Source organism: Oncorhynchus gorbuscha, unplaced genomic scaffold (genome assembly GCF_021184085.1).
Source record: "Oncorhynchus gorbuscha isolate QuinsamMale2020 ecotype Even-year unplaced genomic scaffold, OgorEven_v1.0 Un_scaffold_1670, whole genome shotgun sequence".
Taxonomy (NCBI): Eukaryota; Metazoa; Chordata; class Actinopteri; order Salmoniformes; family Salmonidae; genus Oncorhynchus; species Oncorhynchus gorbuscha.
The window spans coordinates 16687-88775 of NW_025746384.1; the positions used below are offsets into that span (position 1 = coordinate 16687).

At 42.0% G+C, this 72089-nt stretch overlaps 2 protein-coding genes, 1 long non-coding RNA gene and 1 pseudogene across 7 annotated transcripts; 3 read left to right on the top strand and 1 right to left on the bottom strand.

Moving 5' to 3' along the window:
• The first annotated feature begins 11588 nt into the window (after positions 1 to 11588).
• Positions 11589 to 23270, top strand: LOC124023657 (gastrula zinc finger protein XlCGF26.1-like). The gene is made up of 4 exons (XM_046338013.1): positions 11589 to 11642; positions 11794 to 11831; positions 12586 to 12824; positions 21444 to 23270. The coding sequence occupies exons 3-4, from the start codon at positions 12722 to 12724 to the stop codon at positions 22562 to 22564; spliced, it is 1224 nt and encodes a 407-aa protein (XP_046193969.1). The 5' UTR covers positions 11589 to 11642; positions 11794 to 11831; positions 12586 to 12721; the 3' UTR covers positions 22565 to 23270.
• Positions 23271 to 25229: 1959 nt separating this feature from the next.
• On the bottom strand, positions 25230 to 34153 carry LOC124023658. Of its 2 annotated transcripts, XR_006836716.1 has the most exons (6): positions 33828 to 34153; positions 29643 to 31580; positions 29365 to 29488; positions 28969 to 29272; positions 28775 to 28865; positions 25230 to 28659 (listed from the first exon to the last, which is right to left on the bottom strand). It is a non-coding gene; the product is annotated as an uncharacterized LOC124023658 (long non-coding RNA). The 2 variants fall into 2 exon arrangements; XR_006836715.1 differs by lacking the exon at positions 33828 to 34153 and having other exon boundaries at positions 25236 to 28659; positions 29643 to 32090.
• Positions 27145 to 41688, top strand: LOC124023656 (gastrula zinc finger protein XlCGF26.1-like). Of its 4 annotated transcripts, none has more exons than XM_046338012.1 (3): positions 27145 to 31719; positions 35075 to 35323; positions 37758 to 41688. In XM_046338012.1, the coding sequence occupies exons 2-3, from the start codon at positions 35221 to 35223 to the stop codon at positions 38876 to 38878; spliced, it is 1224 nt and encodes a 407-aa protein (XP_046193968.1). In that variant the 5' UTR covers positions 27145 to 31719; positions 35075 to 35220; the 3' UTR covers positions 38879 to 41688. The 4 variants fall into 4 exon arrangements, 3 of the variants coding, with proteins under 3 accessions (XP_046193968.1, XP_046193966.1, XP_046193967.1); XR_006836714.1 differs by lacking the exons at positions 27145 to 31719; positions 37758 to 41688 and adding exons at positions 34053 to 34204; positions 36894 to 37049; XM_046338010.1 differs by lacking the exon at positions 27145 to 31719 and adding an exon at positions 34053 to 34204.
• Positions 41689 to 45718: 4030 nt separating this feature from the next.
• On the top strand, positions 45719 to 45921 carry LOC124023660 (annotated as a pseudogene).
• The last annotated feature ends 26168 nt before the right edge of the window (positions 45922 to 72089 follow it).

Consider the following 72089-nt stretch of genomic DNA (forward strand, 5'->3'; position numbering starts at 1 on the left):
GAGATGCTTCTTACGGAGCCACTCCTTAGTTGCCCTGGCTGTGTGTTTCGGGTCATTGTCATGCTGGAAGGCCCAGCCATGACCCATCTTCGACGCTCTTACTGAGGGAAGGAGGTTGTTGGCCAAGATCTCGCGATACATGACCCCATCCATCCTCCCCTCAATACGGTGCAGTCGTCCTGTCCCCTTTGCAGAAAAGCATCCCCGAAGAATGATGTTTCCACCTCCATGCTTCACGGTTAGGATGGTGTTCTTGGGGTTGTACTCATCCTTCTTCCTCCAAACACGGCAAGTGGAGTTTAGACCAAAAAGCTATATTTTTGTCTCATCAGACCACATGACCTTCTCCCATTCCTCCTCTGGATCATCCAGATGGTCATTGGCAAACTTTAGACAGGCCTGGACATGCGCTGGCTTGAGCAGGGGACCTTGCGTATGCTGCAGGATTTTAATCCATGACGGCGTAGTGTGTTACTAATGGTTTTCTTTGAGATTGTGGTCCCAGCTCTCTTCAGGTCATTGACCAGGTCCTGCCGTGTAGTTCTGGGCTGATCCCTCACCTTCCTCATGATCATTGGTGCCCCATGAGGTGAGATCTTGCATGGAGCCCCAGACCGAGAGAGATTGACCGTCATCTTGAACTTCTTCCATTTTCTAATAATGGCGCCAACAGTTGTTGCCTTCTCACCAAGCTGCTTGCCTATTGTCCTGTAGCCCATCCCAGCCTTGTGTAGGTCAACAATTTTATCCCTGACGTCCTTACACAGCTCTCTGGTCTTGGCCATTGTGGAGAGGTTGGAGTCTGTTTGATTGAGTGTGTGGACAGGTGTCTTTTATACATGTAACGAGTTCAAACAGGTGCAGTTAATACAGGTAATGAGTGGAGAACAGGAGAGCTTCTTAAAGAAACTAACAGGTCTGTGAGAGCTGGAATTCTTACTCGTTGGTAGGTGATCAAATACTTATGTCATGCAATAAAATGCAAATTAATTACTTAAAAATCATACAATGTGATTTTCTGGATTTTTGTTTTAGATTCCGTCTCTCACAGTTGAAGTGTACCTATGATAAAAAAAATACAGATCTCTACATGCTTAAGTAGGAAACACTGCTGATTTTGCAGGTTATCAAATACTTGTTCTCCCCACTGTATGTCTGTTACGTTTTTGGTGGGTCAATTAAGGAAGACATCCTCTTCTGGAAACCAGAACAACAGGATATCTTTAAAAAAGTACTGGACAGTTTTGTGACATCAAATGGACTTAGGTGGTCAAGATGTGTTGGTATCTGTACTGATGGCGCGAAAGCCATGACAGGGAGACATGGTGGAGTGGTAACGTGCGTGCAACCTGTTGCTCCCGACACTACTACAGTGAAAATTGGGACCTTTGGTTAACATGAACAACACATGTGGGAAAAAGATGTACATATAGGGAGGAACATAATACTGTACCACAAGAGAAAGATACAGTTAGAGTGTATTTGCCATTCTGGTAAAATGCATTGTCTATTGTATAGGACAGGAGGTCAAAGCACAGGCCTATAGAATAGAGGAATGTATAGTATTTTTAGTACAGAGGAGACACATAGTCTGCTGATCCTAGATATGAACACACAAACAAAGGAACGCATTAAGCTAAGTGCAGGGACAAAGCAAGCCTATAGAATAGAGGAATGTATCTTATTTTTAGGACAAAGCAAGGGTCTTGCCACCATTATAATCTGACGAAAAGCAGATATGGGCGTTATTGGGCGTGAACAAGCAGGAAGCCTGAACTAGAAAGATAATGGTGGCAGAAGAATTAGGGGAAGTATGTTTATCTGCATATGGGTTGGACCCATATGCTATATGTGTATAAATACAGGAGCCGGGGCTCTGGGAAGCGGTGTGTGTTCTGCGGACCACTCCGGCTTGTTATACTTTGTATTAAAAGCCTATTTGATTTCACAAGTTATTGCAAGTGTCATATTTGAACCGATTTTCCACGACACACACAGGTCTTTTCATCATTGTATGATTTTTTTTGTGTGCAAATGAACTCAAGCTTACTGAAAATGTTGAATGTGATCTAGCGAAGCACCTGAATTAGTTTGGTGTGCAAATACGCAGGTACTTTCCTGAAACGGATGACACAAACTAGATTCGTTATCCCTTTCATGCCCTGCCTCCAGTCCACTTACCGATATCTGAACAAGAGAGCCTCATCAAAATTGCAACATGCGGTTCTGTGAAAATGTAATTTAATCAGAAGCTAATGCCAGATTTCTGGATTGGGCTGTGCTCAGAGGAGCCTGCCTTGGCAAATCACGCTGTTAAGACACTGATGCCCTTTGGAACCACGTACCTATGTGAGAGTGGATTCTCGGCCCTCGCTAGCATAAAAACTAAATACAGGCACAGACTGTGTGTGGAAAAGGATTTAAGACAGACTCTCTCCAATAAAACCCAACATTGCAGAGTTATGTGAATCCTTTCAAGCAAACCCTTCTCATTATCCTGTGGTGAGTTATTCACAATTTTCAATGAGCAAGTAAGGTTTTATATGTAAAATTGCTAAATAAAGAGCCAAATTGATTATTATTATTATTTGTGCCCTAGTCCTATAAGAGCTTTTTGTCACAACCAGGCTTGTGTAAAGTGACAAACTCACACTCATTCTTACGTTTAATAAATGTATTGTATAGTGTGTGTGTGTGTGGTGTGTGTGTGTGACAGGCTAACAATATTTGAGAGCACGCTGACCCTGTTGCTAGAGGGTATGCAGCTGGAGGTTGAATGTTTGAAGGGTTACGGGACTATAAACATTTTGGGAACCGCTGTTCTAGATAATCCCAGTTTCTGCTGTGTCATGCTGATGGGAAGACTAGGCTATGGAGAAGACCATGAGTACATGCATCCATGCCATGTGTCATCATTGTAGGCTGGCAGTGATGCTGTGTGGGGTGTTTTCAGGGCACACATTGGGAGCCTTGATAATTGTGGAGCAATGTATTAATACCACAGGATGTCTAAACATAATTTCCAATCAGGTCCATCCCTTTATGGCAGCAATGTATCCAGCTGCAAATTAATGTTTTCTGCAGGATTATGCCACATGCCACAAGGCTAGTCCAGGAATGGTTCCATGGGCCTGCCGAGTCACCAGATCTCAATCCAATTGTGCATCTGTGGGAGGAGATGGAACGAGCTATTCAGAGTAGATATCCACTCCCAGCCAACCCGACACAACTGTGGAAAGCATTGGAGTCATCATGGCCCAGCATCCCTGTGGGTTTCTTTCCACACCATGTGGAGTCCATGGCCTGACGAATTGAGGCTGTTCTGAGGACAAAGGGGATTGCAACTCAATATTAGGATGGTGTTCCTAATATTTTGTATACTCAGTGCTAAATAATTATTCAGACCCCTGGACTTTTACCACATTTTGTTACAAAATTCCTCAATCTACACACAAAGCCCATAATGACAAATTGAAAACAGTTTGATTTTTTGGGGGCAAATAATAAATAAGTATTCATACCATTTACTATGGAGACTCAATTGTTCTCAGGTGCATGCTGTTTCCATGAAGTATCCTTGTGATGTTTCAACAACTTGATTGGATTCCACTTGGTAAATTCAATTCAAACAGGCACACACCAGTCTATATAAGGTCCCACAGTTGACAGTGCATGTCAGAGCATAGTGAAGCATGGTGGTGACAGCATCATGCTGTGGGTATGCTTTTCAACGGCAGGGACTGGGAGACTAGTCAGGATCGAGGGAAAAGTTGAACGGAGCAAAGTACAGAGAGCTCCTTGATGAAAACCTGCTCCACAGTTCTTAGAACCTCACACTGGTCCACTTTCCAACAGGACAATGACTCTAAGCACACAGCTAAGACAATGTTTGCAAAAAAAACTGTTTTTACATTGTAATTTTGGGGTGTTTTATGTAGATTGATGTCATGGGAATTTTACAATTCCTATATGTGTTCATTAACCAATTCAATTAAAATCACTGTTGGTTTCTAAGAATTTGTAAGATCCTTATTTTCATAGACTGGTCCCTGTCTATTTTATCAAAAATTAGCCAATAGCATTTATTCTCGGAGCGTGCTGTCCATAGAACCATGTATAACAGCTTATATAAACCTATGACGTCATGGGGTTTAAAATGTCTTTCCTCCTCTCGACCAAGACAAAGCAGGTTCAAAAGTTCATTCCAACCTAGCGCACACTCAAGACACACACTATATCTAGATTAGCTTCTGAAGTCTCACCATTATCTATCACTACTTAACAGACAGTTCCAGATAACGGAAAACCTGGAGAGGCTCTCGCTGTCTTATTTGATCGCCACAGTTATAGTTGAGTCGGTTCAAACATAGGTTAATGACCGTCTTTGCTTACTTAAGACACACACACACATTCCTTCCTACACAATGGTTATAATTTCCAATTACCCCTTATCCATGCTACATAATCTCTTTCTTAGGAACTAACATTATTAATCAGATATTGTAAAACAGGGTAGAGTTTAATTAGTTCTAGTTCTTTTTAAATGTAGATATTGTTTAGTCATTCTTCATAAAATGCCTAACAATTGAGGGAAAAACAAACAATTTAATACATTTTATAATAATGCTGTAATGTAACAAAAGGTGGAAAAAGTCGAGGGGGTTGAATACTTTTTGAATGCACTGTTAAAGATAACGATGATAAGATGATCAGTTTTCAGCATTAGTTTCGGTGGATTATTTTGATATTACCAAACACGATTTGTTTAATGATAAACAGGCTATGAATTGACTAGTGTTTATTAAATTGTCTTTGAATGCTAGATGCATTGTTTTAGTCATTGATTAATTTATTTTAATAACTGTTGAGGTTAATTGATATGTTTGTACATTAATTTGTTCTGGGCAACATCTTCTCTTGTGTATAGTTTTAAATGAAACAAACTGTTTTAAATGATATGGTGTCTATATATAAACCAAATTTGATCCCATTCACATTATCACAAACAAATGGCCCACACTGTGTATATATACAGTGCCTTGCGAAAGTATTCGGCCCCCCTGGAACTTTGCGACCTTTTGCCACATTTCAGGCTTCAAACATAAAGATATAAAACTGACCAGGGCTCCGGGCAGCCGAGCGGAAATGGAGGAAAACTCGCCTCCCTGCGGACCTGGCATCCTTTCACTCCCTCCTCTCTACATTTTCCTCCTCTGTCTCTGCTGCTAAAGCCACTTTCTACCACTCTAAATTCCAAGCATCTGCCTCTAACCCTAGGAAGCTCTTTGCCACCTTCTCCTCCATCCTGAATCCCCCCCCCCCTCCTCCCTCTCTGCAGATGACTTCGTCAACCATTTTGAAAAGGTCGACGACATCCGATCCTCGTTTGCTGTCAAATGACACCGCTGGTTCTGCTCACACTGCCCTACCCTGTGCTCTGACCTCTTTCTCCCCTCTCTCTCCAGATGAAATCTCGCGTCTTGTGACGGCCGGCCGCCCAACAACCTGCCCGCTTGACCCTATCCCCTCCTCTCTTCTCCAGACCATTTCCGGAGACCTTCTCCCTTACCTCACCTCGCTCATCAACTCATCCCTGACCGCTGGCTACGTCCCTTCCGTCTTCAAGAGAGCGAGAGTTGCACCCCTTCTGAAAAAACCTACACTCGATCCCTCCGATGTCAACAACTACAGACCAGTATCCCTTTCTTTTCTCTCCAAAACTCTTGAACGTGCCGTCCTTGGCCAGCTCTCCCGCTATCTCTCTCTGAATGACCTTCTTGATCCAAATCAGTCAGGTTTCAAGACTAGTCATTCAACTGAGACTGCTCTTCTCTGTATCACGGAGGCGCTCCGCACTGCTAAAGCTAACTCTCTCTCCTCTGCTCTCATCCTTCTAGACCTATCGGCTGCCTTCGATACTGTGAACCATCAGATCCTCCTCTCCACCCTCTCCGAGTTGGGCATCTCCGGCGCGGCCCGCGCGACCTGACAGGTCGCTAATACCAGGTGGCGTGGCGAGAATCTGTCTCCTCACCACGCGCTCTCACCACTGGTGTCCCCCAGGGCTCTGTTCTAGGCCCTCTCCTATTCTCGCTATACACCAAGTCACTTGGCTCTGTCATAACCTCACATGGTCTCTCCTATCATTGCTATGCAGACGACACACAATTAATCTTCTCCTTTCCCCCTTCTGATGACCAGGTGGCGAATCGCATCTCTGCATGTCTGGCAGACATATCAGTGTGGATGACGGATCACCACCTCAAGCTGAACCTCGGCAAGACGGAGCTGCTCTTCCTCCCGGGAAGGACTGCCCATTCCATGATCTCGCCATCACGGTTGACAACTCCATTGTGTCCTCCCAGAGCGCTAAGAACCTTGGCGTGATCCTGGACAACACCCTGTCGTTCTCAACTAACATCAAGGCGGTGGCCCGTTCCTGTAGGTTCATGCTCTACAACATCCGCAGAGTACGACCCTGCCTCACACAGGAAGCGGCGCAGGTCCTAATCCAGGCACTTGTCATCTCCCGTCTGGATTACTGCAACTCGCTGTTGGCTGGGCTCCCTGCCTGTGCCATTAAACCCCTACAACTCATCCAGAACGCCGCAGCCCGTCTGGTGTTCAACCTTCCCAAGTTCTCTCACGTCACCCCGCTCCTCCGCTCTCTCCACTGGCTTCCAGTTGAAGCTCGCATCCGCTACAAGACCATGGTGCTTGCCTACGGAGCTGTGAGGGGAACGGCACCTCAGTACCTCCAGGCTCTGATCAGGCCCTACACCCAAACAAGGGCACTGCGTTCATCCACCTCTGGCCTGCTCGCCTCCCTACCACTGAGGAAGTACAGTTCCCGCTCAGCCCAGTCAAAACTGTTCGCTGCTCTGGCCCCCCAATGGTGGAACAAACTCCCTCACGACGCCAGGACAGCGGAGTCAATCACCACCTTCCGGAGACACCTGAAACCCCACCTCTTTAAGGAATACCTAGGATAGGATAAGTAATCCTTCTCACCCCCCTTTTTAAGATTTAGATGCACTATTGTAAAGTGACTGTTCCACTGGATCTCATAAGGTGAATGCACCAATTTGTAAGTCGCTCTGGATAAGAGCGTCTGCTAAATGACGTAAATGTAAATGTCAACAGTCTTGTCATTTGCCTACGATTTGTTTCTTGGTCAAACGGACACAAGGCAGCGCCTTTCTTCCGGTCACTGACCGGATATTTTGGTTGAGATTTACCCGGACATTATTTCCAGACGTACGGCTATAGAATATACATCGCCTCGTGATCAATTAGATCGCTTATTAACATTTACTAATACCTAAAGTTGCATTACAAAAGTATTTCGAAGTGTTTTGTGAAAGTTTATCGTCGACTTTTTTAATTTAAATAAATGACGTTACGTTATAAAACGCTATTTTTTTCCTTGATCACACAGTCTTCATAGATCGATATCTAGGCTATATATGGACCGATTTTAATCGGAAAAAAGACCCAATAGTGATGTTTATGGGACATCTAGGAGTGCCAACAAAGAAGATGGTCAAAGGTAATGAATGTTTTATATTTTATTTGTGAGTTTTGTGTAGCGCCGACTATGCTAATTATTTTGTTTACGTCCCCTGCGGGTCTTTTGGGGTGTTAAATGCTATCAGATAATAGCTTCTCATGCTTTCGCCGAAAAGCATTTTAAAAATCTGACTTGTTGCCTGGATTCACAACGAGTGTAGCTTTAATTCAGTACCCTGCATGTGTATTTTAATGAACGTTTGAGTTTTAACGAGTGCTATTAGCGTTTAGCGTAGCGCATTTGCATTTCCAGATGTTTAGATGGGATGCCTGTGTGTCGGGTAGGAGCAAGAGGTTAACCTCAACAGGGGGACAAGGCAGGGTTGTGCGCTTTCGCCTATGCTCTTCGCCCTAATTATCGAACCGCTCGCTCAGACGATTAGATCTCATGCAGCAATACACGGCTATAATACTAAAGATACTCTAAATAAGATCTCCCTATACGCAGATGACATCCTTCTCTATGTAACAGAACCCCAGGCTAGTATCCCAGCTATTCTTGATGTGATCAATTTGTTTGGTACCTTCTCGGGATACAGAATAAATTGGAACAAGAGTGAATTAATGCCCATACGGTCGCAAAATACCTCCTGGCTAGAACATCTCCCATTTAAGTTATCTTCAGAAATATTTACCTACCTAGGAATTGTAGTTACCAAACAATACTTCTTACTATTTAAAGAGAATTTCCCCTCTCTGATACAAAAACTCAAAGCAAACATACTATTTTGGAGAACTCTCCCAATTTCTCTGCTCGGAAGAATTAATGCCATTAAAATGGTCTTCCTCCCACAACTGCTCTACCTATATCAGAACATCCCAGTATTCATACCTAAATCCTTTCATAAACAACTGGACTCAATTATCAATCCTTTCATCTGGGATTATAAAACACACAGGATAGGTAAAAAACACCTCTGTAAATCCAAGCTGGAAGGAGGATTGTCTCTCCCAAATTTGATATTTTATTACTGGGCCGCGTTGTTACGTTTCTGTTGGATGACGTACTTCAGGCATCCAGCTGGCTTAGTATGGAGCGGGAGGAGTGTCACCCCTTCTCTATTGGCGCTGTGATTTTGTCGCCTGTCAATCTGGAGATGTCACTTTATTGTAACAATCCTATTTCACATAGCACAGTCCGAATCTGGAAGCAAATTAAAGTCCACTTTGAGCTTAGACCAATGTCATTCATGCTCCCTGTCGCCAGGAATCCCTCCTTTGCCCCTTCTAACCTTGATAACACCTTTTGAGCGATGGGGAGAGTTGGGGATAAGTACCATGGGGGATTTATACATAGAAGGGACCTTTGCTTCCTTTGAGTTGCTGAGGGAAATTTATAATCTTCCCAGAAGTAATTTTTTCAGATACCTACAAATTAGAGACTATGTTAGAAAACACCTCCCAACATTTGAGAATGCTAAACCTTCCATGTTTGACGGATGCATAAAAATATGCCTCACCTCAGATAAACTGATATCGCGTCTATATGATGCTTTTCAATCTGTTAGCACACCTTCTACAGATGCCATCAAGGCAAAATGGGAGGAAGAACTAGGGACTGACATCTCGGTGGCAGACTGGGAAGAGAGCTTGAAGTATATCCACACATGCTCCATTAATTCCAGACATCGTCTCATACAATTCAAGATTACACTATTCCAAAACTAAACTGCATAGGATATTTCCTTACACATCCCCTACTTGTGATAAATGTCAGGCTACGCAGGGTACACTACTCCACTGCTTTGCCCTATGCTCTAGCTTGCATGGTTATTGGTGTGGAATTTTTGGGAAGTTTTGGAGACTTAAATAGATCCAGACCCGTTTCTGATAATCCTGGGAGTATCTGAGTCCCTAAACAGATTAACCAACCCCCAAAAACAACTAATCTCATACGGTCTCATCTTGGCAAAAAAACTAATCTTGTTGTTTTGGAAAAGGAGGGAAGCGCCCTCTACCAAATGATGGCTCAGTGAATTGGCAAACACTGTACACTTAGAAAGAATTAGATATATTCTGAACAATAAATTATCAACATTTGATCAAATCTGGCAGCCTTTCCTCTCCTACTTGGACGAGTCGACACTGTGAATTTGTACTTAACGCACTCTCAATTGTAATATTTTAATCTACCTTTGGGCAGCATGTGCTGGCCCTGCCACCCGAGCAGTTGGGAGGTTTTTTTGGGGGCATCTTCCCTCTTTCTTTCTACGTGTCCTTGTTTTGTATGTCGTGTTTTGTATTATTTGTTCTGCACCCAGAACTCTGGGTCTTGTTGTTCCTGTATGCTCTTTTATGTTTAGATAAGAATTGTATACCTGTCTTGTATACCTATACACCATTCTTGTGTGTGTTTAATAAAAATATTTGAAATAAAAAAAGATACCAATGTATACATGAAGGAGAGAAGCTTCATCAGTATCCTCTGTGAGACGTCTCACGATGGAGCCTGATGCTTGACTGGGTGGTACTGCTTCCCTCTGCAGTTTTCTGTGGGAATGAGCTGGTAGACACATCATGAAGGACACCTGTTATTTCCATGATGTAGACTGACCAGGTGAACTCAGGTGAAAGCTCTGTTCCTCAATGATGTAGTTTTTGTGTATTTATTATGGATCCTCATTAGCTTCCAGCAAAAAAACAAAGTGCGGTTGCAGTGAGCTGAGGAATGAAAACACTGGTCCTGCTGTGTCATGCTGATGGGAGGACTAGGGTATGGAGGAAACCACGAGTACAAGAATCCCTGCTGTGTGTCAACATTGCAGGCTGGTGGTGATGGTGTGGAGTGTGTTTTCATGCCACACTCTGGGCCCCTTGATAAAAGTGGAGCAACTTGGAATACCACAGGATATCTAAACATCATTGCCAATCAGGTGCATCCACCTCAGCCACCTCTGGCCTGCTCGCCTCCCTACCACTGAGGAAGTACAGGTCCCGCTCAGCCCAGTCAAAACTGTTCGCTGCTCTGGCCCCCCAATGGTGGAACAAACTCCCTCACGACGCCAGGACAGTGGAGTCGATCACCACCTTCCGGAGACACCTGAAACACCACCTCTTCAAAGGAATACCTAGGATAGGATAAAGTAATCCTTCTACCCCCCCCCCCTTAAAAGATTTAGATGCACTATTGTAAAGTGGCTGTTCCACTGGATGTCATAAGGTGAATGCACCAATTTGTAAGTCGCTCTGGATAAGAGCGTCTGCTAAATGACTTAAATGTAATGTAAATGTAAATTCCCATTTAACCTGTAGATGTTGGCTTTTTTCAATGCAGGATTCTACATGCAGGAGTTAGTCGGTAGCGTGGTGTGTCTGGTTTTGGGGAGGGAAATATGGCGAAGCCGAAGTGCTGTTCGAGTCTGGTGGCTCCAAGTTGAGTAAAACTGGTAAGAATGAATTGAATGGAAGACGGAGACGACGAAAAATGGATCGAACAGGCCACAAGTTGTAAATGAACATCGCTTTCTTATGGAGCGCGATTCATCAACAATTATGTATTGTTGGGAGATCATTTGAGGTCAGGAAGATGGTAAAGGAGGCATTAGGAAAGGTAGAGTCAGAGTGACCAGTAGTGGTTTTGATTTCATGCGTCTCAGAAGGGCAGAAGGAGAGAGCATTGTTTTTTGGAGCAGGGCACCGATAAAATGTGTTATATCTGGAGTTTCGTTGGAAGAGTGAAGAGTGTCTGCCTACTCATGTGATGCTGCGATATGTAAGATACGCAGTGAGAGCGATTGTGAATAAACCACTGCAGTTATGAAATTGATAAAATAATGGCCATGTTTCAAGTGTGTACCGACGGAATATTTTTGTTATTTATTAGGATCCCCATTAACCACTGCAAAATTATCAAAATGGTTCACTTCTCTCATTGACTTCTCAAACCCAGGCTTGGTCCGCATCACAAGCGTTCTCTGAAGTCTCGCGTTGTTTGCGTCTCTGGGTTTAGAAACTGGGGGTTGGGAAACAGTAAGTTCCACGCAGGCGCACATCATTCTTCACAATAAAGGACACGCCAGAATTCTGCAGTCGAGACCACAACTTTTGTGTACGTTTCAAATGTATTACTACTGGTATGTAATAGCACGTTATAATATCTAAAGAACATGTAATAACATGCTAGGTAACAAATACGTCAAGTTATTATGAAGTTTTGTAGAGAAAAAAATGTGCCAAACCGCGTGAGTGAACGTGATCACTTTTTATTTTTTACAATTGACATAGATACTCTGGGTTTGTCTGAGTGGATGTATCTCGTCAAGGTAATCTCATTAAGGATCAAATAATTTGAGATTTATGTGTTCTTTTAACATGACGTTTTTGGTTTTGTGTAACGTTAAAATTCACGAGCTGGTAAAATGGCGGTTCCCCCTCGGTCTGCATCAACGGACTACAGTGCAGGCAGTGAGGGTGCAGCAGAGAGACAATTTTACGGTTCCACTACTGTTTTGGAGCTAATTTGTAATGATTATCAGTTTTCTACATGTGTACTAATATTCAGACACATTAAGTTATCTTTATCTATAAATGTTACTATGGTGTGAACGGAAATACTTTTTGATTGGAATAATACAGTGACAATGTTATTCAGGAAAATAGTACATCGTGCTGCCTACAACATACTGCATGCAACCTTGTACTACATTTTTTTGAGTCATTTATGGGAATTCGGGAAATCTACTATAGATTAAGTGCGTTTAGAGTTGTGTAGCCTAATTTAAAGTGTATACTTTGCCTAATGTGAATGAATTCGTGTTTTGTTCTCAATGCTTAGTTACCAGATCTATTGAAATGAGATCAGTGCTTGACTTGGACAGGAACTCACTGGAGCTGAGTACCATCACCTCAAATGTCTACTGTTTGATCTCATGTTCCTCTTATAGAATATTAGTTCAACAGTATTGTGGAGCTCCTGCACCTAAATATAAACCATATTTTTAGAGAATTAAGAATGTGCCAGAACTGTCAAGACTAACTTTTGTATCTGTTTCTCTCTATTACTACTGGCTGACTCAGATTAAGCCTGAGGCCTGTAACATCAACAGTGAGGACAAACCCAGGCCTCCTCTCTCCTTCCACACTGACTCCAAACCTACAGTCACTGGGTCCTGATTGTGACAGTGGAGCCCAGTTTGCACTGCAGGATCCAGAGATGGCATCAGTGAAGCTGGAAGACTGCAGTCAAACACTGGAGCTGAATGTCAACATTAAAGATGAAGAAGAGGAGGAGAAGATTGGGAAACCTGTTTCTCATGGTAAGAGAAGGTTCTATCTAAGTTTGTTTCATTCCAACTTCCCACTGTGTATGAAAAGTTGCAGTAGAACTGTTTCATGATGAACTGTTTCAATGAGAAGGTAGATGTTATTTCATGCTACTGAGACTTGCATGGTTTGACACCAGTATTGCCAGTATTTGTTTTATTCACTGGGCTGTCTGGAGTGATCAGAGAGTAGACTAAAGAAGTGAAATAGACAAACTGCCAGTGTTTTAAAGTTATATGAAATTAGTCTGTAGTTTCTAACTCTTGTGATAGTGAGTGGAGGATTTATGAGATGAGATTTATGAGATACTTTTAGATTAGTTTTATTCCCTTTTGTATTGCACAGCCTGCTCAAATGAATACATACAGTATCAGCCTACTGATATGAATACATACACTACCCACCTACTGATATGAATACATACACTACCCGCCTACTGATATGAATACATACAGTACCCGCCTACTGATATGAATACATACACTACCCGCCTACTGATATGAATACATACAGTACCAGCCTACTGATATGAATACATACAGTACCAGCCTACTGATATGAATACATACAGTACCAGCCTACTGATATGAATACATACAGTACCAGCCTACTGATATGAATACATACAGTACCAACCTGCTGATATGAATACATACAGTACCCGCCTACTGATATGAATACATACAGTACCAGCCTACTGATATGAATACATACAGTACCAGACTATACAGTGCATTCAGAAAGTATTCAGGCACCTTGACCTTTTCCACATCTTGTTACGTTACAGCCTTATTTAAAATGGGTTAAATAAGAAACGTTCCTCATCAATCTACACACAATACCCCATAATGACAAAGCAAACACAGGTTTTTAGAAATGTTTTCACATTTATAAAACATTAAAAACAGATACCTTATTTACATAAGTATTCAGACCCTTGGCTATGAGACTCGACATTGAGCTCGGGTGGATCTTGTTTCCATTGATCATCCTTGAGATGTTTCTACAACTTGATTGTTGTCAACCTGTGGTAAATTCAGTTGATTGGACATGATTTGGAAAGGCGCACACACCTGGCTATATAAGGTCCCACATTTGACAGTGCATGTCAGAGCAAAAACCAAGCCATGAGGTCGAAGGAATTGTCCGTAGAGCCCCATGAAAAGAAATATTCTCAAGCTGGTAAAATGGCGGCGCCTCTCGTTCTGCGTCAAACTAACTTCATCTGCAGAGGGAGACAATTTCACAGTTGCACTGCTGTGTTGTGTTTTTGAAGTAAAACCGTGAATCCAATTTGTAAGTCGCTCTGGATAAGAGCGTCTGCTAAATGACTTAAATGTAATGTAAATGTAATACAAGGTTATTAAGGAAATAGCACATAGTGCTGCCTAAAACAAACCGTAACCTTGTACTAAACGGTTTTTGAGTAATTTATGCATTTTTCTACTACAGGTTAAGTTTCAGCTCAAATGTATTATGAAGCTCCTGCACCTAAATATAAACGGTACCGGCACCCAAAATGAGTATCGGCAACTATTTCAGTCCAAGTCGAGCACTGAATTAGATAATTGAACAAGAACAAATGTAACATATTTAATAAAGAATAAAGAAGGTGCCAGAACGGTCAAGAAAATATCTTTTGTGTCTTTCTCTTCTACTACTTGCCGACTCAGGTATGACGCCGGTAACATCAACAGTGACGACAAACCCAGCCTGCCTCTCTCCTTCCACACGGACTCCAAACCTACAGTCACTGGGTCCTGATTGTGACAGTGGAGCCCAGTTTGCACTGCAGGATCCAGAGATGGCATCAGTGAAGCTGGAAGACTGCAGTCAAACACTGGAGCTGAATGTCAACATTAAAGATGAAGAAGAGGAGGAGAAGGTTGGGGAATCTGTTTCTCATGGTAAGAGCAGGTTCTATCTATCTAAGTTTGTTGTTCATTCCAACTTCCCAATGTGTATGAAAAGTTGCAGTAGAACTGTTTCATGATGAACTGTTTCAATGAGAAGGTAGATGTTATTTCATGCTACTGACACTTGCATGGTTTGACATCAGTATTGTCAGCATTTGTTTTATTTACTGAGCTATCTGGAGTGATCAGAGAGGAGACTAAAGAAGTGAAGTAGACAAACTGCCAGTTTTAAAGTTCTATGAAGTCTGTAGTTTCTAACCCTTGTGATAGTGAGTGGAGGATGATATAGGTCATACTTTTCAAGACTTATGAGATACTTATCTAGTTTTTTATTCTCCTGTTGTATTGCACAGCCTACTAAAATGAATACGTACTGGTAGCCTAGTGGTTAGAACGTTGGGCCAGTAACCGAAAGGTTGCTGGATCGAATCCTTGAGCTGACAAGTTAAAAAATATGTCATTCTGCCCCTGAACACGGCAGTTAACACACTGAACCCCGGGCGCTAGAGACACGGGTGTCCATTATGGCAGCTCCCCGCACCTCTCTGATTCAGAGGTTGGGTTAAATGTGGAAGACACACTTCAGTTGAATACATTCAGTTGTACAACTGACTAGGTATCCCCTCTCCCATTCAGAAAGAATTTAGACCCCTTGACTTTTCCCACGTTTTGTTTTTGTTACAGCCTCATTTTAATATGGATTAAATAAAATAATCCTCATCAATCTACACACAATATCCCATAATAACCAAGCAAACACCGGTTTTGGAAATGTTTTCACATTTTCTAAAATAAAAAAATAAAAAACAGTAATACCTTATTTATGTAAGTATTCAAATCCTTTGCGATGAGACTTAACATTGAGCTCAGGTGCATCCTGTTTCCATTGATCATCCTTGAGATATTTCTTCAACTTGATTGTTGTCCACCTGTGGTAAATTCAATTGATTGGACATGATTTGTGAAGGTACACACCTGTCTATGTAAGGTCCCACAGTTTACAGTGCATGTCAGGGCAAAATCCAAGCCATGAGGTCAACGGATTTGTCCATAGATCTCCATGAAAGGGAATATTCTCAAGCTGGTTAAATGGCGGTGCCCAGTCGGTCTGCGTCAACGGACTTCAGTGCAGGCAGTGAGGGTGCAGCAGGAGAGACCATTTTTACGGTTGATATGGTCCTTGACTAGTCTCTCAAAGCACTTCATGATGACGGAAGTGATTGCTACGGGGCGATAGTCGTTTAGCTCAGTTACCTTAGCTTTCTTGGGAACCAGGACAATGGTGACCCTCTTGAAGCATGTGGCAACAGCAGACTGGGTTAAGGATGGATTGAATATGTCCGTAAACACACCAGCCAGCTGGTCTGCGCATGCCCTGAGGACGTGGCTGGGGATGCCGTCTGGGCCTGCAGCCTTGCGAGGGTTAACACGTTTAAATGTTTTACTCACATCGGCTGCAGTGAAGGAGTGTCAGCAGGTTTTGGTTGCGGGCCGTGTCAGTGGCACTGTATTGTCCTCAAAGCGGGCAAAAAAGTTATTTAGTCTGTCGGGGAGCAAGACATCCTGGTCCGTGACAGGGCTGGTTTTCTTTTTGTAATCCGTGATTGACTGTAGACCCTGCCATATACCTCTTGTGTCTGAGCCGTTGAATTGTGACTCTACTTTGTCTCTACACTGACGCTTAGCTTGTTTGATTGCCTTGCGGAGGGAATAGCTACACTGTTTGTATTCAGTCATGTTTCCGGTCACCTTGCCCTGGTTAAAAGCAGTGGTTTGTGCTTTCAGTGTCACGCGGATGCTGCCATCAATCCACGGTTTCTGGTTTGGGAATGTTTTAACCGTTGCTATGGGATCGTCAATGCACTTTCTAATATACTCGCTCACCGAATCAGCGTATTCGTCAATGTTGTTGTAGGAAGCAATGCGGAACATATCCCAGTCCACGTGATCGAAGCAGTCTTGAAGCGTGGAATCAGATTGGTCGGACCAGCGTTGAACAGACCTGAGCGCGGGAGCTTCTTGTTTTAGTTTCTGTCTGTAGGCAGGGAGCAACAAAATGGAGTCGTGGTCAGTTTTTCCTGAAAGGAGGGCAGGGGAGGGCCTTATATGCGTCGCGGAAGTTAGAATAGCAATGATCCAAGGTTTTACCAGCCCTGGTTGCGCAATCGATATGCTGATACAATTTAGAGAGTCTTGTTTTCAGATTAGCCTTGTTAAAAGTCCCCAGCTACAATGAATGCAGCCTCAGGATTTGTGGTTTCAAGTTTGCAAAGAGTCAAATAAAGTTTGTTCAGGGCCATCGATGTGTCTGCTTGGGGGGGAATATATACGGCTGTGATTATAATCGAATTCCCTTGGTAGATAATGTGGTCGACATTTGATTGTGAGGAATTCTCATTTCATTTTTTTATTTCACCTTTATTTAACCAGGTAGGCTAGTTGAGAACAAGTTCTCATTTACAACTGTGACCCGGCCAAGATAAAGCATAGCAGTGTGAACAGACAGCAACAGAGTTAATAACACAGTAGAAAAAAAGAGTCTATATACATTGTGTGCAAAAGGCATGAGGAGGGAGGCGAATAATTACAATTTTGCAGATTAACACTGGAGTGAAAAATGATCAGATGTTCATGTGCAGGTAGAGATACTGGTGTGCAAAAAAGTAAATAAATAAAAACAATATGGGGATGAGGTAGGTAAATTGGGTGGGCTATATACCGATGGACTATGAACAGCTGCAGCGATTAGTCAGGTGAACAGAAGGACTTGAGTTCCTGTATGTTGTTGTGATCACACCACGTCTCGTTAATCGTAAGGCATACGCCCCCGCCCCTCTTCTTACCAGAAAGATGTTTGTTTCTGTTGGCGCGATGCGTGAAGAAACCAGCTGGCTGCACCGACTCCGTTAGCGTGTCTCTATTGAGCCATGTTTCCGCGTAGCAAAAAACGTTACAGTCTCTGATGTCTCTCTGGAATGCTACCCTTGCTCGGATTTCATCAACCTTGTTGTCAAGGTACTAGGGAGTGGTGTGCGATGTACCCGTCTCCGGAGCCTGACCAGAATACCGCTTCGTTTGCCTCTTTTACGACGTCATTGTTTTGGGTCGCAGGCTGGGATCCATTCCGCAGTTGTCATATCGATCCCGTTAACTTTTTAGGGTTGTAATCCCGTTAAGGTATTATCACGTTTGGTAAAGGTTTGATGTTTTATTTTTGTGTGGAACCGAGTGATTGTGATCAACTATTTTACAAGTCACATAGCTAGAAGCTTTTGGTTTGTCTGAATAAATGTACATAATTTCCTCAATGTAGTTTTAATAAAGAATACAAGTATTTGAGCTTTCTGAGTTTGTTTAGCATGTTATTCATTTTGTGTCAAATTCACGAGCTGGTAAAATGGAGCTGTCCACTCTGTCTGCTCCAACAGATTTCAGTGCTGGTGCAGAGAGACCATTTCATGGTCACACTCCAGTTTTGAAGCTTAATGTAATGATCATCAGTTTTCTACATGTGTACTAATATTGAGACACCTTCAGTTGTTTCTATCTTTATCTATAAATGTTACTATGGTGTGAACAGAAAATACAATTGGTTTTTGATTAAAATAATACAGTGAAGACCAGGTTAACTAAACTTATACTAAATGTTTTTTTGCCATTTATGTGAATTGGGGAAATCTACTTTAGTTTAAGTGCACTTACTTTGTGTAGACTAATTTTAAAGTGTGTACTTTGTGTGATATGAATGTTTTGTTGTCAATGCTTAGCTACCTGATCCTGAAATGAGATCAGTGCTTGACTTGGACAGGAGCTCACTGGAGCAGAGAACCGGCACCTCAAATGTCTACTGTTTGAGCTCATGTTCCTGTCAAGGCTTTGGATAACTGGTGAAAAGGAGTCAGGCGCAGGAGAGTTGAGATGCGTGGACAAGGTATTTAATACACGAAAAAACACGGGTATAGAAACAATACAACGGTCCGTGAAATATACCAGTACCACGAATAAACTGGCATAGATACAAAGCCCGGCAACAAAATACCTCACAGTGATTTGGTTAATGCCTCAGTCAATACACCTCTATCCTTCTTCACGAAAATAAACTTGAGGAGGCAGGTGAAGTGGAGGGCCGAATGTATCTCTGCCCCAGAGATTCGGAAACATATGTTTCCATAGCCGCCGTCTCCTCTTGCGACAGGGGATACACGTGACTCCTGGGAAGTGCTGCGTCTACCAGGAGATTTATCGCACAATCCCCCCCCCCGCCGATGGGGTGGTAATTGAGTCAAATCGGTATATTCAGAGGGGATGCGCACGGTGGAGACCTGGTCTAGGCTTTCCACTGTAGTAGCACCGATGGAAACCCCTACTCACCTGGGTTGACACGAGAGTGTCCCGACAGACGTCCTCGCGCCTGCTGCCTCGACTCCCAGAGGAACCTCCCCAGCACCGACCGGCAGTGTGCCCTCTGCGACCACAGATGGTGCATGGAATGGCCCCGCCTCCGGTCGCCCTAAGTGCAGCACCTCCCAGCTCCATGGGCGGTGGTGCTGGGGGATGGAATTGACAGACCCCGATCTGGATGTCCGCGGGTAGCCAGCACGTTATCCAGCCGGATGGACAGGTCCACCAGCTGGTTGAATGTGAGAGTGGTGTCCCTGCAGTCCAACTCCCGACGGATGTCCTCGCGCAGACTCGATCAGGGCCCTGTCATTTCATCACAAACTCCTGTGCGCTCCTCGTCCCCTGCCTCAGGTGTACGAGACGTTCCCTCAGGCGGATGGTCAAAGACTGCCCGGAAGCGGTGGGTGAAATCCCGAAGTGGTCCAACAAGCTTCTTCTTCCCCCACATAAGGCGTTGGCCACTCCAGGTCCTTCCCCGAGAGGCAGGAGACGAGGGCGATACTTAGCCCGGCAACAAAATACCAGCCATCAGATACAGCCATCAACATAGAACTAACACGCACACATACATGTGGGAAACTGATAGAGGAAAATATGTTTGAAATGACTAATTATGTATACATTCCAATCAGAAACTGACTAGTCCAAATGCTATAATGTACTGTCCCTCTTGCTCCCTTTCACAATTGTATATAATGTAGTCAGGAAGTTAAGTAACAATGAAGGTCTGTTCTTTAAGTTCATTCAGTTGTACAAATCTCCAGGTGGTGGGAACGGGCCATCTCCAAAATGGTCGGGAATGTTGATTTATGCTGACTGGCCTTGACTTCGTGCTGATAACGCGGAGGCTTGAGAATTAGAGGGGCCCTCTGTTTGTGAAACTGAACGTTTGGAAAACGCTGACGTCATTTTCAGTTTATAACCTGTGGTAATGTGTGTGAGCATTTAGTACTCATCAAGAATAAATGCTGAACTTGTTTTTTAAGACTGGTCTCTTGCTAATTCATGCAAATGATAAACTTACAACTTATCATGAATTAGAAATGAGTGCGAATTTAATTGGTTTTGGCAATAAAACATAAAGGGATTAAGAATTCCTCTATCAGAAACAGAGGGTTAAATACTGAACATGTAATGGATCGGTGATGACTAGAAGACCGGTGACGTCGACAGCCGAGCGTCGCCCGAACAAGGAGAGGGATCGACTTCGGCGGAAGTCGTGGCAGTTCCTCTTATAGAATATTAGCTCAACAGTATTGTGGAGCTCCTGTGCCTAAATATAAACAGCACCAGCACCCATTTCAGTCCAAGTCAAGCACTGAATTAGATAATTGAACATATAATATATTTTTAGAGAATAAAGAAAGTGCCAGAACTGTCAAGACAATAACATTCGTTTCTGTTTCTCCTTGTTACTACAGGACTAGAATTAAGTCTGAGGCCAGTAACATCAACAGTAATGACAAACCCAGCCTGCCTCTCTCCTTCCACACTGAGTCCAAACCTACAGTCACTGGGTCCTGATTGTGACAGTGGAGCCCAGTTTGCACTGCAGGATCCAGAGATGGCATCAGTGAAGCTGGAAGACTGCAGTCAAACACTGGAGCTGAATGTCAACATTAAAGATGAAGAAGAGGAGGAGAAGGTTGGGGAATCTGTTTCTCATGGTAAGAGCAGGTTCTATCTATCTAAGTTTGTTGTTCATTCCAACTTCCCACTGTGTATGAAAAGTTGCAGTAGAACTGTTTCATGATGAACTGTTTCAATGAGAAGGTAGATGTTATTTCATGCTACTGAGATGTGCATGGTTTGACACCAGTATTTCCAGCATTTGTTTTATTAACTGAGCTATCTGGAGTTATCAGAGAGTAGACTAATGAAGTGAAATAGACCAACTGCCAGTGTTTTAAAGTTCTATGAAGTGAGTCTGTGTCGTTACTATCCCTTGTTATAGTGAGTAGAGGATGACAATCCCCTTTTTTTAGCTTTCATCTCTTACCCACTTTTAGAATAGTTTTATTCCCCTGTATTGTACAGGCTCCTGATATGAATACATATGTCACCCGGTACAGACAGAAGAGGACCGGCCACCCCTTTGGGCCTGGTTCCTCTCTGTTTCTTCCAAGGTTCCTGCTTTCTAGGGAGTTTTTCGTGGCTACTGTGCTTCTACATCTGCATTGCTTGCTCTTTGGGGATTTGGGGTTGGTTTCTTGTGTAAAAAGAGCTTCATAAAATACATTTGATTGACATGTATATCACATCAATTGACTGGTTGTTCTGATGTTGTTCACACAGGAGACCATGTTGAGACATTCTCTACATCCAGAGAGCATCAGCAGGAAGATCACAGAGCAAAGATGTCTCACCACTGCACACATTGTGAGGAGATTTTCCCATTTCTATCAAAGCTAAAAATACACCTAAAAACACACACAGGAGAGAAGCCTTACTCCTGCTCTGAATGTGGGGCGAGTTTCTCTCATCGGTACACCTTAAAGCGGCATGAACGTATACACACAAAAGAGAAGCCTTACTCCTGCTCTGACTGTGGAGCAAGTTTCTCTCAACTGGGCAACTTAAAAGACCATGAACGTATACACACAGGAGAGAAGCCTTACTCCTGCTCTGACTGTGGGGCAATTTTCTCTCGACTGTGCACCTTAAAAAACCATGAACGTATACACACAGGAGAGAAGCCTTACTCCTGCTCTGACTGTGGGGCAAGTTTCTCTCGACTGGGCACCTTAAAAAACCATGAACGTATACACACAGGAGAGAAGCCTTACTCCTGCTCTTACTGTGGAAAGAGTTTCTCTCAACAGGGCCACCTAAAAATACATGAGAGTTTACACACAGGAGAAAAACTTTACTCTTGCTCTGACTGTGTAAAATGCTTCAAAACGCCAACTGCGCTAAAAGTTCATCATGGAACACACAGAGCAGAGAAGCCTTTCTCCTGCTCTGACTGTGGAGCAAGTTTCTCTCAACTGGGCAACTTAAAAGACCATGAACGTATACACACAGGAGAGAAGCCTTACTCCTGCTCTGACTGTGGGGCAATTTTCTCTCGACTGGGCACCTTAAAACAACATGAACATATACACACAGGAAAGAAGCCTTACTGCTGCTCTTACTGTGGAAAGAGTTTCTCTCGACTGGGCACTTTACAAAAACATGAACGTATACACACGGGAGAGAAGCCTTACTCCTGCTCTTACTGTGGAAAGAGTTTCTCTCGACCATGCACCTTACAAAAACATGAACGTATACACACAGGAGAGAAGCCTTTCTCCTGCTCTGGCTGTGGAAAGAATTTCTCTCACCTGGGCACCTTAAAACAACATGAACGCATACACACAGGAGAGAAGCCTTCTGCCCTGACTGTGGAAAGAATTTCTCTCACCTGGGCACCTTAAAACAACATGAACGTATACACAAAGGAGAGAAGCCTTACTCCTGCTCTGACTTTGAAAAGAGTTTCTCTCAGGAGTAAGAGAAGCCTGACTCCTTTTCTGACTGTGGGGCAAGTTTCTCTCGTCCGGACAAAGGAGAGAAGCCTTATTTCCGCTCTCAATGTGGCAAGAGTTTTTCCCAATTGGGAAATGTAAAAACACACCAACGGATACACACTTCAGAGAAGCCTTATCACTGCACTGACTGTGGGAAGAGGTTCTACAGATTGGGTCATTTAAAAAGACACAAATGTATACATAAAGGACAGGCCTCATCAGTTCTCTCAGACCAGCTAAGATTAGACACTCCACTTAATTCTCATGTCATTAAATAATTGGCAACGTTGAATTTGATCAAATTCAAATGAAGAAAGTGTAGAACACTATTGTAATCCTATAGTTTCTCACTGTGAGAGAACAATGCAGAGGAAAGGGAGCATTATAGAATGTTAGTCTCTCTTTACTGATCAGTGTGCACCTTGTCAGTTTTGGTGTGAGAGAGAATAAAGTAGACGGCGCACGTCAAACATTTTATTTATGACCCTATGTCCGGATGACGTGTGCATTCCCATATTTGGGCATCCGGTAAGGACATCCTGGCGGGAAGTGATCACGTGGTTATGCCCATATATGTTCATCCTGTTCTCACGCCTTGGAGTGAGTGCGACAATATGTATATAATTCCTTTGAAGTTGTCATGATGATTGATGTCTAGTGACCTCTTTGAACTGGGGGGGATGACCATTTCATAGAGTTTGACCCCCCCACCTCCTGTTTTATTGACCTTAGGGTTGTTGTCTATGAAACACGAATGTCCTGGGGTATTGGGGTTGGCAGACGCCTTATAAATAAAGCCCAGAACAAGATTTTTTAAATCAGCATGGATTTTGTGATCAGTGGCAAAGCTGTGATGACTGTAACAACGGAAGCAGGACCTCGGTTGAAACATCGAGAAAGGGCCAAGTATCAAGCCACAATATATGATGCGCCAAAAAAAACGGTTTCTAAGTGTGTATAGAACCCAAATACTGCCCGCAACTACGCTGAAAGATCAAGTGCTGATGTCTAATGAACATCAATCGGGGTATCGGTTTGATTACCTGGCCTGTAGAGTGAACCTCTATACGGTAGCCGAAGGAGAATAATATACAGACCAGACTTTAGGAGTGGACTACGGGCTTGAAGACTGGACGGTTTTTCGCAAGGTTGTGTGTCCCGAACTGAGCCTTATCACCAAGGGGTATAGCTTGTTCAAGGTGCCCCTGACTCCTCAGGAAGAATAATTCACAGGGTGAAAATACAAAGAAACAATGGACTTCCATGTGGCTACGTGGAGTTCTATTTCGGCAACGAGGAAACCCGCAACCAAAACATTTGTGATGGTGGTGATTTTAGGTTTGCGCATGCTTATTCCTTTTCAAATTTGGGATCTAATGGAATTGAAAATGTTCCAGCTGTTGGACGCTCTCTTTGTACAGGGCCAACAGCGGCGGAGCATAGTTCATGTAAAGAAGTGCATAATATATACGAATCCTCAGGATTATGATTCAAAGGAGCCCCAAGAAGGTACATCCTCAGAAGGGACAGCCTCCGAAGAAAACTAAGTACGCGGTTTCGTTAACCACGCCCTGATACCCAAAGGACTGGTTCAACAATAAAAGGAGTGCCCTTAAAGCCTCCAGTTCTTCATTTCATCATACACCATGGATATTCATACAACATACCAGGACTCCGATACGACATGGGGGCCAGACCCTAAGGACTTTATGCCTGGCGAGACCCACGACACCCCCTACATGTACACAGCCTGAGGACGTGTTTGATGGGGTAGTCAGTACTATTTTTGTGGACACCATCAAAGCCTCTGTAGCCACACTTCTAGATGTGGTGATTGGAGAATATATAAGAGAGAAATGCATCGGTTGTGAGATCAATCACCCCAGCAAGCGCCGTATATGACCCGCCAAGATACTACTTCTTCAACCAATTTGAGGAGCTGGTGAAAAGACTGGTCCTGCAGGTTTATACCATCGCTGGTCAGAGCCCTGGAGTCAATGGGTCTTGTGCCGTCTATCCCCAGAGTTTACTTGGTAACCACGGCATTCCTACATGAACTGAAGGAGGCAATCTACATCCACGATAAACTCAAAGAAATCCGACACACCCTGTTGGACGACAATAAATACCGGGAAGCTGTGGTGGCTGATGTGATGACTTTCTGGCTCAATAAACCCCAAGAGACCGAGTGACATTTTGTTATTTAGATGTAATGCAATGGGCAACTATGTGTATACGATGTTAGAGATAATAAATAAATGTCTTCTTTTGAGAGAACTTACAAATGTTATGCATCAGATTATTGAAAATAAAGTGAACAATGTATCATTCTACACAACACACAATGCCTGGGTTAATGTAGAGCGTGTGCTGAAAATGGAACAAATCATGAATCATGTTGTGGATGATTCTGAAGAACTACATTACATTACATTTAAGTCATTTAGCAGACGCTCTTATCCAGAGCGACTTACAAATTGGTGCATTCACCTTATGACATCCAGTGGAACAGTCACTTTACAATAGTGCATCTAAATCTTAAAGGGGGGGGGTGAGAGGGATTACTTATCCTATCCTAGAAACTAGAACTAGAAACAACTTTGTCTAAGATTTTACTTTATTTGTTTGAAACACCATTTAATTGTAACGTGTATCATATTTGGTGTTTATATGCTTATATATCGGACATGTGTGTTTTAAAAGTTCAGCGACACAAGTCTAAATCAAAACCAAATATACAGGGTGTTGCATGCTGTGATCGTTGAGAAAACTGGGACATGTATCCTGCAAAGAATCCTGAATTGTCTGTATACGTAATACTTGATGCATGAATAAAATAAAAATTCTATAATGAAAATGAAATGTTGTCGTTATTTGAAAGTGGCTCATTAACGTTATTGTACCTCAGAGAGGCAAGAAGGATGGCGGAGCAGATGTTGAAAAACATTTATTATAATCCCTCTAACCCCGGGTCTTATGGTGGTAAGGAACATTTACAGAGAGCTATAGCCGAAGAAACAGGTAGCCGGTTAAGTGATTCTAAAGTGAATGAGTGGTTATCAGAGCAGGATGCATATACTCTCCATAAACATAAATAAGGCCTGTCGTGGTTCCAGGGGTTCTAGTGTGTCGTAGCTGGAAAGGAAGGCTTGAACATGAGGATCAGACTTTTTGAGGGCTGTCCATTCGTGCTCCCACAAAACCACAACTTTTAACCTGAAAGTAGCCTGGAAAGAATCCAATTTCTTTTGAAACTCTTGATACATTTCCACAAAAATCTTTTGGGTTAGGACACACATGGCCGGGGGCACAAAGCAAGATTTACAACCGTGGAAGAAACAACCGTTGTACTCATACGATAGGTTTTCATGCACGCCGATGCAATAGTTGTACAACTCCAGGGGTCAATGCCTGCATCTTTGATTACCTCTTCTCTGAATCTGAGGCATCCTTCACCAAGTATAACCACATCATTGTCACAGTATGATTCCATCTCTTTATGGAAATCAAAGGGGCCATGTCTTACTGTCTCGTACCATGTCATGAATCTCTCACGCTCTTTGGGAGACATTTGATCACACCCGTACATTTCGGGGCAGGGATAAGATCCAATATAATGTAGATTCTCCTCAGATGTGAAGAAGTGCGGGGAACCAGCCTTTCACAGAGTTTTCAAAACCCAAGGCCTTTGGCATTTGAGCCAATCTCATGGGTAAGAAGCTTAAACTGTCAATCTATCTCTGGTTGAAGGCGGGGTCTACAAAACACAAGATTTTACTACCTTGAGCTATGACACTGGGTGCAACGCCTTGCTGTATCAAGGGGTTCAGAAGAAGGTCATAGGCTCGAGCATTGTGTGCTATAAACGTGAAGTTTCTGTATTGGGGTTTTCTAAAGTGTTTTAGAAAGAACAGTGCACAATTGGGTCCCTCGGCCGACCACTTTTCACCCTTGAAAGTCATGGTCGATACAAAAATAGGCAAATGAACCCCTGATTGCTGATTTATCTCAATCATATAACACTTTATTTCTCTGAATGTTCAACTTCAGCCACGGACTGAATATAACACTTTTGTGTTGCACTTCTTGAACCACTTCAGTGTCTCTGCTTTTCAAAGGCCCTTTACAGATTGAGCAATGTATGATTCCACACACATGCGGTTTAGGGCTATCTATATTAAGGTTGTAATTACAATGGCATTTTGGGCATTTCTTGTTAATGTCACAACTGCTTACAGATTTACAGGCCTTGGGGTGCCATGTTTCAATTTTGTGTTTTTCGTAACAGTAGGCGGAACGACATGTGCGGTGGCAATCCTCACAGGGTGTCAAGTGTAAGGGTTGCATAGGACAATTTTTATCCAGACATACTGAACAGTTATAACGGCACGAGTGCCCCCCCCCCCCATTCGGGTGTAGCCGGTATGGCAGGATGGACACATATGGTGCGCCTAAAAACGCTGTAATGTTCGTTTTGCACATAAAAGTACAGAGTCTGAGGATGAGGTTGGGGGTTGTTTTGGAATTTCAAAAGAGCTGCATTAGCTCTACTGTGGTACAAAACCACAATCTTGATATTCAGAAAGTTTTCAAATTTGAGTATGTCAGAGAAAGCCACAGCATCCTGTATACCGTTGTAACGCCGCTAGATCAGTACATCCCGTGTTGAGTAAATGGGACAGACCTTTTGCAAAGCATAGCTTATTACCGGGATTGTGAACGTTTGAGGTAGACCCTTTTATTGCTTAGGATTTCTGACTGCATTATGCTATCTAGCTTCCTTCTCTGCCCACCACCACCCTGGGGTTGACGTATTATTTGCACTACAAGCTCGAGGGTCCTATCGGCTATGACGGATACATTTGACTGAACAAGTCGTTCTAGCAGGGCCATAAATTGTTCAAGATCTGCTTCGCCATTGGTCAAAATAAGAGATACCGTGTTATACAGGCAATCTCCACAAATTTCCAACTGTAAGACATCACGTGGTTCGCCATAATCTCTAGCCCTTTCTAACAGTTCATTCAGAGTGTCCAATATCATTACGTAAAACACAGCGTAGTCAAGATTCTGATTCACCCATGCGAAATTGAAAAACTGTCGAATCTCTGTATTGTTTAATTGATTTCGGTACCCAACACGAACACTTCTATCCATACCGTTTCCATCCTGATTTATTAGACAATTTTCCAATTCCTCAAAAACATCGTATTGCGTTTCAGACTCTTCGGACATGGGTGTTAATGTCTGGTTTTGAGGGGTGTGTGTTGCAGAATTAGATCTCAGGCTCTCTTCATCTGGGTAATTAGCGATATGGGGGCTTCGGGAATCTGTGATAACAGGTTTTCGTCGGACGGCGCTGACTCATTCATACGATTAATAATTTCTATGAGTTCGGCTGGAATCTGTGATAATATGCTTTCATCTATTGGTATTATGTCTGTTTACCCCCGCCTCTTTCATATGGTTAATTATAGCTTGGAATTCTGGCGGTATCTGGGATAAGAGGTTTTCAACTGTCTCGCCTAGGTCTGTTGGGTCAGCCATATGGATAATTAATGATGTGTGTTCTTGGGTTATTCTGGGAGGATCCGTGTAACATATATGCTTTTAACGCCTGTATTTGCGTTTTTTAATCGGATTGCTGTTTAACATACGTGGAATTGCTCTATGCCAGAAGGATATATCCTGACGGTATTGGCGCTCTAGTAAAACACCCAGGCGTCTGTGTAGCAAAACCTTTCGGGATTTTAGAGCCCTGGAAAAGGCTGTGAAAAACCTAGCTTGTTCTATTTCAGATCCGTCTGTTGTCACCACAGAATTGGCAGAATCAAGAAGGTTGGCCGCATCCCATAATAACCGGTCGTCTGCCTCGGAAATGTCATTTATAAGGTTTAAATCCTCCGTTTTGGTTGTTTCATTGGGAATGTTCGGTGAGCCGGGATCCTCCTCGCGCTTAAGATGTGTGAGGTATTCGGTGCCATTATACGCCGGGGAGGAGTCTGAAAGAAGATAATACATACAAAATAGGTTATTAAACATAAAAATATGTCAGGTAAAAATGTCAAACACATTTCAGGTGTAATACTATATATTAACAATACATAATTACATTACCTCTGTTCTGACCGAATCGCGTAAACCGGGGGGGGGGCTTGACTTTTGTCACCAAGAATTCCCGATTCTGCCAGGCCTGTCTCGTTGGAGCCTGACAAAACATTATTTGTCCTTGTTTTAACATATTCAAGGCTAAAAATGTATAAATAATAATTATAATTATATATATATATATATATATAATGGTTTCATACCGTGTCCATGGAGCGCCGTCTCGTAAATTCCCTGTCCTGTCGTACTTTTCCGGAGGGGTTGATTCTGAGCAATGTATTTGCGCCCGAGTTGTGCGTTGTTTGCTTGGGTTAGGAATATGGAGCGAGCTGGTGGAGGTTCCCAGGGGAGTTGACCGGACGTTTAAATCCTCTGTTCTCGGTGTGTTTGAAAAAACGTTCGTACAGAACGGGAGAATTGCATCTGTGTCATCGGATCTGTCATCTGCTCTTCCGAAGCCGTTCAGGGTCCACATGGACCCCGTTATTCTTCTTGGCTGTATGTCAGCTGTAAACACAAAAAATAGCTTTTAATATAGGGTGCACACGTTTTTGTTTTGAATGTATAAATATTCTTGTGTATGTGATTATTGGATTTACGTCTACAATAATGTGACGGGGTTTGGCTGCATGCGATTTGCTCCTGAGAATCGCCGTCTAACGCTGTCTGTTCCAGATCATTTATCCCTCTGAGCAGCTGCGTAAATCTTGGAGACCCTACAAACTTTAGATAATATTAACATTTTATACGATAAGAATACGTGCATTGACCCACGTTTAAAACACATATAACTCCATGTTTAATATTACAATAACATCCTTAATGTTCAAACAATTCCACGCATCCAAATCTAATATATATATTTTCATTAACTCACCTTCAGAAAGCTCCATTAGGACGGATTCACAGATGATCCTTTTAAATGTTCAGTCCGATAACTATTCGGGGTTGCTGGCCTGTGGGTTTGTAGCTGCGCTAAAGCGGTGCTAACATAGTGGATCGGACACTCGCTCCTCCGTCTTGGCTCAAAAGGAGAGATACTACGGAATGCATTTACAGGGCATGGGGGGTGACGTTTTTTCGGGCGATATCCTGTTTGCAACACCCTGTATATTTTGGTTTAGATTACAAAGGTAGTGATTTCAAACAACAGGAGGGGTGTCGAGACAGTAAGACGTGGCCCTTTTGATTTCCTACATCCTCAGGGTTAGCACCTTGGAGGGTGTCCGATGTAAATGTATAGACCGGAGTGGGGGCACGGTTAGTATATGCGCTGATTAGAAATATCAATGTTTATCCCTGGGGGTCGGTCTAGACATGGTGTATTCTTTCTGGGGGCTGGTTGACTTTTTAGCCTTCACATCCTCTGGAGGGTGAGATAAATTAGGATTTGAAAGGCATATGTGTTAATGAATCGAAAATCACCATTTTAAGAGACGCCGTCACACTTTTTGATGGGGGATAGGCAGGTATCTGTACATACCGTTTGCATGATAGTGAAACCTTGGTTTCAAACGACCCCTGCAGAGAGAGAGAGCCTTGAGTGCAGATGCCTGGGCATTGTTGAACACACCCCCTACCTTTTGTTTTTGAAACACACACACGCACACCAGCACACGCACGCACACACACACACGGCTTTTCCGTAAGTCTTTTTTCTTAGCTACAGACCGGGGTGGGAGAGTTAAGGAGAGCTTCCCATTCATTAAGGGGTGAGATACCATTTTAAAACCATTTTATTTCATTCAAATATTAAGTACATACAGTTTAAAACCTCTACGGGATTGCTGTCCCTAAACCGGGATGCTTGTTGTTAACGTGACTAGAATGACTCTGTATACAGCAGCCAACTTTCCGGGACAGACATGTCTTTATATGGTCTTTATTTATATTCTTGTTCATTCTTGTTAGCATAGTAGCAGTTTGAACCTCTGACGTATACTCTAAGGGAAGTCTAAGCTGAGACAAAGACAGCATCTTTAATCATGTGGTTAAATCGCAACAGCCATTGTCTACATTGTGGGAGGCAACCCGTTAGTTCAAACCCTAAATAAACATTCCTGTTTCTAACTTCTAATGACTACAGAAAAGTCCAAATTCAACCCTTCCTTATAAGATAACATTGAATATATATAGGCAGGGTAGCCTAGTGGTTAGAGCGTTGGACTAGTAACCGGAAGGTTGCGAGTTGCGAGCTGACAAGGTACAAATCTGTCGTTCTGCCCCTGAACAGGCAGTTAACCCACTGTTCCTAGGCCGTCATTGAAAATAAGAATTTGTTCAAAACACACCAAAACTGACCAGGTGCATACTGATCAGTAAAGTAAAGAGAGGCTAACATTCTATAACACTCCCTTTCCTCTGCACAGATCTCTCAAAGTGAGAAACAATAGGACTACAATAGAGTGTGTTACAACTTGTTGATAATTAAGTGAAGGAATTATTTTAATCTTCACTAGTCAGAGAACAGATGAGGTTTCTCACATTTATGTATGTTGGTGTCTTTTTAAGTGGCCATGTTGAGAGAAACTCTTCCAACAGAGCAGGAGTAAAGCTTCTCTCCTGTGTGTATACATACGTTGGTGTTAAGTTGCTCTGCTGAGAGATAATATTCTTGCAGTCAGAACAGGAGTAGGCCTTCTCTCCAGTGTTGAATTATGAACTGTCAGAGCAGAGATACAGATTCTCTCCTGTGTGTATTTTTAGCTTTGATAGAATTGGGAAAATCTCCTCAATGTAGGCAGTGGTGAGACCTCCTAGCTCTGATCTTCCTGCTGTTGCTCTCTGGATGTAGATAATGTCTCAATATGGTCTCCTGTGTGAACAACATCAGAAGAACCAGTCAGTTGGTGTGAAACACCAGAAGCTTGTTATTTTCAGGCTTTGACTTCCTCTCTGCCTTTTCCCTGAAAAACGGATGCTTCCGGTGTTCGTTGACTCCGCTGAGGGTGCAGGTACCGAGACTAAAACCCCAAAGAGCAATGCAGAAGCACAGTGGCTAGTAAATACTCCCTAGAAGGAAGGAACCTAGGAATAAACCTAGACAGCAACCAGGCTCCGAGCAGTGGCCGGGCTCTGGCTGGGTCACTCAAGGACATTACGAGACTTGCCCAGAAGCCCCTCCTGCGTTGTCTTGACTGTGTGTTTAGGGTTGTTGTCCTGTTGGATGGTGAACCTTCACCCCAGTATCATCAAGCATCTCTCTGACATCTACTGTCAACTGTAGGACCTTATATAGACAGGTGTGTGCCTTTACAAAGCATGTCCAATCAATTGAATTTACCACAGGTGGACTCTAATCAAGTTGTAGAAACATCAAGGATAATCAATGGAAACAGGATGCACCAGAGCTCAATTTCAAGTCTGATAGCGAAAGGTCTGAATACTTATGTAAATAAGTATTTCTGTTTAAAAAAAAAAAAATTTTGCAAACATTTCTAAAAACGTGTTTTCATTGGTATTATGGGGTATTGTGTGTAGATTGCTGAGGAAAACGTTTTATTTAATACATTTTGGAATAAGGATATAAAGTAACAAAATGTGGAAAAAGTCAAAGGGGTCTAAATACTTTCCAAAGCACTGTAGCTAATTTAGAAAAACGGGATTGTCTTCTTGTCCTCCTTTTTAATGTTACAAATAACAATGAATATCAACAACTCTGTCTCTGTTATATGTTTCGTTCTAGTAGGCATTTCCCATCTTGGAGTCTGAGACCTTGTGGAAATCTGTCGTAGAGAAGAATAATGTATAACAATTTAGACACTACATTACCCTATAGTAGTTATCATCATCATGCTTTCCATGGTTTAAGCCTATAGCTAGCTATGCCTTGCTAACTAGTTATTGTGTTATCCAGCTAGCTATAAAAGTGCATGCTAACACGAAAGATATGTTTAACTAACCCAAGATTGACCACACCCTGTTTCCAATGGGGAACTTTTATTATGAAGGCAAGCGGTAAATTCCACTGATGTGGATAATAGTTATTGTGGCTAGCTTCACACAAAGGTGAGCCCAGCTAGCTAGCCAGTAGCGACCATATCATAGCTATTTGTCAGCTTCAGGTTAGGAAACTTAGCAGTAGCTAGTCAAGGTTAGAAAGCTACCTAGCTAATCCAAACAAAACTCAACATACTACATGGAAAGTATATTCTGTACAATGTGATATGGTAACTAGTTAGCAGGCCTAACAATAACGCCAGCTAATGTTAGCTAGCTACGGTTATGGCACTGCAGTTAGCCAGCTAGCCAAAATGCTAGCTAACTTCCTCGTTCAGCAGAATTCATGTATCCCCAAAATAAAACGAAACAAATTCAATGGAAAACGCACCTTTCTCTCTCTTGACGTTTTTGTCTCGTCTATAACACTTTTTTCTTGTGCGACAATCTACTAGACTATATACTAGACATTTATAGAATAAATCATACATAGTGGCTTTTGGCGAATGAATATATATAAAACCAACTTTACCTCGGTCTGCCTACTCATGTGATTAAAAAACAAAACAACTTTATTTAACAAGGCAAGTCAGTTTTTTTTATTATTATTATTTTTTTTTATTAACAACAAATCAATACATAAAGCACATGAGGGAACACAAGCATACATAGATTACAAACAATGGACAATCGAGCTAGGGGGTACAATATCACATTACAATTACACAAGGACCTTAAGGGACATGCATATACTTACAATTCTAACAGATTTTTTGTTAGTAGAGCATTTAACCGTCTTAAAATACAGTTCAATTTCTTTTTGTAGGATACGAAAATGTGGTTTTCTGTTTGTAAATTTACATTTGTGTATATGAAATTTGGCCAAAAGAATAATGAAATTAATTACATAAAAATGATTCCGCTTATTTCTATTGTATGTAAAGAATCCAAACAGTACATCTCTCCACAATAGTGTAAAATCTTCATAAATGTGTTCAATTATAAACCTACTGATGTCTTAAGGCAAGTCAGTTAACAACAAATTCATATTTACAATGACGGCCTACCAGGGAACAGAACAGGGGGTTAATTGCATTGTTCAGGGGCAGAGAGAGATTTTTACCTTGTCATGTAGGGGATTCGACACAGCAATATTTCGGTTACTTGCCCCGCTCTTACGCTAATAACTAGACTACCTGTGATAGGTAGGATACGCAGTGAGAGCTATTGTTAACAAGCCACTGCAGTTATGAAATTGATATTAGCCGCTGCAAAGTGTCAGAATTGTTTACTTCTCTCATTGACTTCTCAAGACCAGGCTTGGTGTGCTTCACAAGCCTTCTCTGAAGTCTCGCGTTGTTACGTCTCTGTGTTTAGAAACTGGTAGTGGGGGAACAGGAAGTTCCGCGCAGGCGCACATCATTCTTCAGAATAAAGGATACGCCAAATTGTGCAGTCGAGACGACAACTTCTGTGTCCGTTTCTAATGTATGTCTACTGGTATGTAATAGCACGTTATAATATCGAAAGAACATGTCATAACATGCTAGGTAACAAATATGTCATGAAGATGAAGGTGTTATGTGCTATGTTTTGTGTCAAACCGCGTGAGTGAACGTGATAACTTTAGTCTCAGGGGATGTATATCATTTCGTCAATGTAATTTCATTTAGGATCAATCTATTTGAGATTTCTGGGTTCGTTTTACATGTCGTTTTTGGTTTTGTGTAAAATTCACGAGCTGGTAAAATGGCGGCTCCCCCTCGGTCTGCATCAACGGACTACAGTTCAGGCAGTGAGGGTGCAGCAGAGAGACAATTTTACGGCTCCACTACTGTTTTGGAGCTAATTTGTAATGATTATCAGTTTTCTACATGTATACTAATATTCAGACACATTAAGTTATCTTTATCTATAAATGTTAATATGGTGTGAACGGAAATACTATTGGTTTTTGATTGAAATGCAGTGAAGAAAATGTTATTCAGGAAAATAGTACATAGTGCTGCCTACAACATACTGCAACCTTGTACTAAATGGTTGTCATTTCTGCATTTATGTGAATTTGGGAAATTTACTATAGATCATGTTTTAACTCATTTTGAAGTGTCTACTTAATTAATTAATGTTTTGTTGTCAATGCTTAGCTACCAGATCTATTGAAATGACATCAGTTCTTGACTTGGACAGGAACTCACCGGAGCTGAGTACCGTCACCTCAAATTTCTGCTGTTTGAGCTCATGTTCCTCTTATAGAATATTACCTCAACAGTATTGTGGAGCTCCTGTACCTACATATGAACAATATTTTTAGAGAACTAAGAAAGTGCCAGAACTGTCAAGAGTAACTGTTTCTCTTTATTACTACAGACCGACTCAGATAAAGTCTGAAGCCGGTAACATCAACAGTGAAGACAAACCCAGCCTGCCTCTCTCCTTCCACACTGAGTCCAAACCCACAGTCACTGGGTCCTGATTGTGACAGTGGAGCCCAGTTTGCACTGCAGGATCCAGAGATGGCATCAGTGAAGCTGGAAGACTGCAGTCAAACACTGGAGCTGAATGTCAACATTAAAGATGAAGAAGAGGAGGAGAAGATTGGGAAATCTGTTAATCATGGTAAGAGAAGGTTCTAAGTTTGTTTCATTCCAACCTTCCACTGTGTATGAAAAGTTGCAGTAGAACTGTTTCATGATGAACTGTTTCAATGAGAAGGTAGATGTTATTTCATGTTACTCAGACTTGCATGGTTTGACACCAGTATTGTCAGCATTTGTTTTATTCACTGGGCTATCTGGAGTGATCAGAGTGTAGACTAAAGAAGTGGAGTAGACAAACTGCCAGTGTTTTAAAGTTCTATGAAATGAGTCTGTAGTGTCTAAGTCTTGCCTACAGATATGAATACATACAGTACCAGCCTGCTGATATGAATACATACAGTACCAGCCTGCTGATATGAATACATACAGTACCAGCCTACTGATATGAATACATACAGTACCAACCTGCTGATATGAATACATACAGTACCAGCCTACTGATATGAATACATACAGTACCAGCCTACTGATATGAATACATACAGTACCAGCCTACTGATATGAATACATACAGTACCAGCCTACTGATATGAATACATACAGTACCAGCCTACTGATATGAATACGTACAGTACCAGCCTACTGATATGAATACATACAGTACCAGCCTACTGATATGAATACATACAGTACCAGCCTACTGATATGAATACATACAGTACCAGCCTACTGATATGAATACATACAGTACCAGCCTACTGATATGAATACATACAGTACCAGACTATACAGTGCATTCGGAAAGTTTTCAGACACCTTGACTTTTTCCACATTTTGTTACGTTACAGCCTTATTTTAAAATGGGTTAAATAAGAAACGTTCCTCATCAATCTACATACAATACCCCATAATGACAAAGCAAACACAGGTTTTTAGAAATGTTTTAAAACATTAAAAACAGATACCTTATTTACATAAGTATTCAGACCCTTGGCTATGAGACTCGACATTGAGCTCGGGTGCATCTTGTTTCCATTGATCATCCTTGAGATGTTTCTACAACTTGCTTGTTGTCAACCTGTGGTAAATTCAATTGATTGGACATGATTTGGAAAGGCACACACCTGGCTATATAAGGTCCCACATTTGACAGTGCATGTCAGAGCAAAAACCAAGTCATGAGGTCAAAGGAATTGTCCGTAGAGCCCCATGAAAGGAAATATTCACAAGCTGGTAAAATGGCGGCGCCCAGTCGTTCTGCGTCAAACTAACTTCATCTGCAGACAATTTCACGGTTGCACTACTGTGTTGTGTTTTTGAAGTAAAACCGTGAATACAAGGTTATTAAGGAAATAGCACATAGTGCTGCCTAAAACAAACCGTAACCTTGTACTAAACGGTTTTTGAGTAATTTATGCATTTTTCTACTACAGGTTAAGTTTTAGCTCAAATGTATTGTGAAGCTCCTGCACCTAAATATAAACAGTACCGGCACCCAAAATGAGTATCGGCAACTATTTCAGTCCAAGTCGAGCACTGAATTAGATAATTGAACAAGAACAAATGTAACATATTTAATAAAGAAGGTGCCAGAACGGTCAGGAAAATATCTTTTGTGTCTGTTTCTCTTGTACTACTTGCCGACTCAGGTATGACGCCGGTAACATCAACAGTGACGACAAACCCAGCCTGCCTCTCTCCTTCCACACTGAGTCCAAAGCTACAGTCACTGGGTCCTGATTGTGACAGTGGAGCCCAGTTTGCTCTGCAGGATCCAGAGATGGCATCAGTGAAGCTGGAAGACTGCAGTCAAACACTGGAGCTGAATGTCAACATTAAAGATGAAGAAGAGGAGGAGAAGGTTGGGAAATCTGTTTCTCATGGTAAGAGAAGGTTCTATCTAAGTTTTTGTTCATTCCAACTTCCACTGTGTATGAAAAGTTGCAGTAGAACTGTTTCATGATGAACTGTTTCAATGAGAAGGTAGATGTTATTTCATGCTACTGACACTTGCATGATTTGACATCAGTATTGTCAGCATTTGTTTTATTTACTGAGCTGTCTGGAGTGATCAGAGAGGAGACTAAAGAAGTGAAATAGACCAACTGCCAGTGTTTTAAAGTTCTATGAAATGAGTCTGTGTAGTTACTAACCCTTGTTATAGTGAGTAGAGGATGACAAGCCCCTTTTTTTAGCTTTCATCTCTTACCCACTTTTAGAATAGTTTTATTCCCCTGTATTGTACAGGCTCCTGATCTGAATACATATGTCACCCGGTACAGACAGAAGAGGACCGGCCACCCCTTTGGGCCTGGTTCCTCTCTGTTTCTTCCAAGGTTCCTGCTTTCTAGGGAGTTTTTCGTGGCCATTGTGCTTCTACATATGCATTGCTTGCTCTTTGGGGATTTGGGGATTTGGGGTTGGTTTCTTGTGTAAAAAGAGCTTCATAAAATACATTTGATTGACATGTATATCACATCAATTGACTGGTTGTTCTGATGTTGTTCACACAGGAGACCATGTTGAGACATTCTCTACATCCAGAGAGCATCAGCAGGAAGATCACAGAGCAAAGATGTCTCACCACTGCACACATTGTGAGGAGATTTTCCCATTTCTATCAAAGCTAAAAATACACCTAAAAACACACACAGGAGAGAAGCCTTACTCCTGCTCTGAATGTGGGGCGAGTTTCTCTCATCGGTACACCTTAAAGCGACATGAACGTATACACACAAAAGAGAAGCCTTACTCCTGCTCTGACTGTGGAGCAAGTTTCTCTCAACTGGGCAACTTAAAAGACCATGAACGTATACACACAGGAGAGAAGCCTTACTCCTGCTCTGACTGTGGGGCAATTTTCTCTCGACTGGGCACCTTAAAAAAACATGAACGTATACACACAGGAGAGAAGCCTTACTCCTGCTCTGACTGTGGGGCAAGTTTCTCTCGACTGGGCACCTTAAAAAACCATGAACGTATACACACAGGAGAGAAGCCTTACTCCTGCTCTTACTGTGGAAAGAGTTTCTCTCAACAGGGCCACCTAAAAATACATGAGCGTTTACACACAGGAGAAAAACTTTACTCTTGCTCTGACTGTGTAAAATGCTTCAAAACGCCAACTGCGCTAAAAGTTCATCATGGAACACACAGAGCAGAGAAGCCTTTCTCCTGCTCTGACTGTGGAAAGAGTTTCTCTCATCGGGATAACTTAAAACAACATGAACATATACACACAGGAAAGAAGCCTTACTGCTGCTCTTACTGTGGAAAGAGTTTCTCTCGACTGGGCACTTTAAAAAAACATGAACGTATACACACAGGAGAGAAGCCTTACTCCTGCTCTTACTGTGGAAAGAGTTTCTCTCGACCATGCACCTTACAATATCATGAACGTATACACACGGGAGAGAAGCCTTACTCCTGCTCTTACTGTGGAAAGAGTTTCTCTCGACCATGCACCTTACAAAAACATGAACGTATACACACAGGAGAGAAGCCTTTCTCCTGCTCTGGCTGTGGAAAGAATTTCTCTCACCTGGGCACCTTAAAACAACATGAACGCATACACACAGGAGAGAAGCCTTCTGCCCTGACTGTGGAAAGAATTTCTCTCACCTGGGCACCTTAAAACAACATGAACATATACACAAAGGAGAGAAGCCTTACTCCTGCTCTGACTTTGAAAAGAGTTTCTCTCAGGAGTAAGAGAAGCCTGACTCCTTTTCTGACTGTGGGGCAAGTTTCTCTCGTCCGGACAAAGGAGAGAAGCCTTATTTCCGCTCTCAATGTGGCAAGAGTTTTTCCCAATTGGGCAATGTAAAAACACACCAACGGATACACACTTCAGAGAAGCCTTATCACTGCACTGACTGTGGGAAGAGGTTCTACAGATTGGGTCATTTAAAAAGACACAAATGTATACATAAAGGACAGGCCTCATCAGTTCTCTCAGACCAGCTAAGATTAGACACTCCACTTAATTCTCATGTCATTAAATAATTGGCAACGTTGAATTTGATCAAATTCAAATGAAGAAAGTGTAGAACACTATTGTAATCCTTTAGTTTCTCACTGTGAGAGAACAATGCAGAGGAAAGGGAGCATTATAGAATGTTAGTCTCTCTTTACTGATCAGTGTGCACCTTGTCAGTTTTGGTGTGAGAGAGAATAAAGTAGACGGCGCACGTCAAACATTTTATTTATGACCCTATGTCCGGATGACGTGTACATGCCCATATTTGGGCATCCGGTAAGGACATCCTGGCGGGAAGTGATCACGTGGTTATGCCCATATATGTTCATCCTGTTCTCACGCCTTGGAGTGAGTGCGACAATATGTATATAATTCCTTTGAAGTTGTCATGATGATTGATGTCTAGTGACCTCTTTGAACTGCGGGGGGTGACCATTTCAAAGAGTTTGACCCCCCCCCCCTGTTTTATTGACCTTAGGGTTGTTGTCTATGAAACACGAATGTCCTGGGGTATTGGGGTTGGCAGACACCTTATAAATAAAGGCCAGAACAAGACATGCGTCCTCAGAACACGAAACAAGATTTTTTTAGATCAGCATGGATTTTGTGATCAGTGGCAAAGCTGTGATGACTGTAACAACGGAAGCAGGACCTCGGTTGAAACATCGAGAAAGGGCCAAGTATCAAGCCACAATATACAATGCGCCAAAAAAAACGGTTTCTAAGTGTGTATAGAACCCAAATACCGCCCGCAACTACGCTGAAAGATCAAGTGCTGATGTCTAATGAACATCAATCGGGGTATCTGTTTGATTACCTGGCCTGTAGAGTGAACCTCTATACGGTAGCCGAAGGAGAATAATATACAGACCAGACTTTAGGAGTGGACTACGGGCTTGAAGACTGGACGGTTTTTCGCAAGGTTGTGTGTCCCGAACTGAGCCTTATCACCAAGGGGTATATCTTGTTCAAGGTGCCCCTGACTCCTCAGGAAGAATAATTCACAGGGTGAAAATACAAAGAAACAATGGACTTCCATGTGGCTACGTGGAGTTCTATTTCGGCAACGAGGAAACCTGCAACCAAAACATTTGTGATGGTGGTGATTTTAGGTTTGCGCATGCTTATTCCTTTTCAAATTTGGGATCTAATGGAATTGAAAATGTTCCAGCTGTTGGATGCTCTCTTTGTACAGGGCCAACAGCGGCAGAGCATAGTTCATGTAAAGAAGTGCATAATATATACGAATCCTCAGGATTATGATTCAAAGGAGCCCCAAGAAGGTACATCCTCAGAAGGGACAGCCTCCGAAGAAAACTAAGTACGCGGTTTCGTTAACCACGCCCTGATACCCAAAGGACTGGTTCAACAATAAAAGGAGTGCCCTTAAAGCCTCCAGTTCTTCATTTCATCATACACCATGGATATTCATACAACATACCAGGACTCCGATACGACATGGGGGCCAGACCCTAAGGACTTTATGCCTGGCGAGACCCACGGCACCCCCTACATGTACACAGCCTGAGGACTTGTTTGATGGGGTAGTCAGTACTATTTTTGTGGACACCATCAAAGCCTCTGTAGCCACACTTCTAGATGTGGTGATTGGAGAATATATAAGAGAGAAATGCATCGGTTGTGAGATCAATCACCCCAGCAAGCGCCGTATATGACCCACCAAGATACTACTTCTTCAACCAATTTGAGGAGCTGGTGAAAAGACTGTGGTCCTGCAGGTTTATACCATCGCTGGTCAGAGCCCTGGAGTCTATGGGTCTTGTGCCGTCTATCCCCAGAGTTTACTTGGTAACCACGGCATTCCTACATGAACTGAAGGAGGCAATCTACATCCACGATAAACTCAAAGAAATCCGACACACCCTGTTGGACGACAATAAATACAGGGAAGTTGTGGTGGCTGATGTGATGACTTTCTGGCTCAATAAACCCCAAGAGACTGAGTGACATTTTGTTATTTAGATGTAATGCAATGGGCAACTATGTGTATACGATGTTAGAGATAATAAATAAATGTCTTCTTTTGAGAGAACTTACAAATGTTATGCATCAGATTATTGAAAATAAAGTGAATGATGTATCATTCTACACAACCCACAATGCCTGGGTTAATGTAGAGCGTGTGCTGAAAATGGAACAAATCATGAATCATGTTGTGGATGATTCTGAAGAACTAGAAACAACTTTGTCTAAGATTTTACTTTATTTGTTTGAAACACCATTTAATTGTAACGTGTATCATATTTGTTGTTTATATGCTTATATATCGGACATGTGTGTTTTCAAAGTTCAGCGACACAAGTCTGTAAATCAAAACCAAATATACAGGGTGTTGCATGCTGTGATCGTTGAGAAAACTGGGACACGTATCCTGCAAAGAATCCTGAATTGTCTGTATACGTAATACTTGATGCATGAATAAAATAAAAATTCTATAATGAAAATTAAATGTTGTCGTTATTTGAAAGTGGCTCATTAACGTTATTGTACCTCAGAGAGGCAAGAAGGATGGCGGAGCAGATGTTGAAAAACATTTATTATAATCCCTCTAACCCCGGGTCTTATGGGGGTAAGGAACATTTACAGAGAGCTATAGCTGAAGAAACAGGTAGCCGGTTAAGTGATTCTAAAGTGAATGAGTGGTTATCAGAGCAGGATGCATATACTCTCCATCAACCTGTAAGAAAGGCGGATCTATGTGACATGCAGGTCCTTGCAGATAAAAATTATGGAAATCGCTACATGCTAACGGTTACAGATATTTTCTCTAAAATAGCATTTGTAAGGGGCTTAAATAAGAGCGGGGCAGAGGTGACCCGGGCCTTTGACCCTATCTTGAAGGAAACTTTTTTAAAATAATACTATTCAGAAAATCATGAAGAAGCACAATATAATACATTTCGCTACAGGCTCGGATTTGAAAGCTTCAGTTGTTGAACGCTTTAACAGAACTCTGGAGGAGCGCATGTGGCGATATTTTACAGCTCACCACACGCATAGATACATCGATATAGTTCAAGGTTTAGTGAAGGGATACAACAACAGCTGCCATAAGAGTATATGTATGAAGCCCTCCGAGGTCTCTTCTGAAAACTTTTTTCTTCAAGTCTTTAAAAATCTGTATGGTTTGTTCCCCCTTCGCCGTAAGAAATATGAGCAGCGATGAGTTGTTCACCGCTACCGAGTGTTGTCTTGGAGGATCGTTACAAAATATGACACTTACAAGAACTTGTGAATTCAATATAGGCTTTTAATACAAACATATCAGAAGCCTAGATGGTCCGCGGAACACACCCTTTTCCAGAGCACTGGCTCTGTTTTTATACACACACAACATATGAGTCCATCCCACATGCAAATGAAGTTACATCCCTCAGTCCATCTGCCACCATTATCTTTCAATCTGTGCTTCCTGCTTGTTCACGCCCAATAACGCCCATATCTGCTTTCAGTCAAGTTATAATGGTGACAGGACCTCTTCATGTCCAAAAAATAATACATGCCCATCTTTTCCTATGGGCCCCTTATGTTTAGCTTGTCCTTATTAGGACTAGTAGACTATGTGTCTCTTCTCTTCAAGTCCTAAAAATATATGCCCTATGTCTATAGTCCATCAGTTGGTCATTTGGCTGATCCCCTCCTTTGTATGTCCCTCTGACCTTGGTATGTCCAGCTGTCCTATGCTCTCATGGCCTTACTTTGGCTTCCTGTCCTATACAATAGACAATGCATTTTACCAGAATGGCAAATGCACTCTTAAGTGTATCTTTCTCTTGTGGTACAGTATTATGTTTCTCCCTATATGTACATCTTGCTCCCACAGTGTCTACCACGCATACCCCAGGTCTACAAGTTAAAATATTATGACTGGGAGCTTATAGAGGGATCTTTTTATGAGCAGGAATTACAGAAGTTACAGTTGGGTAAAGACAAAGTCTTTCACGTGGAGGAGATTCTAGATCAAAAGAGAGAAAAGGGTCCAAAAAATGGGTGCTGGTCCGCTGGAAAAACTGGCCCCAAAAGTTCAACAGTTGGGTATTAGAGCAGGATGTGGTGGAGGCATCGGGGGTTAACTTAAACCCTCATGCATGATAAATCCCCCATCATTCGCATGTACACAGGAGTGCATCATGGAACACACCGGCTTCTACCTGACTCTCCCCAGTAATGCGTCGTAATAATCAGAGTTAGAATTATACAACCAATTTTCCAAAGCCTATAGAGTTATCAGAGGCCTGGGAAGTAGGTCTCAGCGAGATTACATAACCCCATAGTTGGTATAATATCAAAGATAAGGACCGTGATTTTTATTGCAAAGGGATATCGGAACTTGCAAAACTTATTAAGCTTAAAAAAGGATTCTATAGAACCGTCGACAGGATCGTCTCAGAGTTGAATGAACTCCTAACCCCGAACAATATGGAAATATTCCTGATCTACAACCCTGTACATAAACGTGTACAAATCTCAGGGGATGCTGACGGGGGTATAAAGACCAGCGGTAAGTTAGCCTACATGTTGGGGATGGGTCCCAATAAATGGAAGTGAAAGATAATTTATTCCCATTCCCTGCGGATCTACATTCAGGATTTTACAACATATTTGTGTATACCGACATCATATCCTATCTAAGGGTCGGAGACAGCTGTGTGCCCCTCCTGAGAACAGTTCATATAGACGGAAAGGATGGGGACATAGTCACTGTCACCTACGACAAGCCACACTACGTACCTGTAAGCAAAAAATATATTGAAAACATTCTGGTTGAGCTTAAAACGGATCAGAACGAAAACATTGAATTTGCTTATGGTAAAACGATTGTAAAACTCCACTTTAGACCCACCAAAACCTATCTACAAATATAATATTAGTATTATATATTTTTATAAACATAATACAAATCAATTTAAATAGGGTTATGGACCATCAACATCTCGACCCTAACCGCTATGTCTCATACTATGTTGATCAAGTGGGTAATGGACTACCTGGCTATTATGGATCCCCGACCATGTACGGTTCGGGGATAGGAGGTATATTTCGTAACCTCTTTAGGATGGTTTTACCGTTTATGAAGAGAGGCTTCAGCATAGCCAACCCACGTTTAAAATCAGTGGCTAAAGATACAGTAAGTGCGGTTGTAGCCAATGCTATGACCAGAAGGACGTCGCCAGATGCAGAGCGTCAAGAAGCCTCGGGGCTTATGATGTTGTCTCGAAGACCAAAAAAGAGACCTCCGGGTATAAAGGCGCAGGCTTGCTTCTAAAGAGCGGAGGTTAAACAGTTAAAAGAAACTCAGTAAGTGACTGTCCCACTGGATGTCATAAGGTGAATGCACCAATTTGTAAGTCGCTCTGGATAAGAGCGTCTGCTAAATGACCTAAATGTAAATGTAAATGTAAAGACGTGGTACAGTGAGGAGGTCTGGACCAAAAACGACAAAAATACTCTGAAGTATTTTCTAAAAGATGAGTGCAACGTGGCTCTTTTACACCGCATGTCCTCTGAAGCTGTAAAGACAGAGCTCCATCTTTTCACGGCCCCCTTAACCCAACATTCAAATAGAGAGGTCCAGTTATGTGGAGATAGCCCCACTCTCTGCCATTACAGACAACGGTCCTATACAATTTTTCATACCAGGCCACGATGACAACTATCTGGACTTCAACAACACCTTGGTGCATTTGCGTCTAAATGTGACCAAAAGAGATGGTACTAATATTGCAGGCGATGCCAAAGTGAGATGACCCAAGATGGCCGTCCGTTCTTTAGCTGTTGCCCCAACTAGGCTTCTCAAGAGGGGCAGGTTTCTTTTTAAACGCAGAGGCATAGCTGTTACTTTTTAGGAATGTACGCAGCCGGCCACTCCCATGAGGAGCAGGCTGGTTCGTAGCCTCAGGTGTTCTGGAATATTTGCTTTTAAATCCACGATTAAATAAGAAAATGGCGCTTTGGTAGCAAATCTGTCGTTCTGCCCCTGAACAGGCAGTAAACCCACTGTTCCTAGGCCGTCATTGAAAATAAGAATTTGTTCTTAACTGACTTGCCTGGTTAGATAAAGGTAAACAAATATATATACATTAAAAGCACAATCATTATTTCAAATAAATTATCAACACAGTAATACGTTTTGGTAAATGGCTAGAAAAACGAATTCAAAATAAAATATCAAATCTAGAGGTAAAAATACATTGTTCCTTTTGATAGTGGTAAATTGTTATTAGTATTATTAACATAATATTCAATAATTCCACCTTTCCAAATGATTGCGTTCTCTACATATAACACCAGCATTTACATCCACTGGAGAAATAATAAACAGTAGATAAACTGACTAAATATGTGAATAAATACCAAATACTTCACCTTGCCCTTGTGCTTCCCCTTCCCTTCCCATGTGTATGAAAAACATTCATACGGGTACTGTTTCATTTCCTTTGGGGGGGCATCCATAGAGAAATGAAAATACAAATTATATTTTTTAAATCTGTTCTTATCAGTTTAATATAATAATAATAATAATAATAATAATAATAATAATAATATCTGACACGTCCCCTATCTGGGGACCATATATTAAATAGATTTTTGGAACAGGGAGATGGAATAGGGGCTTGCTCCGTCCACTCCACGCATCGACCTGGTATTGCAGTACCTCCAGGAACGGTGCACCCCCTGTCGTTGTAAATATAAATCAGACGTTGATACGTTTTAATTTGTTACATCTTTCTCAAACAGCACAGATGTGATTCACTGTAGAAGCACTGGTCCTCTTAAATATTATAATATGCAACCTGGAATTAAAATGCAAGGGCACATCAGATGGTCTGTTCTGACCATAACAGTCACACCAAGCATAGGGTTGGTTGGTATAAGATTGAAATGGGTAAATAATGTAACCATGAAAACCCTATGAAACAGTTCCCCAATACCATCTGATGTATATATTTAATGTACTACATGAATGGTGACCACAGCCCTTCCAACAATACATTTAAATCATGTTTTACTGTGATTGTTCCACCCTGCTGAATGTATTCAATGTATTCCATTAGATGTGTCTCCCAGTGCAGCTTTACTTCCAGGCTATTATTATCTTCTATGCTCCTAGGTCTAGTACAATGGAAAATATATAGTTTTTTGGTCACTACCATTCCACAAAAATACCATGCTATATTTTTTTCATTGTACTACAATCATACAATTTTGTACAGGTCTTCACTTCGGAGTGCTGCTGCATGCCCTTTGCCTCTCTTGACCATGTCGGGCAGGCCGGGCACAACACACAAAGCTCAAGACGCCTCTCCACTTCCCTCTAGTAGCTTCTTTGGTCAGCATGATAATACATCACTCCCGATAGACACCAGCAAAAACTCTTGCAGAAATGTAGCAGCCTATACACCTAATCATTAGTGATGTGACATGCTGTATTACATGGAAACTGTAGGCTACTAACAACAGCAGCTACATAGTCTAGTTTACTATGGTCCTGTCCCTCTGACCAGGGTAAACAAAGTGGTAATGTTGTGTATTGTATATACAGTATTTCACTTTAAACAGTTTATTTTATTTAATTACACAAGAAAAAAAGCACTTGCCCAGCATAAATTCAGCATAAATTCATGTACAAACATTTTTCATTACATTTTTGTCATTTAGCAGATGCAGCAGATCCAGAGCAACTTATAGGACAAATAAGAGTTCATTGCCTTGCTCAAAGGCACAATGACCGATTTTTCACCGAGTCGGCTTAAGATTCAAACCAGCAACCGGCCCAACACTCTTAACCACTAGGCTACCTGCCGCCAGATCAATTAACTTCAATACAGTTATTCAAATACATTCATCATCAATGACTAAAATAATGAATCTACTATTAAAATACAATTTAATAAACACAATTAGATGATTCATAGCCTGTTCATCATTAAAAAAAAAGTTGTTTAGTAATATTAAATGATCCACCCAAACTAATGCTGAAAACGGATCATCACACCAACTTTTCTGATATACACTAAACATTAGGAGTTGCACCCCACCTCAATTCATCGGGGCATAGAATGTCCAAGGTGGTGAGAGCTTTCCACAGGGATTCTGGCCCATGTTGACTCCAATGCTTCCCAAAGATGTGTCAAGTTGGCTGGGAGTGGATCTCTACTTCGAATATCTTGTTCCATCTCCTCCCTCAGATGAACAATTGGATTGAGATCTGGTGACTCGTCAGGCCACTGCAGTAAACTGAATTCACTGTCATGTTCTTGGAACCATTCCTGGACAAGCCTTGTGGCATAATCCTGCTGAAAAAATATATTTGCAGATGGATACACTGCTGCCATGAAGGGAGGCACCTGATTGGTAAGGATTCCTTAGAGATCCTGTGGCATTCAAACATTGCTCATCTTTTATCAAGAGGCCCAATGCGTGGCCTGAAAACACACCCCAACCATCACACCACCAGCCTGCAATGCTGACACACGGCATGGATGCATGCAGTGGTGTAAAGTACTTAAGTAAAAATGATTTAAATAACTACTTTAGTAGTTTTTGGTGGCACCTGTACTTTACTATTTATATTGTTGGCAACTTTTACTTCACTACATTCCTAAAGAAAATGTACTTTTTACTCCACACATTTTCCCTGACACCCAAAAGTACTTGTTACATGTTTTATGATTAGCAGGACAGAAAATGGTCCAGTTCACACACTTATCAAGATAACATCCCTGGTCCTCCCCACTACCTCTGATCTGGAAGACTCACTAAACACAAATGCTTTGTTAGTAAATGATGTCTGAGTGTTGGAGTGTGCCCCTGGCTATCCATAATATAAAAAACAATACAAATGTGCCATCTGGGTTGCTTAATTTCAGGAATTTGAAATGATTAATACTTTTACTTTTGATACTTAAGTATATTTACAACCAAATACTCTTACTCAAGTAGTATTTTATTGGGTGACTTTCACTTGAGTAATTTTCTATTAAGGTTTCATTACTTTCACTCAGTCTGACAGTTAGGTACTTTTTCCACCACTGGATGTATGTCCTCGTGGTTTCCTCCCCCAGTCCTCCCATCAGCATGAAACAGCAGGAACAGGGATTCATCAGACCAGGCAATAGGTTTCCAACTTTCCAGTGTCCAGTGTTTTCATTTCTTAGCCCACTACAACTGCAGTTTCTTGTTTTTTGCTGAAAGCTAAATGGGGATCCATAATAAATCCACAAAAACTACCTTATTAACGATCATAGCGATCATCATTCCCCTGGTCAGTTTATGTCATGAAAAGAGCAGGTGTCGTTAATGTTTGGTACACTCAGAGTATGTTGTGTCTACTAGCTCATTCCCACAGAAACCTGCAGAGGGAAGCAGTACCACCCAGTCAACCATCAGAATCCAGTGTGAGACGTCTCACAGAGGATATTCAACCGTAAATTAATCTCAATATCTTTACAGTAGAAACTAACAAAACTCACCAAAACTGACAAGGTGCACACTGATCAGTAAAGTAAAGAGAGGCTAACATTATATTACTCTCCCTTTCTTCTGCACAGTTCTCTCACAGTGAGAAACTATAGGATTACAAAAGAGTGTTCTACGCTTTCTTCATTTGATCCAATTCATCCTTGCCAATTATTTAATGACATGAGAATGAAGTCCAATATCAGCTGGATTGAGAGAACTGATGAGGCTTCTCTCCTTTATGTACACATTGGTGTATTTTTAAATGGCCCAATCTGTAGAATCTCTTCTCACAGTCAGAGCAGATGAAAGGCTTCTCTCCTGTGTGTGTTCTCTGATGAAATTGTAACCTAGTTGATGTTGGGAAGCATTTTACCCAGTCAGAGCAGGAGTACGGTTTCTCTCCTGTGTGTGTTCTTTGATGAACCTTTAGATCAGTTGATGTTGTGAAGCATTTTACACAGTCAGAACAGGCGTAAGGCTTCTCTCCTGTATGTTTTTGTTTGTGTGTTTTTAAGCGGCCCAGTCGAGAGAAACTCTTTCCACAGTCAGAGCAGGAGTAAGGCTTTTCTCCTGTGTGTGTTCTTTGATGAACCTTTAGCTCAGTTGATGTTGTGAAGCATTTTACACAGTCAGAATAGGAGAAAGGCTTCTCTCCAGTGTGTATTTTTAGGTGTATTTTTAGCTTTGATAGAAATAGGAAACTCTTCTCACAATGTGGGCAGTGGTGAGACCTCTTCACTCTGTGATCTTCCTGCTGTTGCTCTCTGGATGTAGAGAATGTCTCAACATGGTCTCCTGTGTGAACAACATCAGAAGAACCAGTCAGTTGGTGTGATATACATGTCAATCAAATGTATTTTATGTAGCCCTTATTACATCAGAAGTTGTCACAAAGTGCTTTACAGTAAACCAGCCTCAATCCCCAAAGAGCAAGCAATGCAGATGTAGAAGGAAAGTGGCCACAAAACTCCCCAGCAAGCAGGAACCAAGGAAGAAAGGTAGAGAGGAATCAGGCTCAAAGGGGTGGCCAGTCCTCTTCTGCTGTACCAGGTGACATATTTATTCATATCAGAAGGCTGCACAATACAAAAGGGAATAAAACTATTCTAAAAGTGGGTCAAAGTCGTGAAAATTCTCCTCCCCTCATCATCACATGGGTTAGTAACCAGGCTGTATCACATCCGACCGTGATTAAGAGTCCCATAGGGTGGCGATCAATTGACCCAGCGTCGTCCAGGTTTGGCCCGGGAGGTAGGCCGTCAATGTAAATAATTTGTTCTTAATTGACTTGCCTAGTTAAATAAGTTAAATTTACATTTACATTTACATTTAAGTCATTTAGCAGACGCTCTTATCCAGAGCGACTTACAAATTAATAAAAAAAATACTAATTTCATGGTACTTTAAAACACTGGCAGTTTGTCTACTTCACTTCTTCAGTCTACTATCTGATCACTCCAGACAGCCCAGTGAATAAAACAAATGCTGGGGCAATACTGGTGTCAAACCATGCAGGTCTCAGTAGCATGAAATAACATCTACCTTCTCAATGAAACAGTGCATCATGAAACAGTTCAACAGCAACTTTTCATACACAGTGGAGAAGTTGGAATAAACAACCAAATTAGATAGAACCTGCTCTTACCATGAGAAACAGATTTCCCAATCTTCTCCTCCTCTTCTTCATCTTTAATGTTGACATTCAGCTCCAGTGTTTGACTGCAGTCTTCCAGCTTCACTGATGCCATCTCTGGATCCTCCAGTGTAAACTGGGCTCCACTGTCACAATCAGGACCCAGTGACTGTAGGTTTCTTCTCAGTGTGGAAGGAGAGTGGCAGGCTGGGTTTGTCCTCACTGTTGATGTTACCGACCTCATACCTGAGTCTGCAAATAGTATAAGAGAAACAGACACAAGTTATTTTCTTGACAGTTTTGGCAAGGTCTTTATTCTTTATTAAATATATATATTTTGTTCAATTATCTAATTCATTGCTTGACTTGGACTGAAATAGTTGTCGATAAACATTTTGGGTGCTGGTACGGTTTATATTTAGGTGCAGGAGCTCCACAATACTTTTGAGCTAAAACTTAATCTGTAGTAGATAAATGCATAAAAGACTCAAAAACCATTTAGTACAAGGTTACAGTTTGTTTTAGGCATCAATATGTGATATTTTCATTGATAACGTTGTATTCATGGTTTACTTCAAAAAACAATTGTATTTCCTGTTCACACCATAGTAACGTTTATAGATAAAGACAAACTGAATGTGTCAATATTATTTCACATGTAGTAAACCGATAATCAATACCTTTAGCTTCAAAACAGTAGTGCAACCGTAAAATTGTCTCCCTGCTGCATCCACACTGCCTGCACTGAAGTCTGTTGACACAGACCGAGTGGGGGCCGCCATTTTACCTCCCCGTGAATATTTCCTTTCATGGAGTTCTACGGACAATTCCTTCGACCTCATGACTTGGTTTTTGCTCTGACATGCACTGTCAAATGTGGGAACTTATATAGCCAGGTGTGGGCCTTTCCAAATCATGTCCAATCAATTGAATTTACCACAGGTTGACAACAATCAAGTTGTAGAAACATCTCAAGGATGATCAATGGAAACAAGACGCACCCGAGCTCAATGTCGAGTCTCATAGCCAAGGGTCTGAATACTTATGTAAATAAGGTATCTGTTTTTAATTTTTTATAAATGTAAAAACATTTCTAAAAACCTGTGTTTGCTTTGTCATTATGGGGTATTGTGTGTAGATTGATGAGGAACGTTTCTTATTTAACCCATTTTAAAATAAGGCTGTAACGTAACAAAATGTGGAAAAAGTCAAGGTGTCTGAATACTTTCTGAATGTAGTGTATAGTCTGGTACTGTATGTATTCATATCAGTAGGCAGGTACTGTATGTATTCATATCAGTAGGCTGGTAGTGTATGTATTCACATCAGTAGGCTGGTAGTGTATGTATTCACATCAGTAGGCTGGTAGTGTATGTATTCACATCAGTAGGCTGGTAGTGTATGTATTCACATCAGTAGGCTGGTACTGTATGTATTCATATCAGTAGGCTGGTACTGTATGTATTCATATCAGTAGGCTGGTACTGTATGTATTCATATCAGTAGGCTGGTAGTGTATGTATTCATATCAGCAGGCTGTGCAATACAAAGGGGAATAAAACTAATCTAAAAGTATCTCATAAATCTCATCTCATATCCTCCACTCAGTATCACAAGAGTTAGAAACTACAGACTAATTTAATAGAACTTTAAAACACTGGCAGTTTGTCTACTTCACTTCTTTAGTCTCCTCTCTGATCACTCCAGATAGCCCAGTGAATAAAACAAATGCTGGCAATACTGGTGTCAAACCATGCAAGTCTGAGTAACATGAAATAACATCTACCTTCTCATTGAAACAGTTCATCATGAAACAGTTCTACTGCAACTTTTCATACACAGTGGAAAGTTGGAATGAAACAAACTTAGATAGAACCTTCTCTTACCATGATTAACATATTTCCCAATCTCCTCCTCCTCCTCTTCTTCATCTTTAATATTGACATTCAGCTCCAGTGTTTGACTGCAGTCTTCCAGCTTCACTGATGCCATCTCTGGATCCTGCAGTGCAAACTGGGCTCCACTGTCACAATCAGGACACAGTGACTGTAGGTTTGGACTCGGTGTGGAAGGAGAGAGGCAGGCTGGGTTTGTCCTCACTCCTGAATTCACATAAATGACCAAAACAAATGTAGTGCAAGGGTGCAGTATGTTGTAGGCAGCACGATGTACTATTTTCCTGAATAACCTTGTCACTGTATTATTCCAATCAAAAAGCAATAGTATTTCCGTTCACACCATAGTAACATTTATAGATAAAGATAACTTGATATGTCTGAATATTAGTACACATGTAAAACAAAATTGATAATCATTACATTTAGCTCCAAAACAGTGGTGAAACCGTAAAATTGTCTCTCTGCTGCACCCTCACTGCCTGCACTGAAGTGTGTTGATGCAGACCGAGTGGAAACCGCTATTTTACCATCTCGTGAATTTTACACAAAACCAAAAACGACATGTTAAACGAACCCAGAAATCTCAAATAAATTGATCATAAATAAATATTACCTTGACGAAATTATATACATCCCCTCAGACTAACCTAAAGTCTCTATGTGACAATTTATCACGTTCACTCACGCGTTTTGACACAAAACATAGCACATAAAACCTTTATCAAACGTGATAATACATTGACGTATTTGTTGCATGGCATGTTATGACATGTTCTTTCGACATTATAACGTGCTATTACATACCAGTAGTAATACATTTAAAACGGACACAGAAGTTGTCGTCTCGACTGCACAATTCTGGCGTTTCCTTGATTGCGAAGAATGATGCGCGCCTGCGCGGAACTTCCTGTTCCCCCACTACCAGTTTCTCAACCCAGAGACGCAAACAACGCGAGACTTCAGAGAACGCTTGTGAAGCGGACCAAACCTGTGTTTGAGAAGTCAATGAGAGAAGTGAACAATTCTGATACTTTTGCAGCGTTTAATGGGGATCCTAATAAATACCAAAAATATTCCGTCGGCACACACTTGAAACTTGGCCATTATTTTATCAATGTCATAACTGCAATGGCTTGTTCACAATACCTATCCCAGCATCACAGGTAGCCTAGTTATTAGCGTAAGAGCGGGGCAAGTAACCGAAATATTACTGTGTCGAATCGCCGACATGACAAGGTAAAAATCTCTCTCTCTGAACAATACAGTTAACCCCCTGTTCTGTTCCCTGGTAGGCCGTCATTGTAATTTAACATGTGTTCGTAAATGACTTGCCTTGTTAAGTAAAGATTCATTTTTTTTAATCACATGAGTAGGCAGACCGATGTAAAGTTCGTTTTATATTCATTAATTCGCCAAAAGCCTTTTAAAATGGCAAAAATCAATTACTAATTCATTGATTGTCACATGAAAATAGATATAGTTTACTCTATAAATGTCTAGCATACTTTTACATCCTTTGTTTTGAGTAGAATTTCCAGTTGACTTGATAGAAATAAATGACATTTGATAGATGTATGTAAAACGGTATAAAACAATAACTAATTCACCGTTTGTTACAGATCTATTTAAATCACAGAAACATGATTTATTCTATAAATGTCTAGATTGTCGCAAAAGAAACAAACGTGTTATAAGACGAGACAAAAACGTCAAGACAGGAGAGAGAAAGGTACGTTTTCCGTTGATTTTGTTTAGTTTTATTTTGGGGATACATGAATTCTGCTGAACGAGGAAGTTAGTTAGCATTTTGGCTAGCTGGCTAACTGCAGTGCCATAACCGTAGCTAGCTAACGTTAGCTGGCGTTATTGTTAGGCCTGCTAACTAGTTACCATATCACAATGTACAGAATATACTTTCCATGTAGTATGTTGAGTTTTGTTTGGATTGGCTATGTAGCTTTCTAACCTTGACTAGCTACTGTAGTTGACTAGCTACTGCTAAGTTTCCTAACCTGAAGCTGACAAATAGCTATGATATGGTCGCTACTCGCTAGCTAGCTGGGCTCACCTTTGTGTGAAGCTAGCCACAATAACGATTATCCACATTAGTGGAATTTACGGCTTGCCTTCATAATAAAAGTTCCCCATTGGAAACAGGGTGTGGTCAATCTTGGTTAGTTATACATATCTTTCGTGTTAGCATGCACTTTTATAGCTAGCTGGATAACACAATAACTAGCTAGTTATAGGCTTAAACCATGGATGATGATAACTACTATAGGGTAACGTAGTGTCTAAATTGTCATACATTATTCTTCTCTACGACAAATTTCCACAAGGTCTCAGACTCCAGGATGGGAAAATGCCTACTAGAACGAAACATATAACAGAGACAGAGTTGTTGATATTCATTGTTATTTGTAACATTAAAAAGGACAAGAAGACAATCCCGTTTTTCTAAATTAGCTACAGTGCTTTGGAAAGTATTTAGACCCCTTTGACTTTTTCCACATTTTGTTACTTTATAGCCTTATTCCAAAATGTATTAAATAAAACGTTTTCCTCAGCAATCTACACACAATACCCCATAATACCAAAGAAAACACGTTTTTAGAAATGTTTGCAAAAAAACACAAATTTAAACAGAAATACTTATTTACATAAGTATTCAGACCTTTCGCTATCAGACTTGAAATTGAGCTCTGGTGCATCCTGTTTCCATTGATTATCCTTGATGTTTCTACAACTTGATTAGAGTCCACCTGTGGTAAATTCAATTGATTGGACATGATTTGTAACGGCACACACCTGTCTATATAAGGTCCCACAGTTGACAGTAGATGTCAGAGAGATGCTTGATGAAAACCTGCTCCAGAGTGTGCGCAGGACTTCAGACTGGGGTGAAGGTTCACCATCCAACAGGACAACAGCCCTAAACACACAGTCAATTCAACGCAGGAGGGGCTTCTGGGCAAGTCTCGTAATGTCCTTTAGTGACCCAGCCAGAGCCCGGTCACTGCTCGGGGCCTGGTTGCTGTCTAGCTTTATTCCTAGGTTCCTTCCTTCTAGGGAGTATTTACTAGCCACTGTGCTTCTGCATTGCTCTTTGGGGTTTTAGTCTCGGTACCTGCACCCTCAGCGGAGTCAACGAACACCGGAAGCATCTTTTTTTCAGGGAAAAGGCAGAGAGGAAGCCAAAGCCTGAAAATAACAAGCTTTTGGTGTTTCACACCAACTGACTTGTTCTTCTGATGTTGTTCACACAGGAGACCATATTGAGACATTATCTACATCCAGAGAGCAACAGCAGGAAGATCAGAGCTAGGAGGTCTCACCACTGCCTACATTGAGGAGATTTTCCCAATTCTATTAAAGCTAAAAATACACACAGGAGAGAATCTGTATCTCTGCTCTGACAGTTCATAATTCAACACTGGAGAGAAGCCCTACTCCTGTTCTGACTGCGAGAATATTTTCTCTCAGCAGAGCAACTTAACACACCAACGTATGTATACACACAGGAGAGAAGCTTTACTCCTGCTCTGTTGGAAGAGTTTCTCTCAACATGGCCACTTAAAAAGACAACAACATACATAAATGTGAGAATCCTCATCAGTTCTCTGACTAGTGTAGATTAAAATAATTCCATCACTTAATTATCAAGAAGTTGTAACACACTGTATTTTAGTCCTATTGTTTCTCACTTTAAGAGAACTGTGCAGAGGAAAGGGAGCGTTATAGAATGTTAGCCTCTCTTTACTTTACTGATCAGTATGCACCTGGTCAGTTTTGGTGTGTTTTGATAGCTTCTACTGTAAAGATATTTAGAGCACCTTAGATTTGCCTTTAGGGTTGAATATCCTCTGTGAGGCTGGTTGACTGGGTGGTACTGCTTCCCTCTGCAGTTTTCTGTGAGAATGAGATGGCATAACATGTATCAGATAGAGATGGTGTGATGATCAGTTTTCACCATTAGTTTGGGTGGAGACTTTGTTTATTAAATTGTATCTTAAAACTAGATTTGTTTTTTTAGTTTTTTAGTACTCTCTTTAGTACTCTCTTGTAATAAACGCTGTTACCTTTGGCTTTTAAGACTGGTCTCAATCTACTTCATGCATAATTAATGAACTTACAACTCAGTAATGAATTAGAAATGAGTGCGAATTGGTTTTGGCAATAAAACATACAGGAATTTAGAGGCCTGCATATTATCACAGAGGACAGAGAGAGTGACTAGATTCAAACAAACAGTGCTTTTCCCAGCCGGCAGCCAGGTAAAGTAGACTTTATTCTTGATTTTGGGAGGATTTGAGTTCTTTAATTGATGTTCTGAGAATTCATCAATAGTGAGAACTTTGCTATCCCCACAGGGATATATGATCATCATACAATGGGTTTTGTAGAACCGATATACACGGAAGCAGGTTCGAAAATAACCTGTGGTAATGTGCACTACCGTAAATAAACTAAACTTAATCATGAAAGGTACATTCGCCCGAGATTAAGAAGGGATATTAAATAGGTACTGGGAGATAGGACGGTGATCTTGTACAAATACTGGGCGTAGAGATATGGCAAGAATGCGCAAGATAACTGGATTGGTCATTTAAATAGTGGCAGTATTGATCACCGTCCCGATTCAACTAATACTACGGAAAATATCCAAATGAGGAGGAGAGGGAAACTTAAATCTAAAGAAATGAAATAAAAGCCATATCTATAGACATGATAGTTCCATGCGAGAGGGGAGTCTAACAATTAGTGGCGTGAGATAACGATTATTAGAGTTCTTTACTGACACAACCGGAAAATAAGATTTTAACTAGGGCCTTACAAACCCTGGGCTTATAGTTGTTAGGTTAGATCTAAAAATCTGATTCAAAAGTCAAACTATTGGTAAGATTTCCATAAAAGAGCTAAACTTAATCATGAGAGATTAAGACAGAAGAATAACTAGAAGTAACTAAGTAACGGTAAATTACAAATTTATAGAACTGCACGCACATAGAATTTAAAATTATATAGAAAGGAATAGATAAGAATAAACGGGTTATACACAGCCGGAGTTTGGCTTTCGGAAGCAAAAAAGAGAAAGAGACGCGCAGAAAACGAGAATTCTAACGGAGGGAAAACTTTGGCCGTTAAATTGGGGCTATTTTCTGTTGTCTAGATGTCGGAGTAACAAAATGGGTATATTTGCGGAGAGTCTCAGTCAAATTCATAGCGCTGGTAGTATAGTGGCGAGCACAACAGTCTCACCAACGGTAATCCACGGTTCGGTTCCCGGCCGAGGCGTTTAACTAAAAGTGATTTTAGATCGTAATTGACCTATTTGCATATTTTGCCTGAAAAATACGGTCGCCAGTGTTTGCAAAAGATATAACTGAACGGATATTATGTGTTCTAGATAGAATTGAAAAAAGAAGTCATTAAAAATAACGGCGAGACAATTTCGATGTAAAACGCTATTTCGCCCAAAATGATCTGGTGGAATAATGTATTGAGATGGGAGTCGTACTTAAATAGATGTATCATAGAAGAGAGAGTTACCTAAAGTTAAATGGAGGGGATAACGGAGAGATACGATACAATTTACTACCCGGACGTTATGGCTATTTATGAATCGATTGACATATGAGAAATTTAACACAAAAACATGGTACGTTTAAATGTTAGGGTATAGTAAGTTGAGAAGTTTGGTTGGGTTTACTCTGATGATTAGAATTTAAAACTGAACTCAATCTGAATAGGGAATATATATTTTACAAAGGCAGGCAGATTTGTGGCTATAGCCAGCAACGGAATTGCTAGACACTCAATGGGGCTATATAGTGCAACGCTTTGGACTATAAATTAGGTAAGAATAGTTTAATCGTAAAAAGTTGTGATTGTTTTTCCGAGTATTGATTTTTGGTTAAGGTAACGCCAGTGAATTTGAACAAAAAGTAACGTATTCTAAAAATGATCTGTTTTCCGTTCTCATTGCGGGGAACAAATAAAATGTCTTATCTTAAAGGGACAGTGCACGGTAATCACAGTGGTTTGAGTGTATGACAGTGGAAAAAATATTGTGGGACGACAATTCGAAGATAGAAAAATAAGTTACATGATACATCAAGAGATTTAAAACGAACGATGTGAAGGGATCATCAGAATTATTGGGTGTCGTTGTAGGAGTAAAAGTTTGGGTTAAGGGGATTTCCCTGTTCCCAGAGACAAGGCATTTTTAAGGCGTACACTCACTAATGCTAGTCTGAGTTTGTAATTAGACAAGTGAATAACGTATTGGGAATAGAGTTGTAATTAAAATACTAAGTCAAAGACGACACAGGTACTTAGAGCAAAATGGATTCTAAATGATAACAAAGAGACAATTATGATTTATGCCCATTGAAAAGCTTTTATAAAATTGGCAAATTTAGAGATGTTGGTTGGGGTGGTAAATTATAATTCAGGATTTGAACAGATGTGATAAATAAGGTTTGGTTAATCGAACAAGAATTATTTACAATTCATTTGAAGTCGCTACGAATTGGTAGGTTGAGCGCTTGATGATGACGTCACTAGCGAGGCACTTTTGTTACTGGGGATAACGGAGCAAATCGTATGGCTGTTAGTGTGTGTATCGAGGTTTCGAGTAACTTTTCAGAAGTTGATATAAAAGTGTTTTGGTTATTTGTTTACTGTTTATGGTCAATTTTAGGGTTTGATTTAACTTAGTTGAATAGTGTGTTCAGGTTTAGGTAGATCTCTTTGTTCCGGGACGGATGAGAGTTACCCAAAATAAGTAAATTAAAGGAGCCATGAGAGAATGCGAATGCATATTTATTAAATATCGGGGATTAAATTACGGATTCCTTACACTGTGAAATGTACGACATTTGCGGCAGAGAGAAAAAGTAATGCATTGGATAATAATGTTATCGGGTTAATTGTATCTAAAGGTAGCATGTTCATTTAAGTAAACATATCCGTAGACGATGTTTAAAACTTATGATTAATGATTTGAGTCAAAGGGGAATTATCATTAGGTTTTAGTTATAGTTCACTTATTGAGTTTCTGATTCGAGGTAGCATTAGTGAATGATAGTTAGGTGTGTGGTGTCTCACTTTTAGAGGCCTCCTGGGATTATAATTTTGGGGAGAGTGGGGGAGAGAGCAGCTTTAAACGACCAAATTGAAAAAGGTCTGCAAATTATACACAAAAAACAACTGTTAGAACTATTTGTTTTAGTGCAAGGGTATTTTAAAGAGGCACGCTCACATATGGAACCTTATGAGATGTTATTTTATGGGTTTTAATTACACAGGTGACTATTTCTTTTGTAAGGATAAAGGGTTCTTTATGTCTAATATGGTATGACCTTTTGACCTTATCATGACTGGCTTCTGAGGTCTGATCAGCCTCAGGGGAGAGTCATTTGTATAATGAATGGGGTCATATTGAGTTACTAGTTTTAAGGTAAATTCATTAGAAATTAAGCAGTTTTGGTTGAGGGGTTAGAATTACTGTTTGAACCGCAAATGAGAAAGTGGTTCAGGATTCTGTCTTATAACATTAGCTGTGAAGTTGTTGAATGGGCTATTAGTGATTTGGTATTGTAACAGAGAGAAAGTCATATTCATCATTGAGAATAAATAGGGGAAGATAACATATTTTGAGCCAACAGTGCAAGGAAGAAATTGAGATATTTTTGTTTGGTTTTAACAACCGTGTACAGGAGTGTCAAAAGACGGGGGACATTACCTGTGTAATGGGGGAGGGTGTCCGTATGGGGATTACATGATAACCAACTTGGGACAGTTCTGGGGTTGGAGAAGAGGATATCCTTATAGCATAGGGGATCCCATAAAGGTGGATAGGTTTTCCATGATATGGGGGAAACCTGGGAGCACTGTTGAACTTTGTAAAGGTGATGAAATCCTACTAACCATCAAAACTATTAAGCTCTCTGATGCAGGCACTTACACCCCGGACTACAAAGGACCGGGACAGACACGATGGGTGTGTTTTCTGTTAAGGTACTGCCAAAACCAGAGGTCCCAGACGAACCAGGGCCAGACACACTCCTCTACCACCCCTGGACCGAACCTGCCACCACTGTGTTATAAATCCCATTCAGGTAATTAATGTTAGACTATTCAACTATTGATCAATTAGGCACTGAGACTGGTTTTGATGGTAGGGACAATTTGTGGCTGTCTTATACAGACTAGACTTGCTTTGGATATGCTTCTTGCCAGTCAGGGGGGCGTCTGCAAGATGTTCGGTGAACAATGTTGCACGTATATTCCTAATAACACCAGTCCAGATGGTAGAATATCTAAGGTCCTTAATGGGCTTGATGCACTGTTAAGATGAGGACCATGGCGGGGGTGGAGGAGTCTGATCTCTTGGTTGGGAGCCTGGTTTGGTAAGTACACTGGTATGGTGGTTACTGGATTTCTGACCCTAATTCTTGTATTTTTGTTATTGATGTGTTGTGCGGCTTGCATCATACCGTGTTTCAAGAAGTCTGTTACAGATGTGGTGAAGGCTTCAGGCATGATGCCTTTGCTTGATGTCTCCAGTTGGAGACGCTGATACTGAAGCATGCTTTCAGGGGAGGATGAGACTGACTGAGGATGACCCATGTATGTTTGTTCTCCCTGTCGTGAAGGGTGGCATGGTGCCCACCTGGTACAGGATAGGAGTAGCTGAGAGGACCAGATGGGTTATAATAATGCTTTGTTCTGCTTTACTCTGTTTTCCATGACCAAAGTTTTATTCCACACTTTGCAACACATATTAAATCCATGTTATTGTCAGATAGAATACTGAGGGTCCCCAAGGAGAGGGCTTGTTAGTGTAGGAAGGATTTTTATTATGGTTAGCATTTAGTAGACCTTGATTGATTATTATAAGTTTTTAAATAGTATTACATTTAACAGGAATATAGGACATCTATGATGAGTTAGGATTATTGTTAGCATTAAGATAGATTGATTAAGGAAATGTAAGGACTTTAGAGAAAAGCCGATCATAGACATGTTTTTTCTAAAAGAAAATCCATGAGTTTAGATAAAGCCAAACAGTGAGGCATGTAGTTTGTAGTAACATATTAACACGTTATTGTAGTAATATATTAACACATGTAATAATGCATTCACTGACTGTTGCCTGCCTGTGGCCAAAGCATGATAGAATTGCTTGCACACTGTGTCATAAACCTTCCCCTCCCCCTGTCTTTCTGTGTATACTAACACTGGCACTACCCCGTACGGGGGGCTGACTGAGATAACATAGACACTGAAATTCCTACACACATACACACTCGACCTTCTTCGGGATGGGCTCCAAAGACAAAGAACTCTGTCAAGAACCAATGGGATACGGACACCAGACTGGAGGGGACTGTCAATCACCTACAAGCAACCTACCCGAGGCCAGGACTACCAGAATCTACATATGTCATTTCAATGTATAAAATGGACTGCCCATCATGTTTTAGGTCTCTTCTTTCTGACGGTTCCATAAGAACTGGCCGAAAGGAGCCGTGCAGCACATTTTACCATATATTATTACGCTATAATAAACGGCCTTTACTATACCATATCCGCCTTGTCCAGAGTCTCAACTTGGTCTCGCTTCTCATATACTTATTCATCAACAAGTTCAAATTTGGGAACGTGAGAAACAGAGCCACAGGCAGACAGAAGAGCCTTTGGATAAAAGCGTCTGCTAAATGGCATATATATATATATATAAGAGCCCTCCCCCGCACTGCAGAGACCTTGAAGGTTGGAGAGCAGAGAAGTTTTAGAAGGGGAGCCAGGACGAGCAAAGATAACATAATGTGTAGATAACAGTTACTGAATGGAGACAATAGCGAGAATTGGACATGTGGAAAACGAAAGGGGCGCTCCTAAATGATAATGTCAGAACAGAAGGATAATATACTAAATCTTACCTAAGTCATTGTTTAAAAATAAGACAAGGTTGTTACCTGGGCAGAGCCAGGTAACAAAGGGGGGATGGGTAAATGGTGTTCTAGAACAGGATGTGACCTACGGGATAATTAACTGATAAAAAAAAAACATTTAGCTAATAAATTAGAAACTGTTTGTTAACCTGTATGTCCAAGATTTTATGCACTACAGGTGAAATACAGGTGAAGTCACGCAATCCAGTCCCATAGGCCTGTTGGAGGGACCATTCCAAGTACTACTGGTGACTGCCTTCGCTGTGAGATTAGCCGAAAGAGCTACCTGGGTGCATATCACACATTGTAAGAGGGTAAGGCACACTAACACTGTCGAACAATCACAGGAGTAGGAGAGGAACCGTGACCCATATGGAACGGGGGTCAAACTCCTTCTGAAGATTCCCTATACCCGACCTTTCCCCAGCTGTGAGCGTTCATAGAAGTGAAGTGATGGCTTGGCCTCTGGCTGTTGATATGTTCTCGGAGAGAGGGTGGGGCTTCACGTGTGCGCTGACCATCCTGAGCTGTTTTATTGTGGGGGCCATATTCCTGATTCACCATGATCCCCCGGAGAGTGCCAAAGAGGATAATTTGACTCATGTGCTAGATGAGGGAAATGGGATGTTACCAAAGATTCTCAAAAGGTCACTGAAACAAAACAGTAAGGAAGTGAGGGTGGAATTGGGCAAGGATCTCTCAGTATAATTTTGTGTAGACCAATTGGGGTCATTCACTCCTTGGCAGTCTAGAACCATGGGACTCTATGGGAAGTATTTGTGTAAATCACTGTGTAAGTCGTGGAGCCAGGTCATAGCTCACACTGAAAGGGATGGCTACGTAAACCCATACACTCAATTTGGGACCAGGTGGAGTATAGTAAGGGTTGGCGTTTTGGACTGTGTTCCCGAGCAGAGGAAGTATTGTATAAAGGTGCGAATTAACATTAAGGCGGTCAATACTCAGGACCTCGGGTTATGGTATGTGGGCTTCGACCAGTTTTCAACTGATACTATGGTACCGTTCCAGGTGGCAGAAGTTAGAGTCGATAAGGAGAATATGATTGGCCGAAGTTCAACCAATCCCTCTAACACAACGGCTATTCCTAGTGTAATCATCCAGGGTAAAGGACCAGTATGAATAGTTCAGACCAAAGACATTAAATAAGTTATAGAGGTGGAGACTGGGTTTGGGGAGTCCAACTTATGGTTGGAATGGATTCAATATACGGCCAGATCAGTGGCTAAAGAAGAATGTTATGCCTGTGCAAACGCAAAACCCCAGTTAACAACTATCCCTTTCCCACTGAACGGAATTAATTCCCCTAAGGCACATATGTCAGAGTCAAGGCCCGCGGGCCACATCCGGCCCGCGAGAAGGTTTTTTACGGCCCCTGGGATGATCTTGATTTGTTATTAGAACCGGCCCGCAGACCGCAGCAAGCCGGCAGCCCGCAGATCTTTTACACGCACCAATACTACATTTCCCACAATGCAACGGTGACGCACCGAGCAGTAGGCTGCTGGCCTACTTCAGCAGTACTGTATCATTTTAATCATTTTAGTCAATAAGATTCTTGCTATGTAGCTTAACTTTCTGAACATTCGAGACGTGTAGTCCACTTGTCATTCCAATCTCCTTTGCATTAGCGTAGCCTCTTCTGTAGCCTGTCAACTATGTGTCTGTTTATCCCTGTTCTCTCCTCTCTGCACAGACCATACAAACGCTCCACACCGCGTGGCCGCGGCCACCCTACTCTGGTGGTCCCAGCGCGCACGACCCACGTGGAGTTCCAGGTCTCCGGTAGCCTCTGGAACTGCCAATCTGCGGTCAACAAGGCAGAGTTCATCTCAGCCTATGCCTCCCTCCAGTCCCTCGACTTCTTGGCACTGACGGAAACATGGATCACCACAGACAACACTGCTACTCCTACTGCTCTCTCTTCGTCCGCCCACGTGTTCTCGCACACCCCGAGAGCGTCTGGTCAGCGGGGTGGTGGCACCGGGATCCTCATCTCTCCCAAGTGGTCATTCTCTCTTTCTCCCCTTACCCATCTGTCTATCGCCTCCTTTGAATTCCATGCTGTCACAGTTACTAGCCCTTTCAAGCTTAACATCCTTATCATTTATCGCCCTCCAGGTTCCCTCGGAGAGTTCATCAATGAGCTTGATGCCTTGATAAGCTCCTTTCCTGAGGACGGCTCACCTCTCACAGTTCTGGGCGACTTTAACCTCCCCACGTCTACCTTTGACTCTTTCCTCTCTGCCTCCTTCTTTCCACTCCTCTCCTCTTTTGACCTCACCCTCTCACCTTCCCCCCCTACTCACAAGGCAGGCAATACGCTCGACCTCATCTTTACTAGATGCTGTTCTTCCACTAACCTCACTGCAACTCCCCTCCAAGTCTCCGACCACTGCCTTGTATCCTTTTCCCTCTCGCTCTCATCCAACACCTCCCACACTGCCCCTACTCGGATGGTATCGCGCCGTCCCAACCTTCGCTCTCTCTCCCCCGCTACTCTCTCCTCTTCCATCCTATCATCTCTTCCCTCCGCTCAAACCTTCTCCCACCTATCTCCTGATTCTGCCTCCTCAACCCTCCTCTCCTCCCTTTCTGCATCCTTTGACTCTCTATGTCCCCTATCCTCCAGGCCGGCTCGGTCCTCCCCCTCCCGCCCCGTGGCTCGACGACTCATTGCGAGCTCACAGAACAGGGCTCCGGGCAGCCGAGCGGAAATGGAGGAAAACTCGCCTCCCTGCGGACCTGGCATCCTTTCACTCCCTCCTCTCTACATTTTCCTCCTCTGTCTCTGCTGCTAAAGCCACTTTCTACCACGCTAAATTCCAAGCATCTGCCTCTAACCCTAGGAAGCTCTTTGCCACCTTCTCCTCCCTCCTGAATCCTCCGCCCCCTCCCCCCTCCTCCCTCTCTGCAGATGACTTCGTCAACCATTTTGAAAAGAAGGTCGACGACATCCGATCCTCGTTTGCTAAGTCAAACGACACCGCTGGTTCTGCTCACACTGCCCTACCCTGTGCTCTGACCTCTTTCTCCCCTCTCTCTCCAGATGAAATCTCGCGTCTTGTGACGGCCGGCCGCCCAACAACCTGCCCGCTTGACCCTATCCCCTCCTCTCTTCTCCAGACCATTTCCGGAGACCTTCTCCCTTACCTCACCTCGCTCATCAACTCATCCCTGACCGTTGGCTACGTCCCTTCCGTCTTCAAGAGAGCGAGAGTTGCACCCCTTCTGAAAAAACCTACACTCGATCCCTCCGATGTCAACAATTACAGACCAGTATCCCTTCTTTTCTTTTCTCTCCAAAACTCTTGAACGTGCCGTCCTTGGCCAGCTCTCCCGCTATCTCTCTCTGAATGACCTTCTTGATCCAAATCAGTCAGGTTTCAAGACTAGTCATTCAACTGAGACTGCTCTCCTCTGTATCACGGAGGCGCTCCGCACTGCTAAAGCTAACTCTCTCTCCTCTGCTCTCATCCTTCTAGATCTATCAGCTGCCTTCGATACTGTGAACCATCAGATCCTCCTCTCCACCCTCTCCGAGTTGGGCATCTCCGGCGCGGCCCACGCTTGGATTGCGTCCCTACCTGACAGGTCGCTCCTACCAGGTGGCGTGGCGAGAATCTGTCTCCTCACCACGCGCTCTCACCACTGGTGTCCCCCAGGGCTCTGTTCTTGGCCCTCTCCTATTCTCGCTATACACCAAGTCACTTGGCTCTGTCATAACCTCACATGGTCTCTCTTATCATTGCTATGCAGATGACACACAATTAATCTTCTCCTTTCCCCCTTCTGATGACCAGGCGGCGAATCGCATCTCTGCATGTCTGGCAGACATATCAGTGTGGATGACGGATCACCACCTCAAGCTGAACCTCGGCAAGACGGAGCTGCTCTTCCTCCCGGGAAGGACTGCCCGTTCCATGATCTCGCCATCACGGTCGACAACTCCATTGTGTCCTCCTCCCAGAGCGCCAAGAACCTTGGCGTGATCCTGGACAACACCCTGTCGTTCTCTACTAACATCAAGGCGGTGGCCCGTTCCTGTAGGTTCATGCTCTACAACATCCGCAGAGTACGACCCTGCCTCACACAGGAAGCGGCGCAGGTCCTAATCCAGGCACTTGTCATCTCCCGTCTGGATTACTGCAACTCGCTGTTGGCTGGGCTCCCTGCCTGTGCCATTAAACCCCTTCAACTCATCCAGAACGCCGCAGCCCGTCTGGTGTTCAACCTTCCCAAGTTCTCTCACGTCACCCCGCTCCTCCGTTCTCTCCACTGGCTTCCAGTTGAAGCTCGCATCCGCTACAAGACCATGGTGCTTGCCTACGGAGCTGTGAGGGGAACGGCACCTCAGTACCTCCAGGCTCTGATCAGGCCCTACACCCAAACAAGGGCACTGCGTTCATCCACCTCTGGCCTGCTCGCCTCCCTACCACTGAGGAAGTACAGCTCCCGCTCAGCCCAGTCAAAACTGTTCGCTGCCCTGGCCCCCAATGGTGGAACAAACTCCCTCACGACGCCAGGACAGCGGAGTCAATCACCACCTTCCGGAGACACCTGAAACCCCACCTCTTTAAGGAATACCTAGGATAGGTTAAGTAATCCCTCTCACCCCACCCCCCCTAAGTTTTAGATGCACTATTGTTAAGTGACTGTCCCACTGGATGTCATAATGTGAATGCACCAATTTGTAAGTCGCTCTGGATAAGAGCGTCTGCTAAATGACTTAAATGTAAATGTAATGTAAATGTAAATTTCAATATTTATTGGCACAGCAGTTGTCAGCATCACAGTAAAATTAACTTTCAGATACCCATCAAAAATGGCAAAACGGAAGGTGGACACTGAGAACCGGGGGTTTCAAACAAGGTGGGAGTCGGAGTATTTGTTCACGGAGGTAGCTGGAAAACCTGTGTGTCTTCTGTGTGGAGAAAGTGTGGCGGTACTGAAAGAGTATAATCTGAGACGACATTATGAAACGAAACACGAGGACAAAAACAAGAATATGGACATGGAACAAAGGCTACAAAAGGCAGAGGAATTAAAACGAGGCCTCAAATCTCGACAGGCTCTGTTCAAAAAAGCCAAATCACAAGGCCAGGCTGCTGTCAAGGCCAGTTTTATTTTGGCAGAAGAGATCGCTAAATCAGCCCGGCCATTTACGGAGGGGGATTTCATCAAAAACTGCATGATTAAAGTTTGTGACGAAGTTTGCCCAGAAAAAAGGCAACTCTTTTTAAATGTGAGTCTGAGCAGAAACACCATTGCCGAGAGAGTAGACCAGTTGTCCATCAATCTAAAAGATCAGCTTGTGAAAAAGGGAAAAGATTTCATTGCATATTCCTTGGCTGTGGATGAGAGCACCGACATTTCTGACATTGCCCAGTTGTCAATTTTCATCCGCGGAGTGGACTCCAGCCTAAGCGTGACAGAGGAGTTTTTGGCTTTACGTCCTATGCATGGCACAACTACGGGGCATGATTTGTATGAAGAGGTGTCAAGATGTGTAAATGAGATGGAGCTGCCTTGGGAAAAACTCGTGGGTTTGACAACCGACGGAGCACCTGCGATGTGTGGACACAGGAGCGGACTGGTGGCAAAGATACGGGAAAAGATGCAAGAGGAAAACGCGACAGGTGAGCTGACAGCTTATCATTGTATCATACACCAGGAAGCGTTGTGCGGTAAAGCCTTGAAAATGGAGCATGTAATGAGCATCATCACGCGCACAGTTAACTTTATCAGAGCCAAAGGTTTGAATCACCGCCAGTTCAAGGCATTTCTGACGGAGTTAGAAACGGAGCATGGTGATTTGCCTTATCACACAGAGGTGCGATGGCTAAGCCAGGGAAAGGTGCTTCAAAGATGTTTCGAGCTTCGTGAGGAGATTTGTCTGTTCTTGGACAGCAAAGGGAAAGACACAACACAACTCCGAGACTAAATGTTTCTGTGTGAAATGGCTTTTCTGTGTGACATTACGAGTCATCTGAATGCAATGAACTTGCAGCTGCAGGGTCGGGATCGTGTCATCTCTGATATGTACAGTACAGTGATGCATTTAAAACCAAACTGACTCTGTGGGAGACGCAGATGCGGAAAGAAAATTTGAGCCACTTTCCCAGCTGCCAGACCATGAAAGAGAAGCTCTCTACCAGTGCGTTCCCAAGCGCACAGTTGGCTGATAAAATAGGTATGCTTGCCGCTGACTTTCGATGCCGATTTGCTGACTTTGAAGCACAAAAAAGCAGGTTGGAACTGCTCGGTAACCCATTTGCTGTTGACGTGGAAAGCTCACCACCAAACCTCCAAATGGAGTTGATTGACCTCCAATGCAATGATGCACTGAGGGCAAAATATGCGGCAGTGGGTGCTGCGGAGTTCGCCCGTTTCCTCCCCGACACAATGCCCCAGCTGCGCATCCAGGCTGCTCAAACGTTGTCTATGTTTGGCAGCACATACCTGTGTGAACAACTGTTTTCTTTGATGAACTTGAACAAAACATCACACAGAAGTCGACTTACTGCTGAACACCTCCACTCAATTCTGAGGATTTCCTCAGCTCAGAGCCTTACCCCGAACATTGATGAACTTGTGGAAAAGATGGGACACCACCAAGTATCACCCTCAACCTCAAACAAGTGAACATTACTGTGCAATCACATATTTAGAGTTTTTACTCAGTTCAAGTTTAAAAGTTAAAGTTTAATATTTGTTTTCACTGCATGTTACTTCTCCTTAAACAAAGTGTTGTTTTTGATTAATAGATTTTTGCACTTTATTTTATTGTATTTCAATCCAATTATATTTTAAAAATATTTCAGTTGAGTGGATGATAGAAAATTGCTATTATTGTTTTTTTCTTTGAAGTAAATTTAGCCCACTTTTGCTAAAATAGAAAATATAGGCTACTGATGGTGCCTTGAATACCGGTTTCTTTCATTTAATGTTCATGTTATGGGGATTTTTATATAAAGGAAATTTGTCTTTTGTGTCTGTTGAAAATTAAAGATTACTGACAGAGCCATAAGAAAATATTGCTTTATTTATCTGATCATATTGGAATATATTTGTTAGGTTTTCAGTAGGTTCAATTAGGTTCACTAGACTATATGCGTCATTTAAAAAATTTTCAATGAACATTCGAACAGTCCGGCCCTCGGCTTGTAGCTAAATTTTTTATTTGGCCCTCCGTCCATTTGACTTTGACACCCCTGCCCTAAGGGAATGGCATGTATGGTAAAGCTGTTCATGAAAGCAGGAATGCCAGATAATGACAGTTGTATTGATTTGCACTATTTATATCCCCAGGTTCCCCTTAAATCAAGACTTGCTCCCTTTACCGTGACGAGAGGAGAATATTACTATTTGGCCAGATACAGTACACATGGGAAATACGTGGGGGAAGTTAGTACTTTCAATAGGACAGAGAATATTACCACTGACGAAACCATGTCTGATTTGACAGGCTGGTTGAACTCTGGGGATTTCAATATGTTGAAGTGGGCCAGGGCGGACATCTGATGGTTGTGCGGGGGAATGAGTTTGTGGCCAGTATTGCCGACTGATTGGACTGGACTATGTGCCCTAGTACATTTAGGAATGCCTTTTACACTCATACAACACCAAGACATTAAGTTAGCCAAACGAGAGAGAAGAGATGCTCCATCTGGGTCCTTTGACAACAAAGTATATATTGATAACATTGGGGTTCCACGAGGTGTGCCGGATGAGTTCAAGGCAAGAAATCAGATACTAGCAGGATTAGAGTCAAGCATTTTCTGGTGGTCTACTCTCAATAAGAATGTAGACTGGATTAATTATATTTATTATAATCAACAGCGCTTTATCAATTATTCCAGAGATGCGATTAAAGGGTTGGCAGAACAGACTGAAGCAACCAGCCTGATGGTTTGGCAGAATAGAATTGCATTGGATATGTTATTGGCTGAAAAGGGAGGAGTATGTGTGATCTTCGGGAACATGTGTTGTACTTTCATCTCGAATAACACAGCTCCGGACGGATCTGTGACCAAAGCCTTAGCTGGTTTGACCACCCTGGCTCACGAGTTGGCAGAAATCTCTGGGGTGGATACCCCTGACTAATTGGTTTGATAGTACGTTTGGAAAATGGAAAAATGTTATAATCACTGTGTTATGGGCGGCATCCACCTGCATGACTGTTTTAATTTTATGCGGCTGTTGTCTAATTCCCTGTGTGCGAGGCCTTGTTTCCAGGACTCTGGAGAGATCAATGACACTACAGATGGTGCGTTATGGGCCGATTCCAGGTTCTGACCCGTGGAGGACTGAAGGCATGTCTACAGAGGAAGTGGACGAATCTGGATCTGTCATTTGAGGGAATTTGTGTTTGATGAGAATAGTGTTGAGATGAAGGGGAATTAGATTGTAATTTGTTTCAATGATTAAACTGTTGTTTTAATAAAGATTGTAACAAAAATCCTGAAAGAGGAGTTATGATTCTGGCGTAGGTTTAAAAACAGTTTGAGTTAAGGTTAGATTTGATTAATGATGGGTGAAGAGTCGGATAAACATTTATAATATTTTTATTTTGTAGATTTGAATGTATAATATTTGATCAAAGGGAGGATTGATAGAGAAAATTATGGTTGAAATGACTAATTATGTATACATTCCAATCAGAACTGACTAGTCCAAATGCTATAATGTACTGTACATGTGAATTTTCTCTCTTGCTCCCATTTCCAATTGTATATAATGTAGTCAGGAGTTTAGTAACAATGAAGGTCTGTTCCTTAGTTCATTCAGTTGTACAAATCTCCAGGTGGTGGGAACAGCCCATCTCCAGATTGTCTAGAATGTTGATTTATACTGACTGGCCTTGACTTCGTGCTGATAACGCGATGGCTCGAGAGCTAGAGGGCCCCTCTACTTGTAAATGGAACGTTTGGAAAACGCTGACGTCATTTTCAGTTTATAACCTGTGGAAATGTGTGTATGCGTTTAGTACTCTCTTGTAATAAACGCTGTTACCTTTGGCTTTTAAGACTGGTCTCAATCTACTTCATGCATAATTAATGAACTTACAACTCATTAATGAATTAGAAATGAGTGCGAATTGGTTTTGCCAATAAAACATACAGGAATTTAGAATTCCTCTATCAGCGTTCAACAACTGAAGCTTTCAAATCCGAGCCTGTAGCAAAATGTATTATATTGTGCTTCTTCATGAGTTTCTGAAAAGTATTATTAAAAAATTATTTTCCGCCATCAGTCTGCACTTTCTTGGGGGCTCCTCCTTCCTTCAAGATAGGGTCAAAGGCCCGGGTCACCTCTGCCCCGCTCTTATTTAAGCCCCTTACAAATGCTATTTTAGAGAAAATATCTGTAACCGTTAGCATGTAGCGATTTCCATCATTTTTATCTGCAAGGACCTGCATGTCACATAGATCCGCCTTTCTTACAGGTTTATGGAGAGTATATGCATCCTGCTCTGATAAGTGATTCTAAAGTGAATGAGTGGTTAACCGGCTACCTGTTTCTTCGGCTATAGCTCTCTGTAAATGTTCCTTACCCCCATAAGACCCGGGGTTAGAGGGATTATAATAAATGTTTTTCAACATCTGCTCCGCCATCCTTCTTGCCTCTCTGAGGTACAATAATGTTAATGAGCCACTTTCAAATAACGACAACATTTCATTTTCATTATAGAATTTTTATTTTATTCATGCATCAAGTATTACGTATACAGACAATTCAGGATTCTTTGCAGGATACGTGTCCCAGTTTTCTCAACGATCACAGCATGCAACACCCTGTATATTTGGTTTTGATTTACAGACTTGTGTCGCTGAACTTTGAAAACACACATCCGATATATAAGCATATAA

Bases quoted from the DNA above. Each gene is read 5' to 3' on its own strand.
- LOC124023656 (XM_046338012.1), top strand. From the start codon at position 35,221: ATGGCATCAGTGAAGCTGGAAGACTGCAGTCAAACACTGGAGCTGAAT. The intron at 35,324-37,757 runs GTAAGAGAAGGT...TTGTTCACACAG, and splicing joins TGGGAAATCTGTTAATCATG to GAGACCATGTTGAGACATTC.
- LOC124023657 (XM_046338013.1), top strand. From the start codon at position 12,722: ATGGCATCAGTGAAGCTGGAAGACTGCAGTCAAACACTGGAGCTGAAT. The intron at 12,825-21,443 runs GTAAGAGAAGGT...TTGTTCACACAG, and splicing joins TGGGAAACCTGTTTCTCATG to GAGACCATGTTGAGACATTC.